Genomic DNA, 72089 nt, shown 5'->3' with positions numbered 1-72089 from the left:
TGGGCTTCTTCTATTGTATTGTATGAAACAAGTCTTAATGATTTTTACGCTACTTTCCGTAGCACGTAGTTTGTAATTAGACTCTTTCATGTATACCTCATGTATAATCGGGGTTTGCCTATTTACGTGGATTAAGAAAATCTTTTTTACATATATATATATATATATATATTGGATGATTTTTAAATTGAGCCAAGCATTTTAAAATCCACCAAATATTTTAAAAGTTTAAAATTATTTTAGATACGGTATTTTTAGTGTTATTGGACTAAACCTAATTTTCAAGTAAGTCTTTTTAAATTTTGGAGTCCCGAAAATAATATAGTTTTAGAAATTATTTTATTTAAATGATTTAATTTCTTTATGAATATTATTTAATACTCATTATTTTATTTTATGTTAAAAACTATTTATTTAGATGATTTTCTTTCTCCTAAGAAATATTTATAAAAACTTATTATTTTATTTTATGATGAAGAATATTATTTTTGGATCAAGAATAAAAGTTAGTTTTAAAATTTAGTATATTTCCATTCCTTCTCTATTTTCTCTATTTCTTAATATCTTATTTATCCATGTATTATTTTCACCCTTAGATTAAAAGTGGGACACGTGTATGGCACGGATAAGTTTGCCCAAAAAACCCTAATTCCTCTTCTTATTCCCTCTCTCTCTCTCTCTCTCTCTCTCTCTCTCTCTCTCTCTCTCTCTCTCTCTCTCTCACACACACACACACACACACACACACACACAACAGTCTCCCTCAGCTTGGCTTCTCCCCTTCCCGACCCCTCCTCTCACGATCCTAGTGCCTTATCATAGTGCAGCTGTAGCACCATCGCAAGTTACTCCATGCATGGTAGCAAGATCACCAATGCCCCTCAACACTGTGAGCCAGCCCAAAATAGAGCAAGCTTTCTACTCATTAGCCCAGCACCAGTAGCCGCACTTGATGAGCTACCAAGCATCATCCGCAACCCCACTTCATGGCTGCCAAGTCTTAGCACACGTTGTCGCACAACCTAGCAAGTGGAAGTTGTGATCTTTATTACAGCAAGATGTTGAGCACCACTACTCAGCCAAAATAATGTGCTGCCTCTAGCCATCACAAGCAGCCACAAGCATGCTGCCTCCCTCTTCCAAGCACAGTGAATCGGAAAACCCCCAACGCCTCTCCCTCTATCTCAATCTCTCTCATTTTTCAGCCACCACAAAGAGATGCCAGCTTCCACATTCAGCCACGGCAACTCTACGCATGCCCAATGGCTGCTCCTCCTAGGCACACCCAATACGGGTCCTAACTGAAGCCCCTTTAAAGAAGATCTTATATAAACTAGACGTTTCAGGCTGGTTATTGAACTAGCCAGTTAAGCTGAGTGAGTTCAACATCTAGTACGTTCCTAGAAGCACCGTTAAAGGACAAGTACTGGCAGACTTTGTTGCAGAGTTCACTGACTTCCCATAAGAGATTCGAGATGCACATCCCGTGAAGCCTTGGAAAATCTTCATCGATGACTCATCTTGCCAGGCTGGAAGGGGAGTAGGGGTGCACATCATTACCGATGTTAATGAAGAGTATGGCTACGCCATCAAACTGGGGTTCAAAACTACCAACAATGAAATAGAATATGAGGCGCTACTAGCCGCCTTAGCAGTCATCGAGGCATTGGGTGCTAATGAAATAGAAGTTAAAGCTGACTCTTAAGTAGTCGTCAACCAAGTCCGGGAGGAGTTCACCACAAAGAGCAAGAAGTTGAAAAAATACTTAATGTTGGTAGGGGACAAGGGTGGCCACTTCTGATACCTTCAGATCTAGCAAATACCAAGGGCTGAGATCCGAAAGGTCGACCAACTGGTACGGGTTGTGTCCAGGTAGGAAGACTCGCCCTTACCAGAATAGATAGTGGTCAAGACAGTAGAGATGCCCATGATTGGGTTTGAGGTCTTGGAAGTAGAGTCGAGAGTTCCATAATGGGCTATGGACATAATCAAGTACCTCAATGCCAACGAGTTACCCAGTGATAAATAGGAAGTGGAGAAGATCAAGAACAAGGCAACGATTTTCATCCTGGCAGATGGGGGTTATTCCATGCCCCTTTTAAGGTGCGTCTTGGCAGAAGTATACGAATGAGTATGCAGTAACCACTCAAGAGGGAAAGCATTGGCAGGTAAGGTAGCGAGGGCAGGATACTACTAGCCACACGCCCTCAGAGATGTGGAAGAGTTTGTTCAAAGATGTTAGAAGTGCTAGAAATTCTCCTTGATACCTCATTGCCCATCTGATGTCGCCGTGGCATTTTGTACAATGGGGCATTGACTTGGTTGGACCCCTCCCTTCGAGCAAAGGGGAGTAAAGTTTGTAGTGGTGGTTTTAGACTACTTTAAAAAGTAGGTCAAAGTTGAAGCCCTAGGAACGATAACGACGAGTAACGTCACCCCATTCCTGTAAAGGCGGTCGTGTGCAGATTTGGCATCCCTCGTTTTATCATATTAGACAACAAAAGACTTTTGACTCAGACCATTACCATAACTGGTGTAGGGATCTAGAGATCAAGTTCAAGTATTCATCCTCAAGACACCTACAGTCCAATGGGTAAGTCAAGGGGACCAACAAGACATTGCTTGGGATCCTCAGGATCCTCAAGAAGAAGTGGGCTTGGGCAGAAGAGCTCTCAGGGGTGTTGTGGGCCTATTGGACCATGGTCAAGACCCTAATAGGTGAAACTCCCTTCACCCTTACCTATGGACATGAGGCAGTAGCGCATGTGGAAGTAGGAATGCCCACTTACAAGATCCAATGCTTTGATCAAAGTTCCAATGACATGAGGCTAGAAGAAAAGCTCAACCTATTAGAAGGAAGGAAGTTAGAGGCAGAGATGAGGACGGTTGTTAACAAATGCAGCACCAAGTGTTGCTTCAACTAGCGAGTCTGACCAAGATCCTTCAAAGTTGAAGACCTGATACTGAGATAGATGTGGACAATTACCCAAAACAAAGGGAAGTTGGGACCACGATGGGAGGGTCCCTACGTGGTCATGACCAATAACTGCTAGGGCTCTTATTGGCTCAAAGATTGGTAGGGAAGGGACCTGCTGCACCCATGGAATGTCAAACACCTATGAAAGTTCTTTTGTTGAAAGTGTAAGCTATGCTTTATCTCAATAATGTATAAATGATGAAAAAAAATGTGGTTGTCTCTAGGAATGTGTTTTATCTCATCCAACACTCGACCTCCCTCACATTTATTAGGGTCAATGAGGTGAGTGCAATCTTACAAACTTCTCGACCTCCGAACCTTCAACAAGGCAAGTCCTACTCGACCTCTAAACCTTCAACAAGGCGAATCTAGTCTTACAAACTGCTCGACCTTCAAACCTTCAACGAGGCGAGTCCAATCTTATGAACTGCTCAACTTTCAAATCGTCAACAAGGCGAGTCCAACCTCATGAATTGCTTGACCTTTGAACCTTCAACAAGGCGAGTCTAGTCTTACGAACTGCTCGACCTCTCCCAAGTCTACAAGAGTCAACGAGGTGACTCTAGTATTACGAATTGCACAACCTCCCTCATGTCTACAAGGGTCAATGAGGCGAGTCCAGTCTTACAAACTGCTCGACCTCTATCAAGTCTACAAGGGTCAACGAGGGGAGTCCAGTTTTATGAACTTCTTGACCTCTGTACCTTTAACAAAGCGAGTCCAATCTTATGAATAGCTTAAGATTAGTCTAGTCTTAAAAACTACTCAACCTCTCTCAAATTTGTGAGGGCCAACAAGGCAAGTCCAGTCTTAAGAACTGCTCGACCTCCCTCATGTTTACAAGGATCAATGAGGTGGGCATAGTCTTTGCAAACTGCTCATCCTCTTGCATGTTGGAGTGAACTTTTAGCCCTTGGTTGATTAACTACTCATTTACCCGACCATGCAGATTTGATTATCTTGCATCTAAAGTTCAATTATTGATGTCAACTAATCTAAGTGGTCTTAAACATCGTTACCTGACCCCTCCCCCCATTGGGAGATAACGGTCGGGTCTAGTAAGCTGACTAACCGGCCATCTCCATTGAAGGGGTCACGATAAGACAAGAAGCTAGGAGAGCCCTTGCCTTAACTCCTAATCTGTTACACACCCCAACAGGGAAAGCAAAGAAAAGGTAACGAAGGCATGAGGAAAGTAAAGAGTTCACAAAGGAAAGAGAGGATGTCATTGATATGTATACATACAAGGAGCATGAGAGAGAGAGAGAGAGAGAGAGAGAGAGAGAGAGAGAGAGAGAGAGAGAGAAATTCAGCAAGTAGAGTCGTTTGAGAGGGCATTTAGCATCAAGTTTGGGCCTATGAAGGTGTCGTACTTCAGGGCTTGTGGGTATGGAGGTAGGGTCGCCAGGTCAAGGAACCTTAAGTTTAAGTTGCCTCATGGATTCTCCAACATGTGGTCCTGCATCCTTTTCCGGCCTTCTATGTAACCATACAACTAGGCTTGGTCTTTAACAAACGGGGCTAACCTCAGTTGTGCATACATGCAAGGGACCATGCCTTGCATGTGTGTCAAGTCACCCTTCAAATCCCTAACAAGACTGTTGCTGGCGGCTAACTGGCGCTCCACCTCAGCCAATTTGTCCATTGCCTCATCTGCCCTAGTCTTCTTTGTGAATTTTGTGGTGTAAGCTAGGGCAACCTTGATCTCTAAGACCTTTATGTGCTACGACTTGAAGTCGAGGGACTTCTTTTTCTTCTTCAAGGACTCAAAGAGAGACTCAACTTGCTTTTCGAGCCACTTGTATGCTTGGGTGTCAGAGTTACATTGCTTCACCATCTTAGCATTCTCCTCCTGAAGCTCACACACTAACTCCTCTAACTTCCCCATCTCCGCCGTCCATACATCCAACGACTCCTGCACTCTTACGGGGTATCCCACACCTGCCCTTGAAGCACGACCTCAAGCATGTGCTGCCCGGCTTCCTCCCATGATTTAGCAAGATCAAACTTGGGCATAGTCTTCTACAGGTGAAGCTGAGCCATCCTCTTCTCTCTTCAACGATGGCTGAATTTTGCCTTGATGAGGGCCTCCTCCAATTTCTCCTTCTCTTGCTTGGCGTGCCATAAGGCTAGGCTGGCCAAGGAGCAAAGCGCCCGGTTCTTTTCCTCTAGAGCTCCTCAGCCATTCATGAAGAAAGCTGCCAATTGCTCTACTGCCTATCAGAAAAGCAAAACAGAGTTAGAATCGAGCAGACCAAGATGAACCGAGAAGAAAGAAAAGGGCAAGAGAAAAGGACGCTCCAAAATGTACCCCAGAAAAAATGTCCCTTTGCGCCTTGGTAATTTCTAGACAGACTCCTCACGAGCACTCCTTGATCTTGATTAATAAAGGGATGGAAGGGAATCCAAGACTAAAACCCCATTGCTCCTCAGGTCAAGAGTAAGATGATGTCCCGACACCATCCTTTGCATCGCCTTCAAGTTCCCTGGAGATTCGCCCACTGGAGCCATATCCAATTTCCAGCTTGGGCAAGTTGCCTTGGCCCCCAGCCCCCTTAGACATCGGCTTCTCAAGAACGGGCTTCCCCCCTTGAACTGGCGAATGGGACTTGTCTTGGCACCTGCCCTAGATCCTTGTCAACTAAAGATTTCTCACCACCTTCACCCCACATCATGGGCTCAGCCTCAGGTGGGGGTAGACGAGACTTCCTTGGCCCTTATTGGCTCCATCCCTGCCTTGGACTTGAGCCTAATAGCATGATCCACCCTAGCCTTCTCCGACAGCATCCTCGCCTCAGTCTCAAGTAGGGTAAGTGAGGCTTTATTGGCCTCCACCGAAACTATTCCTGCCCCAGACCTAGGCGAGATAGCTGAGTCTTCCTGGTTCTTTGCCGATGCCATCTCGGCTTCGATCTCCAACTCCCCTTGATTTCCCCCTCCTTCAGCCATCGTGGCTTCAAGCTCAGGTGAGGCCTCATGACCCATATCAACCTTCAGGGGAATTTCTGACTAGACGATTTTATCCTTGAAAGAGTACTCAAAGGGGGACTCAAGGATAGAGACCCTCCCCTTACCAAGGTCAAAGGCTCCTTCATCTTCGCCTATAGGCACCTATACCCCTACAATTGGGAACCCTTCGCTGCCTACCTCGATGACCTCTAAGAAAGAGAACATTTCTATGTCAACTTCAGGCAGTGAAACAACAACCGTGGACTCTCTGGGGGCAAATTTCAAGAGAGCCTCTTAGGAATGCCATGAGCGCTTCTCCTCTACTTGCATAAGAGTGACTACCTTCATGGTGTTCAATGGGATGAAAGAAGACATGACTAGAGAAACTAGAGGGGGAGTCACAACCTGAGGAACCTTGGACATCTCAGGTGTGGTGAACCCTCTGGGACACATCAACGACACATGTCTTGCTCGATAGGTGGAAAGTGACAGTCTTGGAAAGAGAGGATGGCTGAATGGAGGCAGTAGTCTTTGCTAAGGGCGTAGAAGGCTTAGGATGACTAACAATGATGGGAACAGAGAGTTGCCCAAGAGGGTTCAATGGAGTAGAGTTGAAGCTACTGTCCTTAGGCTTCTCGAACCGAGGTTTCTTTCTTTTCCCTTCCATCGGCGGGCTCAAGGGTCTCTTACGGTCCTGGCGCGCGACAGAGTGCATAGAGATGGTGCAATGATCAAAGCAAATATGCGCTAGGGGGGCCAAGTACCATCTTATGCTAGCTTAATCTAGTAGGATCTCAAAGAAGACATCATCCGAATGCGGCTTGACCCAGGCTTTAGATAGTCTCCAACCGACTCGCCTCATCTGGGGTTGCCTTCAATCTAACATCTTTGTCCTCAAGAAAAACCCCCATATGTTTCGCACAGGGTGCTCCTACTAAACAGTTTGCCCTATTGGGAATTCCCACACCTTTCTAGACAAGAAAAAGAAATGCCGATTCCAATCTTTAACTCGGTTGTGTCATGGCTCGTTTGCTCCAAACGAGCCATTGCCTACCCTGGGTGCGAGCGGAAGTTACAAATATTCCCTTTATGCTTCAAAACATTCTGGGTCGAGAGGAACTCTTGGGGGGTGAGGTCGGATGTTTGGGGTCGACCTCCTTTAGTGCCCTACTCTAAACGATGCAAAAGAATACCAAAATCCTTTAGGTGAAGCTACGCAGGAGCCAAACCAATAAAGTCTATTACCTTACGAACTAGTTAACAAAAGGGGAGTTGCAACCCACTACTAAACATGCTGAGTTATAGTGCCATATTTTAAGTGTAACCCTTCAAATCCACGACCTCTTTACAGGAGTAACCTCTAACCTTCAGTTGGAGCCCTTGAAAAACTAGGATGCATTGTAGGCTAATGACGTATTGGTTCCCCTAGGATTTTGAAGGCATTCAGCTAGAAGACTAGAGCTCATGCCTCAGGTAGTGGTGTGAGAGGTATTCTAAGCAGCCATTGGAGTAGGAAAACAGAGCTAGTATGAGACATGAAAGAAGAAGAGAAGGAAGTGGAGAAGCAGAGGAGCAAAAGTATGGATTATAAGGCACCAAAAGAGGGTAAAGGCAAGCAAACCAAAGGTAGGAAAAGAGGGGGACTTTAAATATCCACCTGCATTGGTTGAACTGACCTAAATAACGAGCAAAACATGCATTACAATAAGGAAGGTAGATAGGAGCAAACCCCAGGATACACACTGCACGAAGGAACATGAGAGAGGAACCGTAAGCCATTTAGCCCATGCAAGAACGGTCAGACGGATGCAATCAAGTGCACGTCATATCTGTTAGAGGTGTGCCACCAAAATGACCTAAAAGCAAAGGAATTCATACTGAACCTGTTCAGCAAGAATTTGCAGAATAACTGGGAGGGATATTCCCCACCCGGCCCATGCTAGTTGGGCTTGGGCAAAACAATGAGGCCTGTGTCAACCTAGGCCTTACCCTCTTGCGGCCCTAGAATCACCAAAAAGGACCAACTCTCTAGTTGCATTAGGTGAAGAAGGGTGCATCGCGTGGGAAACTAGACGAAGGGAGACAAATGGGATGCATTGACTTTGACATCCCCTATGACACCAAGTATTAATGTGATGCCCCTATGTCACCGTTTCGGATGGAACGAAGACTTCTAGTTTCAGGATATGTAACATTACATACCTCCCTTCATGAAAATTAATATGCAATACACTCTAGTATGCAACTAGCAGTATGTAGTAATCTCAGCGGAATAAAGGTGACTAAATAAAACTCATGCAAAATGAACTAAAACATCCAAATATCATTAATAACCATCATAAGTTCAATCCATAAGGTAGCATATCCTCAATACAAACTACTTTCCAGAACAAGTCTCCACGATTAGATCAATTCCTTCATACGATTTAAAGCATGAAGGGTTAGAGCTATGAACATCAAAATAAAATCTAATCTTCTATCGAGGTCTAGCTCCCTTTCAATCAGTTGGATCCACTGGTCCATCCTGTCCATCCTTGTCAGGTTTCGGTACAATTTCTATCATTCCAAGCGGAATGATAATGGGTCCACAGTGGGTGAGATTTACTTGAAATCTCAGTAAGTTAATAGCCAACGTACATGAAGATAAATCATGCATGATAAATGATAAATATAAAATGCATGCTAAAATTAGTATTTGTCTCTCACCCAGATTCTTCAACATTTAAAAAAAAAAAAAAAAACTTCGATGCACATTTTATTACAGAGAACATTTTTCAATTTAATTTTAAAAAACATAACATTTCATCATCATTAAGTCATCATTAACAATAACATTAACATTAACATCATAATGTATGGTATCATCACAGTTTCCCATATGCACTGTGAGTACCTACTGGTGACCATAGTATAACTTATGTTGAAACTACATTGCTTGCAGACTCGCTCTCAATATATTGGTAACATAACATACAATCATCATAACATCATAACATTTACACCCACCAGATTTAGGTGTCATAAAATTTGATTTCACTCTGATGTTCTTTAAAAAGAATCCATTTGAAGCCCGTTGACTGTTCTTCATCAACCTAGGGGTTACCAGTCCATCTTTACCCACTCTAGAGTGAACTGAGAAGTTCTACTAGGATAATTCTCCATTCTAGCTTTTGGAATCGTGACAAAAATTTCTTTTCATGCAATGCATTGAAAATATTTTTCATGATGTGTTTGTAAGTACGCTTTTTCTGAAAATGACAATTTTGTATAACATGCTCAAATAATGAAAAATTGCACATGTCATGTAAGCAAGTAATTATGTACTCAATATATCATATAACATGATATTTCATGTTCAAAATGACAATTATAACATGAATATGGTTATCAATAAATCATATATAACTTATCAAGGTATAAATTAGATACCAACTTACAAATTGTCCGAGTTTGGAAAAATCGTAGTGACTATAGACAAGGTTATACTAAGTTAGGAATTGAGTTTCTAAGGAAAAGGTTAGTTTCTAAGGAAAATGTTAATAATCAAAATGGTTCAAATATAGGTATTTACAAAAATACCCCTTAACTTTTCAAAATTACCACTAAGGCTTTAAATTTTCACTATTTACAAACAAGTCCCAAATTTAACAAAACTTCATAACCCCCATATTTTACATATTATAAAACTATAGATTCCCTAGAATTTTAAAATTCAAAGTGAAACTATGCTAATCACATCCAACCCGTGGCATGAATCCCATTGATGCCTAAGTGTGATTTCAACTAATTAACCCTTATGGTGCATGTGTACTCAAATCATCAATTGCCATTAATAAGTACAATCTTAAATATGAATTAAAACTTAGGTTTAGATCCTACAAGTTCATCCTAATACTTAAACATGGCTCAATACCTTACTCACCACTAAATCATCCATTAAGCATAGATGATGTCTCTTAGTCTTCTTCATCAAGAAATGTTTCAAAACTTAAATCAAATCATGCATTTTCCTTCTTATCCAAATCACAAGGTTTTCTAAATACTTATTACTCAAGCATAGGTAACATAAATAAAAACTTCCATGATTTAACTTAAACTAGTCAAAACCGATGCATGCCAAATGATCAATCCAAGTTAGAATTAAAACCTATGATAGCATGCATCTAATTTCAAAATTAAGCCTTCAAGACTCAAACTAAGACATTTATGCAACATATGAAGATCATAACAAGTCACACAAAAGCTTCAAATATAACCCGGTTTGGTATCTATATGCTAAACTTGAATTAAACTCACACAAAAGCTCATTCTTATGCCACAAATTAAAACTCATCATGCTATTCTAATACTTAGCAACATATTTATTCAAGAATACTTACAAAATCATGGCCCTTAAAGCTCCTAACACAACTTCACTCAAGAACCTCACTTGATTTCACTTTATGGCACACTAAGGGAGGAGAAGCTCTCAAGAACTCAAGAGAAGGCTTGGAGGAGAGGTGTGAAGAAATGAGGGAGTGAAGGGGGTAATTGTAGTGTTCAATGGAGGGGTGAGGGGAGAGAGGCATGGTGATGGAGGGGTGTAGGATCGGTGGAAGTGGGCGGTGGGTAATGAGTGCCACCAAAACTAGTTGTGTGTCATCCTTGTGCAATAAACAGTGCCCTATAAAACCATCATCTCATCAGGGTCAGGTGTTGCAATGAACCTATGGGTGCAGGGCTACCGTGGTGCAAAAAGAAGAAAGAAAACAAATAAAACTAAGGCATGAAGTCATACCATGATGTCATCAGGTAGGGGTTTCCAAAGCTGGCTAGATTTCACCACTAACTTGTCTCATCTTCTTGGATTTGTTTTGCATGTCTAAAGTCTACATTTTGATGGCTTTTTAGGTGAAGTAGTGATGCTTGGTTGGCTGCCAAGTGATCATATATGAGCAGGAAATGGAAGAGAAACAAAGTAATGGTGGTTCAACCCTGACATGCGCAACCTTCATCCCTTGCCAATCGGTATGGTTCTCTTTGGGGAATAAGATGACAAACCTACTCATGAGTGCTTTGGGGGTTTACTAGGGATTGGTGGAAAAGGGAGGTGGCGTGTGGGAAAGGCAAGGAAGAGTTAAAACGCTAAGTCCTTCGGTTTGGCTTCAACTAGCCTTTTAATGAGATCGGTTAAGTCCTTTTGTTTTGGTTCCTTGGAGCCATTTCATCCAAAGCTTGGTCTAGTTTAAAATGGATGAAATGAGGGGTGATTGATAAAATTAGAACTAAAAATAAGATCAAATTGGCGTGGGCTATGGGGGCCGATTTAGTGTAATGCCCACGAAGGTGCATATATGAGCCGATTGGTGGTGATTGTGCAATGATATATCTTTGCCTCTAATAACATGTGTTGGATCAAGACTCAACCTTCTAATTTAGTCTAAGAATGATTCAAATTAATAATAAAAATAATAGGGTTCAGATAAAAGATGTGAGAAATAATTAAAAAGGAAATTAAGCTTAAAAAATGGTTTAGATATCACTAATCTTGTGTAAGTTGATTAATGCCCTTAACTCAAGTTGCAAATTTAATTTAGATCCAAAACAATAGTTAGGGGTGTGGGGTACTAAATGAGCTTGATGGAAACCAATGATATGATGTATATGGATTTCAAATAGAAATGTAAAAAATGAAAGATAAGGCTTTTGGGTCTTGTTGGGCTTAAGGGGCCTTTTGTAAATTTTTGATGTGGGCTTTTGGTGTGGGTTAATGAGTAGGCCTTATGTCTAGATTTGAGAGTTCATACAAGGTCTTAAGGCCTACTAAGATTGGGTCAAAATTGTATGTCTATCTAGTATTGGGCCAAGGGCCTCTACTATCACCTAGTTATGCCCAAAGGCTTAATGCCTTCTACATGTTTGGGTTTAAGCTTATTGCCTATTCCTAGCCCATCACATCCTTAGTAATTAAGGGCTCAAGATAAAATACTATTGGTCTTACCTCTAAATCCATCCATAATTAGCCTTTTTGCTTAGCCCACTAAGGATGCCGAGTGTCAATCTTCTATTGGATTCTTGGCAATTATTCTAAAACTAATATATTAGAATTCTCCACGACTTCTAATTAACCCAAAATGTGATTCTCAAGCTTAAAAAAAATTAAAAATCTAAAAATGAAAATTGCAATCCTATGCTAATTAGGATTACGGGAGCTAATGACCTGCAGGATGTTACATTGAAGGACCTAAGCTGACAAGTGAACGAATGGCGTAGGCTGCACTTCATTCTTTGTGTTCGCAAGTGAAGATCCTGAGCCGAGTTGCTGGAATCTTGTCCGGGCATACAAAATACGATGTTTACAGGTTTATTCAAAATAGACCATCTATCTATTTTTTCATTGTCAACACTTAAATAAAAAGTTTGTATTTGATTGGCTATGAAGGAGAGAGCACGCTTGATATGCTTGAGAGGAGGATGTAGAAGCAATTATGGCAGGTGAAGGTTCCAAGAAAGATTCAAATATTTGCTTGGAAAGCTTGTCGAGACATTTTGCCTACTCTTACTAATTTGAGTAAGAAGCAGGTGGTTGTTGAGGATATATGTTGTTTTTGTTAAAATGTTGAAGAAGATGTGGCCCATGCATTATTTTTTTGTCCTCACTTGACTAATATATGGAGGAAGCATATTCCTATGTTGCTGCAGGTTGAGTCGAATATGAATTTTCTGGACATTGTGAAATTTGTTTTGTTAAAAGCAACTGAAACAGATTTTACTTTGTTCTTTGTTATCAGTTGGAGCTTGTGGTTTAGACAAAATAAAATGCAAATGGAGAAACTTTTGGTGGATCCATTTCAAGCTGTGAATCATGCTTTGTCTATCCATAAAGTTTTTAATGAGTTGAGCTTATTACCTACTATTGATAAGAGGAGTTTCGGAGTATGGCACCTACCACCAACTGGTTTTCTCAAACTTAATGTGGATGGAACTATATTTAAGAAGGGAAAATCTTCTTATCATCCTCACACTTCACACACTACACTTATTTTAAATTTTTTTTTATTTTTTCTATAATAAATATGTAGTATGTGGATGATAAATAGAATAATTTAATTAGTTTAATAAGAATAAAATAAAATAAAAAATAAAAAATAATAAAAAATAATATTTTAATATATAAAGTGTGTGGTGTGGGATGATTTGTAGCATTTCTCATTTAAGAATGATAGGAAAGCAGGAGTTGGTTTCATATTGAGAGATGCTATAGGCAATGTTGTTATGGCTGCAAGTAAGATGGAAGAGGAAGTGGATGGGGCTAATACAATTGAATTATTGGTTGTTTTAAGAGGTTTACAGCTTTGCATACCTCTTGGGATACCAAAATTGATAATAGAGTCCTATTGTTTACTGTTGGTAATAAGAATTGCAAGCTACATATGAGTCATCTTCATGGAATGGCAATATGATTAGAGATGCAAATGATTTGATGCACATATTTTCTGAGATCATTGTTCAACATGTGCCTAGGAGTGGGAATGGGGTGGCTCATTATTTAGCTAGATATGCTTGGCATGTAGTTGATATTCAAGTATGGTGGGATTTTGTACCTACTTGTGATGATCAAGCTTTTGGGTTGATCAACTTGATGTGTAATGATACTTTTTAATGGAAGTTTGGTTATATAAAAAGAACTTTGTCAACCGATCATAAAATATCACGTAGCAATTTATATTTTCATAATTAAAAATTATTTTTAAATATAGTTTTAGAAAATAAAAAAGTAAAGCTTACATAATAGTCACTCATGATAACAAGTACTCTAGTCATCCACTACGAGGTGGCCAACCTTTGGCCACACAAGATAATTGAGATGGGGTGGCTAGATTGGCCCACTTGGGTCCATCATGGCCCGGCAAACCAATCGACCCACTCAATTGACCTAATTATTGGAGTGTTCCATTAGGATATAGATTGGATAGTGAGATGAGATGAGATAATTTTAGATAAAAGTTAAAACTTGAATAAAATATTATTTTTGTTTTAGAATTTGAATAAGTTGAATTGTTTGTTATATTTTGTGTGAGAATTTATAAAAGTTGTAATGATGAGATAGGATAATACCGTTTTGTATCCAAACTAAGCCTACATTTTCTTTATAAGAGGATAACTCTTTTTCAAGTTTTTGATATTTTAAAATTCCAAGACCAAAACCATAACAAATTATATTCTATAATAATTATATAAAGCATATTAAAATATGTACCATAACAAAAACTTATATGACTAAAGATTGAAAAGCCATTTCAGTCTAGAGATAAGATACCTATCAATTTTCAAACACATTTACTTAAAAAAAATGTTAGTTGCAGTCGTTAGTGCATAAACGCCGTGCAATTATTTAAAAAAAATGAATAAATATGAGACCCACATGATAAGAAATTAATTTTTAATATTAGACCCACTCATTTTCAAATTGACTGCACGGTATTTACACATTCAACGACAATATGTATTATTACTTTTTCCTTAAAAAGCAAGCTTAATGTTAATGATTATATGACTAGTTTTTGGTCTCAATAAATCTTCTGTCTCTAAGAACACTTTTGACTCTGTGCACATGATATAGATCAATAGTATACTTCTATTTAGATAAGCTAATTCCTTTTTATCTAAAGTTATTTAATTGAAAAACTCTATACACCATACTACCATTCTACTTTCATTTTATTAAGTAAGATGTGACATATTTATCACCATTAAATTATCATTTATTGTATTTTTTTTATTATCTAATAGCGATGAATGTGCCATATCTTATTTAGTAAGATGAGAGTGTGGTGGATACATTACTCTATTTTATTACTAGCTATTGTTTTCGATTATAATTGCTCTTTATGAAATGATTTTGGTTACATTTATTACTATTAGCTGCTGTATATATGTTTTGAGTTTAGTTTTCTAATGTCGTTAATTGATGATAAACATGCTATTATTATGATTTCGATTTTATGTTTTTCCAATCATGTTGTTATGGTGCAAACATTGATTGCTACTATAGATATTGTTGTTAGGTTTTAAATCTAAAAAATAACTTGGGCATTACTGTGCTGCCCCCAAATCCCACGTACGGATACGGAAAAATCGAGATGTCCAGATGATGACATCACGGGTCACCACCCTATCGCTAAGTACCAAGTGTGTGTATATGCAACAAGTGTGCAAAAAGAAACACGCAGTAGATAACGAAAGTCATAACTAAGTATCAGAATTTTTCTTAGTTTAATACAAAGCGGTTCAAAACATACATAATAAAATATTACAAACTACAAATATCGTTTCAAAACTAACTACAAAGCATAAACCCCCAAATCAATAATCCGGTGAGCCCCATTCTCGAGCTCATCCTCCTCCTCCTCGATCTCTGCATCAAAATCTACAGTACCAAAAATGGTGCCGCAGGTAAGTAAAATCCAAACGCCACTAGATAAAAGCATATTAAAACTCAAACAATATGCATAAAAGAATGCAAATGCACATGACCCGTAAACCACATTTTTCCACGCACGCCAAAATCCCATTTGGCCCAAAAACGTATTACTTTCTAACTCACGCCAAAAGTCTCATTCGGCCCAAAACCAACTCAATCCAATATCCAATTAATCCGAATGCACCATGACCTCCCCTAGGGGTCATTCGCACACCCTGGCTCCTGTGCCACACCGCAGGTAACGACCACGTGTGTGACACCTAAACGAGCGATGCCTAGTTTCGCGCCCCGTGCGTTCGTAGCCAAGCATCCTCTAACTCTCGCCAGCGAAGGGCCACAGAGTTCGTACGAGAGCGTTACCATCCCGCCTGCTCCCGTTGTCGACCAGCGACAACTCAGGGGACGTGATACACACGCACCCGAAAATCCATTTACGCCAACAAAACAGGATTTTCTCAATTTAAATAAAATGCACGTGAATGCACCATGTAAATGCAACCTCAAGGCACAAACCAACCAATCACAAATCAACAAACCAAGCAACTCCATCCTCAATCCATCCGACCCCCGAACTCATCGGACTCAGTCCGGAATCAACCAACCAACCAGATAATTTATTGTGAGAGCAAAATATATTTAAATCTAAAAGTAGAGTTTGAAAAATACTTATAGCAATATAAAGTATTTTTTGAAAGCTTACGATGTTGCAAACGGCGGAGGAAAAACAATGTAACAATGTATTTTACACTGTGGCTGTGGATAGTAAATTACCCACTTTCGAACGGGGACAAACCAAGACACGAAATTGATAGGAAAAGGCTTTAAGATGTTTATGAAGCTAAAGGAAGTGAGCTTTGGCCGTGGGTGGCGGTGGAAGTGTAAAAAGGGGCTGAACGAAGTTGAGCTCGTGGGAGCTACTCCGGCAACGGATCGAGGCCGAAAATGGGTGGGTTAGGTCGGCAAGAGGTAGGGGAAGAAGTGGTGAAAAGATGGTGGCCGGAGGTGGAGCGACGGCGCCGAAAACGGCTCAAAACTGTGTGGAAAGAAGGGGCTCTAGGGGCTAACGACGGCTCAGATGGAGGAGATTTTTGGTGGAGTGTTCACCGGCCGGAGGGGAACCGAACGGTAGTGGCTGTGTCGGCCACGTCGGCCGAACGGTGATGGGTCTAGTGAGAGGGCTGGACGGCGATGGGAAGGAAGAGGGGAGTTGCAGCGCACGGGAAGGAGTAAAAATGAGAAGAAATAAAGAAAAAGAAAGAAAAAGGAAAATGAAAATAAAAAGAAAAGAAAAAAAAAAGGAAAAAAGAAAAGATGAGGGAAAAGAAATGAGGTCCAATCTTCACTTCTGAAATCCAAAAACTGACCCGACGAAAACGATTTTAAAAACCATAAAACGACTAAAATAAATTAAACACCATGTTAAATAAAATAAAATCAATTTAAAATAAAAAAACTATTATATTAATTAAATTAAAAACCCTCTTTCAGCGAAAATACATGTAAAAACGGGTTATCACATCCTCCCCCTTTAAAAATAAATTTCGTCCTCGAAATTTGCAAGATGAAACACCAACTTGAAACAAGCCACATAATTCCACCGAGACCAAGTTTAAGAAACTTACCGTCATTTACTCAAACAAGTAGGGGTACTGCTCCCTCATGTCAGCTACTCTCTCCTAAGAGAAATCTTGAAGTAACAGATCCCCCCATGCCACCTTTACCAAAGGTATCGTCTTAGATCTTAACTATTGCTCTTTCCAATCCATGATCTGTGACGGAACAACCTCATAAGTAAGTTCCGGTTGCAACTGAATACTCTCTGGGTCGACAAAGCGTGGCTCTTGTTGTCTAAAACTCTTCTTCAAGGATGATACATGGAAAGCATCGTGAATATCCCCAAAATATTCTAGCAAAGCAACTCTATAAGCGACGGACCCTACCTTCTCCAAAATCTGAAAAGGGCCGACATACCTAGGATCCAGTTTCCTTCTTTTACCAAAACGCTTAACTTCTTTCATGGGAGAGACTTTGAGATAAACCCAATCACCTTCTTCAAAAGATAACTCTCTCCTCCTGGTATCTGCGTAGCTTTTCTGACGACTCTGAGTTGCCGCCATTTTATCCATGATAATCCGAACTTGACTTTTGCATCTCTTGAATTATTTCAGGCCCAATAATTTTATTCTTCCCGACTTCATCCCAACACAAAGGCGATATGCACTTCCTCCCACAAAGCGCTTCATAAGGAGCCATCTGGATGATCGCATGAAAACTATTATTATAAGCAAATTCTATGAGCGGCAAGTGATTTTTCCAACTCACTTGAAATTCCATAATGCATGCTCGTAACATATCTTCAAGGGTCTAAATGGTGCGCTCTGATTGGGAGTCCGTTCGCGGGTGATATGCAGTACTGAATTTCAACTTAGTACCCAATGCTGCCTGCAAACTTTTCCAAAACTGAGACGTGAACCTTGGGTCCTGATCCGACACAATGCTCTTTGGTATGCCGTGCAACCGCACTATCTCTTTCACATACAAGCGAGTCAACTTACCCAAGGAATCAATGTTATTAACAGGCAAGAAATGAGCATTCTTCGTTAACCGGTCAACAATCACCCAAATCGAGTTCTTCTCACTAGGGGTCCTCGGTAAGCCCACTACAAAATCCATCGCGATGTTGTCCCACTTCCACTTAGGAATAGGGAGGGGTTGGAGCATTCCGGCGGGTCTTTGATGCTTGGATTTGACTTGACGGCATGTGTGGCATCTCTCGATGTACAAAACAATATCCTTCTTCATTCCATCTCACCAATAATTTTTCTTTAAGTCCCGGTACATCTTCATACTGGCAGGATGGACTGAATAAGGGGCCGCATGAGCTTCTGCCATGATCCGCTCCTTGAATTCTGAATCTTTGGGGACCACTCTACGATCTCGAAACCGAAGAATTCCATCTTTATCCATATTGTAATGCAACGGCCCTCGAGATTTTCTTACTCTTTTTCTGATATCGAACAGCTTCGGATCTTTCCTTTGAAGAGTTTTCAATTTCTCAAAATCAGCTACTCGAATATCAAGAATTGAAGATAATATCTCCTCTTGCTGTGAACTTTTAATAAGGAGTCTTCTCATCCCGCAAAGTAAAGAATCCAATCCTAACGACTTGGCTTCATCTTCCAAGTGAGATTTTCGACTTAAAGCATCCGCAACTATATTTTCCTTCTCCGGATGATACTTGATCTCGCACTGGTAGTCACTGATTAACTTCAGCCATCGCCTCTGCCTCATGTTCAGATTCTTCTGGGAAAATAAGTGCTTCAAGCTCTTATGATCGGTGTATACTTCGGAAACTTCCCCATACAAAAAGTGTCGCCAGATCTTAAGAGCAAAAACAATCACAGCCAATTCCAAATCGTGCATCGAATAATTCTTCTCATGATCCTTTAGCTGACGGGATGCATAAGCAACAACCCATCTCTCCTGCATAAGGACACAACCCAATCCAAATTTAGACGCATTGCTGAAAACTACGAATGGCTTATGCGGTTCTGGAAGTGCCAATACTAGTGCAGTTGTCAACCTGTTCTTCAATTCTTGGAAGCTTCTCTCACACTTATCTGACCAAAAAAATTATGCATTCTTTCTAGTTAAAGCTGTGAGAGGTCCGGATAGGCGAGAAAATCCTTCCACAAATCTTCGGTAATATCCGACAAGTCCCAAGAAACTCCAAATCTCACGCACGGTAGTCGGACGCTGCCATGACAAAATGGCTTCCACCTTACTAGGATCAACAGCCACCCCGTCTCGAAAAATCACATGCCCAAGAAATCTGACTTCCTCCAACCAGAATTCACATTTGCTGAGCTTGGCATACAACTTGTGTTCTCTTAATTTCCCAAGAACTAGACGAAGATGATAAACATGCTCTTCGAAATCTCGGGAATAAATTAAAATATTATCAATGAGCACGGCGCCGAGTGTTGGCACTTCCAGAACCACATAAGCCATTCGTAGTTTCCAGAACCACATAAGCCATTCTTAGTTTTCAGCGATGCGTCTAAATTTGAATTGAGTTGTGTCCTTATACAGGAGGGACGGGTTGTTACTTATGCATCCCGTCAGCTAAAGGATCATGAGAAGAATTATCCGACGCATAATTTAGAATTGGCTGTGATTGTTTTTGCTCTTAAGATTTGGTGACACTTTTTATATGGGGAAGTTTGCAAAGTATATACCGATCATAAGAGTTTGAAGTATTTGTTTTCCCAGAAGAATCTAAACATGAGGCAAAGGCGATGGCTGGAGTTAATCAGTGACTACCAGTGCGAAATCAAGTATTATCCGGGGAAGGAAAATATAGTTGCGGATGCTTTGAGTCGAAAATCGCACTTGGAAGATGAAGCCGAGTTGTCAGGATTGGATTCTTTACTTTGCGGGATGATAAGACTCCTTATTGAAAGTTCACAGCAAGAGGAGGTATTATCTTCAATTCTTGATATTCGAGTAACTGATTTTGAGGAATTGAAGACTCTTCAAAGGAAGGATCCGAAACTGTTCGATATCAGAAAAAGAGTCAAAAAATCTCGAGGGCTGTTGCATTACAGCATGGATAAAGATGAAATTTTTCAATTCCGAGATCGTAGAGTGATCTCCAAAGATTCAGAATTCAAGAAGCGGATCATGACAGAAGCTCATGCGGCCCCTTATTCAGTCCATCCTAGTAGTACGAAGACGTACCGGGACTTGAAGAAAAATTATTGGTGGGATGGAATGAAGAAGAATATTGCTTTGTATATCGAGAGATGCCACACATGCCGTTAAGTCAAGGCCGAGCATCAAAGACCCACCGGAATGCTCCAACCCCTCCCTATTACTGAGTGGAAGTGGGACGATATCGTGATGGATTTTGTAGTGGGCTTACCGAGGACCCCTAGTGGGAAGAGCTTGATTTGGGTGATTGTTGACCCGTTAACGAAGAGTGCTCACTTCTTGCCTGTTAATAACACTGATTCCTTGGGTAAGTTGACTTGCTTGTATGTAAAAGAGATAATGCGATTACATGGCATACCGAAGAGCATTGTGTCGGATCGGGACCCAAGGTTCACGTCTCAGTTTTGGAAAAGTTTGCAGGCAGCATTGGATACTAAGTTGAAGTTCAGTACTGCATATCACCCGTAGACGGATGGCCAATCAGAGCGCACCATTCAAACCCTTGAAAATATGTTGCGAGCACGTGTTATGGAATTTCAAGGGAGTTGGAAAAATCACTTGCTGCTCATAGAATTTGCGTATAATAATAGCTTCCATGCGACCATTCAGATGGCTCCTTATGAAACTCTTTATGGGAGAAAGTGCAGATTGCCTTTGTGTTGGGATGAAATAGGGGATAGTAAGATAATTGGGCCTTAAATAATTCAAGAGATGCAAAGCCAAGTTCGGATCATCAGGGATAAAATGGCGGCAGCTCACAGTCGTCAGAAAAGCTACGCTGATACCAGGAGGAGAGAGTTATCTTTTGAAGAAAGTGATTGGGTTTATCTCAAAGTCTCTCCCATGAAAAAAGTTAAGCGTTTTGGTAAGAAGAGGAAACTGGATTCGAGATATGTCGGCCCTTTTCAGATTTTGGAGAAGGTAGGGTCCGTCACTTATAGAGTTGCTTTGCCAGAATATTTTTGGGATATTCACGATGTCTTCCATGTATCATCTTTGAAGAAGAGTTTTGGACATCAAGAGCCGCGCTTTGTCGACCCAGAGACTATTCAATTGCAACCGGACCTTACTTATGAGGTCGTTCCTTCACAGATCATGGATTGGAAAGAGCAACAGTTGAGATCCAAGACGATACCTCTGGTAAAGGTGGCATGGGTGGATCCGTTAGCTCAAGATTTCTTTTGGGAGAGAGTAGCTGACATGAGGGAGCAGTACCCCTACTTGTTTGAGTAAATGACGGTACGTTTTTTTTTTCTTAGTCTCAGTGGTATTATGTGGCTTGTTTCAAGTTGGTGTTTGATCTTGCAAATTTCGAGAACGAAATTTGTTTTTAGGGGGGAGGATGTGATGACCTGCTTTTACGTGTATTTTCACTGAAGTAGTGTTTTTAATTTACTTAATATAGTAGTCATTTTATTTTAAATTATTGTATTTTAATTGGTTTTATTTTATTTGATGTGGTATTTAATTTATTTTAATAGTTTTATGGTTTTAAAATCGTTTTTGGCGGATCAGTTTTTGGATTCCGGAAGTGAGGACTGGACCTCATTTCTTTTCCCTCATCTTTTCTTTTTCTTTTCTTTTTTTTTTTCTTTTTCATTTTTCTTTCTTTTCTTCTTCTTCTTTTTTCCTTCTCCTCTCCCGCACGCCCGAACTGCTCTCTTCCTCTCTCCCGTCGCCGTCCGTTGACCAGCCTTGACCCATTGCCGTCCGGCCGCCGTGGTCGACACCACCTCTGCCGTTCGGTTCCCCTCTGTCCGGCACACCATCCCACCGAATCCCAGCCCCATCCGAGCCGTCGTTAACCCATACGCCCCATCTAAGCCGCATGGTTTTAAGCTGTTTCTGGCGCCGTCGCTCTAATTCCGGCCACCATCTCTTCACAGCTTCTTCCCCTACCTCTTGCTGTCCTAACCCACTCAATTTTGGCCTTGATCCGTTGTCGGAGCAGCTCCCATGAGCTCAATTCCGTTCAGACCCTTTTGGCGCTTCCACCGCCACCCACGGCCAAAGCTCACTTCCTTTAACTTCATAAACGTCTCAAGACCATTCCCTATCAATTTCGTGTTTTGGTTTGTTCCCGTTTGAAAGTGGGTAATTTACTACCCACGGCCACAGTGTAAAATACACTGTTACATTGCTTTTCCTCCGCCGTTTGCAACGTCGTAAGCTTTCGAAAAATACCTTATAGCGCTGTAAGTATTTTCCAAACTCTACTTTTAGATTTAAATATATTTTACTCTTGCAATAAATTATCTGATTGGTTGATTGATTCCGGACTGAGTCCGAAGAGTTCGGGGGTCAGATGGATTGAGGACGAAGTTGCTTGGTTTGTTGATTTGTGATTGGTTGGTTTGTGCCTTGAAGTTGCATTTACATGGTGCATTCATGTGCATTTTATTTAAATTGAAAAAATCCTGTTTTATTGGCGTAAATGGATTTTCGGGTGCGTGTGTATCACGACCCCAAGCGGGGATGAGATATTATCTCGGTGGAGCTCCTATGGTCACTCGGGAGAGTAATATACTGAGTGACGTCCCCTGAGTTGTTGCTGGGCGACAACGGGAGCGGGCGGGATGGTAACGCTCTCGTACCATTCTATGGCCCTTCGCTGGCGAGGGCTAGAGGATGCTTGGCTACAAAAGCGTGGGGTTCGGAACTGGGCATCGCTCGTTTAAGTATCACACGCGTGGTCGTTACCTGCGATGTGGCACAGGAGCCAAGGTGTGCGGATGAACCCTATGGGAGGTCATGGTGCATTCAGATTAATTGGATATTTGATTGAGTTGGTTTTGGGCCAAATGAGACTTTTGGCATGAGTTGGAAAGTAATACGTTTTTGGGCCAAATGGGATTTTGGCGTGCGTGGAAAAATGTGGTTTACGGGTCATGTGCATTTGCATTCTTTTATGCATATTGTTTGAGTTTTAATATGCTTTTATCTAGTGGCGTTTCGATTTTACTTACTTGCGGCACCATTTTTGGTACCGTAGATTTTGATGCAGAGATCGAGGAGGAGGAGGAGGCTGAGCCTGAAGATGCGGCTCCGTCGGAGTATTGATTTGGGAGTTTATGCTTTGTAGTTGGTTTTGAAACGATATTTGTGGTTTGTAATATTTTATTATGTATGTTTTGAACCGCTTTGTATTAAACTAAAAAAAATTCTAGTACTTAGTTATGACTTTCGTTATCCACTGCGTGTTTCTTTTTGCACACTTGTTGCATGTACACACACTTGGCACTTGGCGATAGAGTGGTGATCCGTGATGTCATCATCCGGACGTCTCGATTTTCCCGTGTCCGTACGTGGGATTTGGAGACATCACACCGGAGGGGGACCGAACGACATTGGCTGTGTCGGCCACGTCGGTCGAACAGCGATGGGTCGGGTGAGAGGGCTGGACGGCGACGGAAAGGAAGAGGGGAGCTGCAGCGCGTGGGAAGGAGGAGGAAAAAGGAGAAGAAAGAAAGAAAAAGAAAGAAAAAGGAAAAGGGAAAGAAAAGAAAAAGAAAAAAGGGAAAAAGAAAAGATGAAAGAAAAGAAATGAGGTTCAATTCTCACTTCTGGAATCCAAAAATTGACCCGGCGAAAATGATTTTAAAAACCTTAAAACGACTAAAATAAATTAAACATCACGTTAAATAAAATAAAACCAATTTAAAATACAATAATTTAAAATAAAAAACTATTATATTAATTAAATTAAAAATACTCATTCAGCGAAAATATACGTAAAAACGAGTCATCACATTCACAAGTTGTGGTGCCTTTGGTCCCTAGCTCAATAGTTCTCTATCGAGGAACCGCAGTGTTCAAGATGTGAGCTGGTCAGCTATATTCCTTATGATTGCATGAAACTTGTATGCTTGTATGGCAAGCACTCATGTATAATAAAAGTTGGAGTCAAAGACTAATATAATAGTACCAAATAAGTGTATAAATACTCATTCGTTTAATAAAAATATCCATGTCAGTGTTCCTTCGTTCCATATGTACTCACAAATCGTCATTAGATTATCGCCCATGTCAAAATATAAAGTACCATTCATTGTTGATATCTAATTACAATAAACATATTAAAATTTTAGGAAAGTATAGACGAAGACCTGGTTTGGATAATGACAGCATTTAATCTTATCTCATCTCAATATTTAAACACCACAAATACAAACACTTTTCAATTTCAAATTTTCATTTAATCATTATCTAATTATTATAACTTTTTCAAAATTTCAAACAAAATATAAAAAACAATTCAATTTTTTTAAATTTCAAAACAAAAATAATGTTAAAAAATTATATTTTAACCATATTTTAATTTTATAATATTCTTATTCAATATTTTTTTTTCTCTCATTTCTCAAAGTCCATAAAATATTTTAACTCATATCATTTCTAATTCATCTTATCTCAACTCAAATATCTCACTACTATTCATAAATAGCTCAAACCAAGTCTTAGGTTGATTGCCCAAGGTTGCCTGCCTAGGCACATGCTTAACCTTTTTTTTTTTTTTTTTTCTCATGAGTTTTTATGTTTTTACAAGTGTTACTCCATTGTTAGAGATGACAAGACGTATTTTAATTGAATTTTAACAGTTTTATAACAGAAAAATCAAAATATCAATGTTGAAAGAGTAATATTATAGCCATTAGGCCTGCAGCCCGATTAGGAAAAGTCGGATATGGGCATGACTCGACCCGAGCCACCGAGCATAAGCGTGCCAAACCGAACTGAACCTACCTTGACCATTCGGGTTAGGTCGAATCTTATTTATTTTTAAAAAAATCGATACGCTCCTCTCTCTCTCTCTCTCTCTTCCCCCCTCCCCCCCCCCAAATGCCTATTTTCTTTCCTAGTAGCTGCGAAAACAGGAGATGCAACTTCTCAGGCTCTGCAAATAGCAGACACATTTTCATCTACACTAGCAAACACCCTTTCCATCACAGAGCTTCTCTCTCTCTCTCTCTCTCTCTCCACACCTATTTTCTTTCCTAGTAGCTGTGAAAACAAGCTTTGCGAATAGCAGGCACATCTTCATCTACACACCAGCAGACACGCTTTTCATCACAGAGCTCCAATGATAGTACATGTAAAAAATTTGAAATCTTTATGACTAAGGTTCAACTGCTGCAACTAACATTTTCATTTGAAATCCTTAAAAGGAAAGAAGAATTTCATTCGAAAAAGGCTACGAAAACAAATACAAAATTCTTTAGTTTAAGACCCACAATTGAGATTTTCAAGTAAAGATCTACCAAGGGGCCTAAGGTGTTGGTAGGAAGATGGTGAACCTTAGCTCTCAAGCGTCCTCCTTCGCTCCTCTTTCTTGCTGCTTGGACTAGTAGCACTTTCTCTAGTGCCGGGACGCCATTGTTACAGAAAGGGAGCAAATGTGAAAGGCGAGAGATGAAGAATGTGGCGGTGAACTTCTTGAAACGAGGGAGGGTTGTGAGCTCAGGTTGGGCGGTACTATATGTAATGTAGATGGGCTTCGTAAAGAGAGATTTCTTGTGTGATTTAAGGAAGGTTGTGATGCCATCTCGCTGGCTTGCTCCGCAGATCTAAAACCAATTCATGCGGAAGAGAAACAGAGCATGAAGACAAGAAGAAGACGAGGTCAGGGCTAGAGTTCAATGTGAAGTGAAAGAGAAGTTTAAATAGCATGATGACCCTACATTCATTATGTTCGATAGCATCCAGATCAACCTTTGATGTCAACTTGACTTTATCAGGTTGGATCCAATCAGGTCGCACGGATTCATTGGCCATGGGGCTTCTTGCACATGCCTAATAGTCATAAAAATATTTTATAAAAATAAATTTATAAATTAATATTACTTCACATGATATATTAAATTTACTTTATAATAAACATAATTTTATAATTTAACATATCACATTAAGATATGTCAATTTATAAATTTACTTTCGTAAAATTATATTATTGCTAAACCATTTCTCAAAGAGTTCAAAGATTCTTAATAAGAGTATAAAACCATTATAACATTTAACAATAACTTTTGCCAAACAAACAAGTGTATTCTTCTCCTCGCAAACATAAAAGTTGAGAAAAAATTTTATTTATTATTTTCACATTACACATTATACTTTATATTTTAATTTTAATTTTTTTTATTAAATATATGGTATATAAATGAGCAGTATGATAACTTAATTAGCTTAAAATGAATAAATATATATATATATATATATATATATAATATATAGAACGGTGAATAATAAATTTCAAAAGCTGGGTGAGCAGGTTGAAAGATAAGATCCACGGGGATGTCGACAAGGCAGCCAGCAGGGCAGCCGTGTGGGAAGACAAGGAGGGCACGTGCAGTGCCAAAGGTTGACACGTTTCGGAGCGTGGACGACGGAGGAGCTGACGCTCAAAGTAAAGGACAACGTACGGACGGCATGAAGGAAGCCCTTTTTCACCCAACCCAATTTGGCTTTTAGTATTCACCGTTCCAAACTTTCAAACTCCCTCATAATACTTGTTAATCGGAAAATTTTTTAAACTAATTGGAGAATTACAAGACCAGATTTCCCAGCCCCACACAAATCTTTGGCAAGTACACTACACTTTCCTATACTTTAAAAAAAAAAAAATTTATAATCATAGATTATGCAGTTTTTCCATACTATTTTTTTTTTTAAAAAAGTGAATAAACATAAAATTTACATAAAAAATTACCTCTGCAAAGAATTAGGAATACTTGGAAATAAATTTTCTTATTAATTATAAAAAAATATTTAAATTTAAATTTTATAAATCAAATTATGTTATATAAATAATATGGATTGTAAAGACTTTAAAATAACAATACTTAAAAAAAAAAAAAATTAACACAGTGAATATTTATTTTTGTAAATGTTTGACATTTTGGAAAAATACTCTGAGACAGCATTTCTTTTAGATTGTGCCGAAGAGCTGGAAATCCTTCAGATATGCTTTTACTTGATTTACAAAATAGAGTTTATTAACATTTAGGAAAAGAATATAATAAGAAGTGTTTTTATTAAACTTTTTTTAAAGTTGTGTTTGCATTTTCTTTAGAGATGAAAGTTAATTTAGTACCTAAAAGATTTCAGCATCACATCACATGTGCATATTGTTTTTCAAAAAATAATTCTTAAGATTTTCAAAATCAAACGTGAAATTAATCATCTAAGATCTAAGATGCTGTTTGGATAGTAAATCGAGATGAAAGTTATAAATTAAATAAAATATTATTAAAATATTATTTTTAATATTATTATTATTTTAAAATTTGTAATGATGAGATAATATGAGATAAAACATTTTCATTATCCAAACGGGACAGTACCAAATAGTAGTTTTGAAATATAGATGTGATAATACTACTACATTATCATAATATTTCATGTCATTAATATTGCCTACATAATCATTATTATTAATTTATGAAATTGTACTAGAACTATCACATGTTTGTTTGAAAACTATTAATAATTACTCATTTATTTATTTGCCTTTCTAAACACAACTATGTTTGGTATTGAAGATTTTTTTTTTTTAAATCTCAATTGTTTTTGCTAAAATATCTAATCTAAACAATTTGTACACTAAGAAGAATTTAAAGATAATTTTGATAAAACATCTAATGTCAATTCCTGCAGCAAATGAAAACCAAACCAATATTCAAAGAATTTTCTAAATGTAAACATATTTTAAAGGATCTTACTTCCAAGGCCTCATTTAATTATATGGTTAAGATGAAATGAAATATTTTATTAAAAATTAAATAAAATGTTATTATAATATAATTTTAATTTTAAATTTAAAAAAATTAAATTATTTATTATATTTTATATAAAAATTTAATTTTAACTGACCAAACCAGTACTAAGAAATCCTAAAAAAAACATCTCCAAAAATTTTATCCCATGTTTCATATTTTTCAGTTTTCATAAGGAAAAAAAACACAAAGATACATACCCTCCTCTACCTGACCCTCAGAGCGTGCGCTCCACGCTCCATTAAGGCGCTGGCGCCAGGCATTCTCCAAGCTTCCCTTCTCCGAGAGAGTTCGGTACGACGTCTCCATCGGCTTCCGGCACAACCAGACCATACATACAATTTATATTCACAGAAAAATCAATCAATCAGTCAACAATACTATAAACCAAAAAATAAAATAAAATAAAATTAAAATTAAAAAGCAAAAGAGCTTCCAACTTCCAAGAGCCAGTCTCTGAGGGTAGATTTGGGGAAGGGCTTAAATCCCTTCAATCACCTGTTCCAAAATCCTATGCGAGTCCTTCCCTGCTCCTCTCTTTACGTTCATGGTGGGTGGTGCTGGTGGTGGTTTTCTCGCTTTTCCCTTGGTGGATGGCCACTGAAGATGACGACACCGTTTTCCCCTCCGCGGAGTGTCTGGCCTCCGTTCCGCTCGCAGACGCTCCCATTCTCTTGTTCGTTTGCTTCCACAAGGCTGTCCGCTCCGAGCTATCCGAGCTGCGCCAATTGGCGGCGGCGGCGGCTGAGAGTGATTCCCACGGTCGGGAACTGGTGCTCGAGCTTCGACAGAGATTCGAGTTTCTGAAACTTGTTTGTAAGTACCACACTGCTGCGGAAGATGAGGTAACTTCTTTGTTTTCTTGGTTTTTGTCACTCCCTCCTTGCGTTTGGTAGCTGAGAAATTAAAGGAAAAGGACTACAAATTTCAAACTTTGCAACATGTACTAAAGACACGTGGCAGATAGTGGTTGCACAAGCCAAAATGCTTTTAATGTAGTCATTGACTTCAAGTCTGCGCATAAAACTTTTACAAGTAACATTCTTCTACGATCAAAGCCAAAATAAATGGATTATTTCAACAAAAAAAAAAAAAGGCCAAAATAAATGGAAGTATTAATTTTGAGTTTAACGGACAATTAAGTTAAGTCTTGCCTTTTTTTGGAGGGCGGGTGGGTTCGATTGTAAGGAATAAGGACATGGAATAGCAAACGAGGAGAACAAGGAATGTTATCGATTTCTCTCATATTAAAGCACAAGTTTGGAGTTTAGTAAAAGTCATTAATATTTAGCTCTATAGGTTAGTTTGGGAGGAAATTATAGTTCTTCTCTGGGATGATCCAACTAATGAGAATCATCGTCTTTAAGGTTCAGTTTATTGTTGGTTCTAATCCCCTTCAATTTCCCGTCCTACCAAATGGAGGTCTAGAATTGTTAATCTTTGTTCTAGGCTCTTAAGCTTTTAGAATTTATGGATTTGAAGAAGTGAGATCTGTAATTGTAAAAAGCCGGAGGTCACATTTGTGCTATATGATGTGAGCTAACAACGAGAAATTTGACTTTAATGTTAGGTTGCATGCAGTATAAGCGTAGCCAACTTAGAGCCAGGGAATCTTCTTTTAGTCAGAGGAGGAAATGCTTAATGGTGGCATGAATTTCCTTTTATTCCTGATTGTTGTGCAATTTTTAGATTTTCTTTGACAAAAGATCGAGTAGTTTACATGTATCTGTCACTCAGCGTCTCGTTTAGTAACGTATGTGGATTTGTGAAGTCAAAACTATTTGCAGTTCAATCTTAAATACTGGCCTCTCCATTAATTAGATAGATAATATAAATCAGTAAGGACGTTATGTTGCACTCAATATAGAACTTTGTTTTTTATTTTTTTCCCTAATCAAACTTGCATTGAAATTAAAGAGCAGAACACAAGAGGCGAGAGTGGGGGACCCTAACAAAAACCCCACTACAAAAATTTCGGCACATATAGAAGTTCATTTCTGTATGTTGATGCATAATCTTGGAGAGCCTGACAAGATGTAGCGTAGGTTTTATACTCTCCAATGAAAGGGTGACACCTAATGGTTTTTAATTGTTTTCCAAAATTATTGACCTACATTAAATTTTTTATTATTAATAATATATTTAAAAATCTATAAAATAAAAAAGCTGCTACCATCCTTTGGGGTGGTCTGGCCACCCTAGAGGTGGTCCACCCCTTTGGGTGGCTGGAGATTCACCCCAAGTGGGATGGCACCAGTCACACAACAAATGGGGTGGGCGGCCACCTATGGGGGTGGCTCAGGTGGTCAGCCTCATACGGTGGCCAGACCACCCCTTGGATGGTGGGCAACCACTTTTTATTTTTATTTTTATTTTTTAAGTTCAATTTAGATTTTTTCCTTTTGTATTTTTTACAGGATCCAATTCAGTGGGTGTTCTTTTTTGTTTATTTTCAATAAGAAGTTGATGTCAACTTTGTATTGAATGGATTAAGGTGTAAAGGATCCGGCTTACACTAGGTCCTGATTAAAGTTCAATGCATAATCTCAACCATAAACTAACTTAATGTTGCAAGTTATTCGGGTTTGCTCTTTGTTTTATATCTGATATACGGCCCATGTATTATGAGTACAATCAGTTTTGATTAGTTTGGGTAAATAAAAATAGAAAAGGGTAAATTACCAAACAACCCTAGAAACTGTCATCATGCACCTCCAAATACAACTTGTCTCTAAAAACTAATTTCTTGCTATGTGTTGCACCCTAGGTCAGATTTAGGGCATTAAATGTGTGTAAAATGATGACGTCACCCTTGTTTATAATAAAAATAACATAGGTACCCTTTTCTGAAAAAGAAAAAGAGTAGTGGCCTAGTATGGGGAGCCATGACCCGTGGTCCTCCATGGGAACTGATCATGGGAAGCTTCCATGGTGGCCGTGTTCATGGCTCTCATACCAGCAATTTTAACGAGTAGTGTCATCTTCCATTTAATATCCCAATTTGACCGAGGGGAAACTCACAATAGAAGGTTTAATTTTGGGGTGAGTTGTTATGACTTGTAGTTTGTGGGTGGAATTGAGACTGGGATGATGGTTCCTGATAGAAAATGTATAGCAAAACAATGCAAGGGAGCAATGGAACTCAGGTCTACTTTTAGGTGGCTAGAAAGAGCATCTATCAAGAGACTTCCGAGAGTTTTTGATAGAAGCTTTGAAGATCGTGAGGCGCTCAATGGATGAGCTTAGAACTTTCTTTTAATACTTTATTCCATTGGACTTTTGTAATAGATTTGAGGTATGTTCTTGTATCATTGTCACAAGGTCATCATGCATGGGTGATGCTCTTGCATACGGGACGTGTACTTGGGCTATTGTCTATCCCTAGTATCAATAAAATTTTGTTTAGCAATAAAAAAAAATAATAGTGATGCAAAACTGAAACCCAAATACTTATATATGGTTCCATGAGTAGAACTTATCTTCTTGCAGGTTATCTTCCTTGCACTAGACGTCCACATTAAAAATGTGGCATCCACATATTCACTTGAGCATGAAAGCTTTGATGAGCTCTTCAATTCTATTTTTCATTGCTTGGATGTTCTATTGGAGGAAGAAAAGAATATTTCCAAACCATTTCAAGAACTCATTTGTTGCATTGGCACCATCCAGACGTCAATTTTCCAGCATATGTTGAAAGAAGAACAACAGGTAGGAATTTACTTTATCATTGATAATACTGCTCCAAAAGGTTACTTGTTTCTTTTTGTATTATTTTTCATCTAGGGCAATTTTATGCACCATTTGGCTTGTGAAATCCGTTGTTACTCACTTGGTTGCAATCTATTTTAGTTCCTGGCTCAATTATATGGAAAACAAAACACAATTTAATAACCATTAAGCTAGTCAAAACTTTCAAGTTGTTGTTTTTTTGGTGATCCATTTCATATCACCATTTTCTTATATCAAAATTTTCTTACTCAGCTTATGCTGGAAAGGACATATTTCGTTTGTCTGTGCCATCGTCCTATGGTTTATAGTGATCTATGTTTACCATTCGCTTGGTTATGCATATGGATTACCACGCATATTGGAGATGCAGTTTATAATTAACTTTTGGGTGAGTGAAGTTATTGGAAGGGGCATTTACCCCATTTTAATAAGTTAGGGGTCCCAAGGGCAGGAGGGGAAGAGCCAAACCCACTTCCTCTTCATGATGTGTGGTCTCCAGCCTTTTTAGCATACCTTGGGGTAAAGTGGCATATTGTTTTACATCAGGCATTAAATCAAGTTATACTTGGGCCATAAGTTGAGAAAAAAAAATATTTGGGCCATAAGTAGGGTCATTTATGGTGTATCATACCAATGGTGCTCTAGGCCTCATTGTGTACCATGGTAGTCTGCAGCCACTGCCATCGAGTATGGTGGCCTGCTTACTTTTATATTCACAATTGCAGCCTTCAAGCATTTATTTCGAATAACATTGAATCTTGTTCTCTCATGCAGATTGAAATCTGTAAGTTTTGTACACACAATCGCAGTGTAGATATAATATGTTTGAGGTGTTAATGTGCAATGTACAGGTTTTTCCATTGCTGATGCAGCAATTCTCTTCGAAAGAACAGGGTTCACTTGTGTGGCAGTTCATATGCAGTGTTCCAGTAATTCTGATAGAGCAATTTTTGCCATGGATGATGTCGTTTCTTTCTCTGGAGGAACAATTGGATGTTAATCACTGTATAAAAGAAATTGTACCCAGAGAAAAAACGTTGCAAGAGGTACACTCTCAGCCAAATTCTCACATCCAATTTGGATAAACATCCTGATTGTGTCTGGTTCAAATATTTTTGTGAAGGTGGTGAATTCTTGGCTTGGTAATGATGATCAACCCTCCTGCCGTTCCTACACCAGTGTTGGAAAAGACATTCAATGTCCTGATGGATCTGCAGATATGAGAGGGAAACTCAAAATGCATTTATCTAAATGGTCTATTAGTGAAAACTGGGATTGGATAAAGGCACGCTTTATCCAAACAGATGTTGGACAAAATCTGATTGATTGTCTTAATATTTGGCGTGGTGCCATCAGGAAAGATTTGAAAGAAATTCTGGAAGAGCTATATCAAATCAGAAGCTCAGGCTGTTTTTCAGATTTAGATTCAATAGTTATCCGGCTAAAATTCCTTGCTGATGTCCTTATCTTCTACGGGTAATTCACATGGTTGCTGAAGTACTTCCTTTTAATATACACAGTGTATTTGATCAAGTGCAGCAGAATATCTTTCTTTTGTTCTTAAATAATTGTTTCTCGTTCACGTGTCATAAGTTTCAATTGAAAACTTTCTGATGTACAGCAATGCCTTGAAGACATTTTTTTACCCTGTGCTAAATCGACTTGCCAATTGCTGCCTGCCTCCCTCTGACGAGCAATTCCTCAATGGTCATCATATTGAAGGTCTACTTCTGCTGCTACAATACAACCCTCAAAATGGTACATCGTTGAGCATGTTTCTGGAGAATCTTTGCAGGGAACTTGAGTCTTTCTTGTTGGAAGTGAACAAACAGTTTGCCTTTCAAGAAATGGAGGTAAACTGCTTAAAGACATTAATAAATAGCAAGAGAAGGGGAAAAATTCAACCTTTACTAGTAACATGTGGTAGTTAGTGATAATCGCGGGATGCAGATTCCAATTCTCTTAATTAATTCCAAAAGTTCCCTCTCAATCCTTGTCATCAATAATTTATTTATGAATGTTTTTCATATTGCCATCATTTGACCCTTAGTCCAGTTTCTAACAGGTATTTCCCATTATTAGCAAGAACTGCAGCCATGAATTGCAGCAGAGACTTCTGTATATGAGCCTTAATATAGTGCCACTTGGATTGCTTAAGTGTGTAATCATGTGGTTTTCAGCTCAGTTATCTGAGGATGAATCCAGGTCCATTCTTCACAGCGTAAAGCAGGGAGATTCTTTTGTAAATAAATCTTTTGCATCCCTCTTACACAAGTGGTTTCAAACTGGTTACTCAGGAAAGACCTCTATTGAAAAACTACGAGAGGATTTGCAGAGCATTTTCAAGAGCAGATGCTCTTTTGTATCCGAGCAAATCAAGGAAGTCTTTGGGTCTTCTTTAGCCTCGGGCATGAAACTTCCTGAAGGATCTAACCCAGGGCCAACTGAACCACCCTCCGCCAACAAGGGCAGTGACGGTTTTTCTTCATCTTCAAGCCTCCACCCTGCCAAGAAGTCTGAGACATCCTACTCCAGTGGAGTCAATCTGCACATATTTTTCCCTGAAACAATAAAGATAATAAATCCTCTTCCTAAGTTTCCTGGTGATGATGGTGGTTCCAGTTCCATTATCAATGAACCAAAACCGGTGGATATCATCTTTTTCTTCCACAAGGCTCTCAGGAAAGATTTGGAGTACCTTGTCACCGGTTCAGCCCAGTTGGCTGAAAATTTAGGCCTTATCATTGACTTCCGTCGGCGATTTGACCTCATACGTGTTCTATATCAGATCCACAGTGATGCAGAGGATGAGATTGCTTTTCCAGCTTTGGAGGCAAAGGGGACAGTCCAAAACATAAGCCACTCCTATACCATTGATCACCAACTGGAAGTTGAACACTTCAGTAGAATATCGCTCATTTTAGATAAGATGTATGAGTTGCAAGTTTCAGTTTCTAGTGCTGATTCAAATACGCTGGATCAAAGAATGCTGAAGCATCATCAACTGCGTAGGAGGCTGCATGACATGTGCAAATCAATGAATAAAGCACTCTCCAACCATATTCACCGTGAAGAAGTTGAACTTTGGCCCTCATTTAGAGAGAGCTTCTCCATTGACGAGCAAGAAAAAATCATAGGACGCATGCTTGGAAGAACAAGAGCAGAAGTATTGCAAGATATGATACCCTGGCTCATGGCATCTTTGACAGTTGAAGAACAGCATACTCTGATGTCCTTATGGCGCAAGGCTGTGAGAAATACAATGTTTGATGAATGGTTAGGGGAATGGGGTGAAGAATACGATGTAGCAAAGGTGGTAGAGGAATCAAGCATCTCACCTTCATGGACTGCAGATCCACTGGAGATTATATCAACTTATCTGGCTAAAGAAGTCATTCACGAAGAAAATGAAGGAATCATTGCTGAAAAGAAGAGTGATTTTCCACAAAGAGATCATGTTGATTTAGATGTCGAGACATTTAAAAACTGCGATGTGGATGATAAAGAAAAGGTCCTGAATACAGATCAAAATAATTATGAATGTTCAGTATGTACAAAACCTTCCAGTGACAGTGACAAAAAGAGATGCTGTGAAGTGGCAGATGCCACAGACCAGATTGATAAATCGGGCCAAGATTTTCAATTACCTAAGTCTTCTGTGATCTGTGAACGCCTTCTGAGAATGAGTCAAGAAGATCTGGAGGCTGCAATTAGAAGAGTATCTCGAGATTCTTCCTTGGGTCCTCAGAAAAAATCATATATAATCCAAAATCTGTTAATGAGGTTGGTATTATGCAATTTTTTAACCTTTTTAAACTTTCCATCTTTCCCTTTTAGGATTAGATGCTTTTTTTTTTTTTTTTCATTTTAAATTTAAGCTTTTCTTCCTTTCCTTTTAGGAGTAGAAAGTAGATGCATGATTAAGGATACTGGCTAGATAGTCTATTGTGAGTATATTAGGTGGGCATACCCTCAGATTTATGTGTTAATGTATGTATGTATATGCAATTGTGGCACATCCGCACATTGGATATTCTTCTAGCAAAATGAAATACTCAGTCACCTGAATTTGGTTAAATAATCATATTCTTACTGGGCATGGTTCCCTTCTTACATTTGGTGAACCATGGGCCTATATGCTGTTGCAGACATCATTCTGCTCCGAGACCTGATTTTTTTTTTTTTTTTTTTTCATTTTGCTCACATGTCCACTACATACTTATAGTGTTCATTCTGTATCAGCCGTTGGATTGTTAGACAACAGATATCCCATCCAGTTTCAAGTAATGGGGAAGACATTTCCAATCAGCATCCATCTTATCAGGACCATCTCAAACTAACCTTTGGTTGCAAACACTACAAGAGGAACTGCAAACTTCTCGTTGCCTGTTGCAACCAGCTTTATACATGCAGATATTGCCATGATGAGGTGGCTGATCATTCTATGGATAGGTATGACATTATGGTTACATTTCTGCTTTCACCTTGTCACTTTTCATGTTTTCTATTCTCTCCATCAGGTTTGCCACTGATTCTGATATATATACAGGAAATCTGTTACAAAGATGATGTGCATGAAATGCTTGAAAATTCAGCCACTTGGACGCTCGTGTTCCACTGTTTCCTGCAATAATTTTTCCATGGCAAAATATTATTGCAAGATCTGCAAGTTATTTGATGATGAAAGGTGAAACAGCATGGTTGATCTACTTCAATATTCTAATTTTATGCAATGAAATTCAAAATTGTTTGTTTCTTCATCTTTTTACCATAAGTGAAAATGAGAAAAGGCCAAAACAGATAGCCATAAAAAGGACCATTATGACCGACTCTTGAAGCACCATTAGGACAAACACTTTAATTTAAATTGAAAAGGTATTTGGCGGTTTATATATATATACATACATATATAATTAAGACAGGCATTGGCTCCACATAATGACTATTTTATTTGACAAAGACACTTAGTTCTGTAATGGCCAATCGATAGACAAACTAGTTAAATGACGTACAGGATTATGTTAATAATTATCTAGGATATTATCTCCCTAGAAGACTATATGCATTAGAGCTTTCAAATTCTGCAGGTTTGACTCTTCAAAATTTAAAATTGTCTTCTATTCACAGCAAAGATGTCTAAACACCTTAATATTAAAGCTGAGATGCCTTGAGGATGGATTATAATCTTTAAAGAGCACTGACATGGTTGTATAATATCACAATATGTTAACCATTGCAACATCTCAGATATGGTTCAGTATGTAGGAGAATTTAGATTTTATCTCAGCTTCTATATTTAAAAGTATACATGTCAAAAACTGACATTTTTCAATGGGTGTCTAATGTTGATCCACTCATGATTAATCATAAGGTGTCATGTTAAATTAAAGTAGAACTTATGTGCATTATAAATCAACAAAGTAAATTATTGAGACTAGATCTACGCAACGGTTTGGAGTTGAGGCTAATTATGTGACTGTGTTGGACTTAACCCTACTCATAGCTACATAATATTGTTGAAAGCAAACAGTTGGATGACCTCGTTACGTTTTTGTATTCAGAACGTCATAGTTCAATACTGAACCACACTAGGATAATAATATGCTTTGTACTTTTATGCTTATTTTCTTAAATATAGTTTAATTCAACAGCCTCTCTCTCTAAACCACACCCCCCCCAAAAAAAAAAAAAAAAAAAACAACCACCAAAAAAAAAAGATGAAGGGATTTAAGGTAATATTAATGTTATTACCTATCTTGATTTCAGCCATTGAAAGTTCTGACATTTATGATTTAATTGTTGCTTTAAACAGAGAAATCTATCACTGTCCTTTCTGTAACCTGTGCCGAGTGGGGAAGGGATTGGGAATTGACTACTTTCACTGCATGAACTGCAATGCTTGCATGTCACGTTCTCTTTCGGCTCATACATGTAGGGAGAAATGTTTAGAGGATAACTGCCCCATCTGTCATGAATACATCTTCACATCTACCTCTCCAGTAAAGTGCCTTCCATGTGGTCATGCAATGCACTCAACATGTTTCCGGGTATTTCAATCTTAAAATTCTCCACTTTTTTCTTCACTTGGGAAAATTTCAGGCAACTTTACACTTGCTACTGTTTCTGTTGCTAGGATTACACCTGTTCTCACTATACCTGCCCAATCTGTAGCAAGTCACTTGGGGACATGCAGGTTAGTTCCTAGATATTTCCTATCTTGTTCAGCTACTTTTGTGCTATGGTATATAACAATATATTGCTGCAAATTAATATCTTCCAGAAAATGAAAATACAATTGAAATCAAACTGTTAATGAGCATCTGCATCTTCAACACGATGAATTCTTAACTTGAGTACTAAAATTAGTTATTTTAGCTAACGCTATTCTAGTGTCGAATCATTTTTTTAACCTTTTCTTTGTGAGAAATTTAGTTATATGGTTGTCTGGATGAAATCAAGCCATAAGAAGTAGATTAGCCAAAAGCTAATATGCTTGGCTAATATGCTTGGAGGCAAATCAGCTTAACCAATAGGACCTACTCATTGTTGACTTGATATAACAAAATGTCTCAAGTGCTGGAGTCTCAAAAGGGTCAATACTCGTGCATTTCTAACTTAAGAGCTATTAACTGGCAAATGGTAAAGGTTGGAGCAAAGAAAGCCTCTAACGCATCTTGCACTCCACTTCAAATTTTCACTTAAATTTCATATGTTATATGTTTGAAAAGCACTTTCTGTGAAGATTCAATTGAGCAATTTGTTAGATTCATTCGTCTTAATTAGTCAAACCGTCTCCAAATGTTGTTGTCTGATGAAGTTCCTAAATTATTAATGTATTGCAGATATATTTTAGAATGTTAGATGCACAGTTAGCCGAGGAGAAAATTCCAGATGAGTATGCTGGAATAACTCAGGTTCACCATTTCTCTTTTAAGTTTCCATATTGAACTTGTATTTTTACGATTCTTCTAGATATATGTTGATTGACTGCGGAGCAATTTGCAGTCCATACTATGCAACGATTGTGAGAAGAGAGGAACCGCACCCTTCCATTGGCGTCACCACAAATGCTCTTATTGTGGTTCATACAATACTAGACTCACATAGTTCCGATTCATTGTGAGTGGGAATAGATGCACCATCAAGCTACTTGGCATAGAAAGACAAGGTTGTATAAATGATGTACATGCTACCCAATTAGGATTATGAAAGTACTCTGTAATGAGGTTGTAATTTTTCTATTTGTCCACGAGAGAGAATTTGAAATTGTTAGCCCCTTTCTCTCTCTTTTCCAACAATTTTTAGTTTGTGGATTTTGATATTATTCCTGAATAAATAATATTTTTTTTTTCTCTAGCATTAACCAAGTGTGCTTATATATTAATAATGTAATCAATCCTCCGTGTTGGTGTAGGTGGTATGCTCTTTCCAGTTTAATGTTTGAGCTTTCGGATGCAAACAATTTCCAAGGGCTAAGTTCTATGGGAGAATAGCACATGATTTACTTGATCCATGCGATGGAGATGCATTTTAGGGATTTGGAATTTACCGAAATAAAAGACATGCCATGTTTGCATGGTTTTCGAAATTCATTATCATAAAAAATGTTAATAATGTAATCTAATATCCATTATACCTAATCGATATTGATCATTTACTGTGCATATAAATAATAAAAGCAAAAAATGTTCCTATTTATGACAGTTTTGGTTATTAGGACGGTGTCGTTTATTGTAGTTGTCGCCGATAATAAGTAGCACGGCGTTGGTTTGTTTAGTGAAATGGTGATTGAAATAAGTGAAGTGGCGTTGTTTTGTAGTGTTTGTTCTGATATTGTGTAAATACGGTATCATATCGATGGAAACTAATGAAATATAAACAGATCACGAACTGGAGGGAAGTTTACTCTCTGGAAATTCATACAACATATTCTCCCTCTCTCTCTCCTCTCTCTAATTCTTGTTCTTCTTCTTGGAGATTACTTGTCTCGAACAAGTCACTAGCAGGCCCACTACAATTGATATTAGCTGTCATGGAGGAAGGAACTCGATCCTATGCTGAGTTCAGTTTTGCAGACTCTACAGCAACATCAGTAGTATGCCAAGAAATCCAAGTGCAAGTTTGCATGTGGTGAGATCGAATATTTGGGCCATTTGATTTCTAAAGATGGGGTCAGGGCAGATATTTAGAAGCTGGAATTCATGATTAGCTGGCCAATACCAAAAAACTCTAAAGAAATCTAAAGTTATTAAGGGGTTCTTTTTTTTATTGACAGGTTACTACAAGAAGTTTATCAATGGGTATGGGCAAATTGCTGCTCCTTTGACAACTTTGCTAAGAAAGATGCATTTCTTTGGAATGAGGGAGCTACACAGTCATTCAACCAACTCAAGGCAATAGCTACAAATCCTCATGTACTCTCCTTACCAGATTTTTCTAAAGTTTTTGTAATAGAATGTGATACTTGTGGAACAGGTATTAGTGCTGTGTTGATGAAAGACTAGAGACCATTGGCCTTCCTCAATCAAGCTCTTAAGGGTAATAATTTGAAACTCTCTACTTATGACAAAGAACTATTGGCTTTAGTTTTGTAGTCATGAAGTGGAGACCCTTGGAGGCTTGTTTATAGTTAGGATTGATTACCACAACCCGAAATCTTTGTTAGAGCATAAGGATGGCACAACTTCACAGCAAAAATGACTCCCTAAGTTGCTTGGATATCAGTTTTGCATAGAACACAAAAGAGGGGGGGGGGGGGGGGGGTAAAGAACAAGGTAGTTGTTCAAAAGAGATGAGGATGAAAAATGAATATTGTTGGCTACTATATCTTTCCCAACTCCAACCTGGTTAGCAGAATTGAAGGCTGCTTATGTAGAAGATTAGGTAGTGCAGTCGTTAATGTGATGGCCCCAACCTTCACTTGGGATGTAACGGAGATTTGGAGCGTCGGGAGATGTAACACAAGGTTACATACCCCCGTATATGACAGTTAACATGCAATGCATCCTATAAATACATCTAGTATAATGCAAAATTTGTAGTAGAATAAGGGTGACTAAATAAAACTTATACCAGAATAACTAAAACATCCCAATGTCATTCATAACCATTATAAGTTCAAATCATATAGTAGCATAATCTTAGTACAATTATTCATGATAAGAAGTCTCTATAGCTAAATCAATTGCTTCATGCGCTCTAATGTACGAAGGGTTAGGGCTATAAACACCAAATAAGGTTCAATCTTTTGTCAAGATCCAGCTCCTCTTCAAGTGCTTGGATCCACTGGTTCATCTATTCCGCTCTTGTTAGGTCTTGACACAACTTCTATCATTCGAGTGGAATGATAGCGGGTCCACAAGGGGTGAGGGAAGGGGAGGAGTGGAGAGGCACAGGGAGAGGTTTTGTGCACTATGTCGTGGTGGTCGTAGAGTGGTTGGGGCGGTTGTGCCTGCAGCTATTGTCTGGTGGCTAGGGTGGTCGAGAACCACCCCAAGCAAGGGAAAGGGAGAGGGAAAGGCTAGGAGGGGACAGATAGGGGAGAACAAAAAAAAGAAAAGACATGGCACACTGTTAGTGCGCCACGTCAGTGTGTGAAATCTCTATTGAGTACTGTGGAGTTTGGTCCACACGACTCGAGCGGAAGCATTGGCCGCTCGAGTGAAGTCAAGCAGAGTTGAACGCTCGATGTCAGCTTGACAGTGAGCTCGAGTAGATGCGGGAAGGAAGTTTGCTCGACACGCCGCTTGAGCGAACATGCATTTTACACGGATCTAGGGTTTTTTCCACCGTTTGACTATATATATGATTATTATATTATATGGCCATACTGTAGAACATTGTAGGTGTACAGTAACTATCCCACCATTGTATTGTGTGATTCCTCAAGTAATAAAATCCTCTGCAGCTCCCGTAGACGTAGGTAATTTGTCGAACCACGTAAATCTTGTGTTGTGTGTGATTGTTTTCTCTTTCATATTACTTTTTCACTTTGTTGTCATCTTTTTTTGCAACAATCTCTTTGTGAGATTTCTTTGTGTATCTAGCAGCTCTTATATAATTATATGATACTTGAAACTTTAAATTCAACAGGGTCCAATTTATTGGTCCCATTGCACTTTTTTTTACTTTTTTATTTTATTTTTATCTATACGCATTACAATTTGTATGAAGGACCTTTTTTCAGGGTGCCTCGCCCTCACCTCTTGCCTTTCGAATGTCTAAATCTACCAACTACTACACTATCTACGCACATTGGACAAAAGAAAAAAAGTTCTTAGTGGTACAGGGAGCGAATGGATTTAAGAGAAGAAAAAAAAAATGGAGTTCTACCTCTAGTTTTGTAGCGATGTTTACGTTCTTATAGCAATGTAATTTTTATTCTTCTTTAGTTTCTTTTAAACATTATTTTGATGTTTATTTACGTTCAGACTTTAGAGTTTGTTTTCATGAACATATCTAGCTAAATTTTCATCTAAGGTTGAGCATGAAACCTCATTAAAGATTAATAATATTATTTATGAGATTGATTTTTCTCAATTATTTATGTGTTCAACAATCTACTGTTCTTGCTTTATATCGATTGAGATAGATAAAATTTTTTATACGAGTTCAATCATATTTTTTATATGATTTAGAATAATTTTAATCAGTTAAGAGCCTAATTCATAATTTTTTTAAAGATTAGATTTTATTTTTAACAAAATTATGAATCAGACTCTCTATTGATAATAATTATTTTAGATCATATGAAAAACATGATTAAGTTCATATCAAGAATTCTATCTCTCACAATTGACATGCATGAAGAACAATAGATCGTTGAACACATAAATAATTGAACAAATCAATGGGCTTGTTAGAAACCCAAATCCCAAACTAAACCCCATCAAAACCCCAAATGTGGCCCATTCGATTAAGACCTATTAAGGCCTATGAAATTACACTACCATGGCAAGGCTTGTACATGAAGTTTCTCCCTACCAAGAGTGTCATTTCACCGGCCAAGTCAACCTCAAATAGTCATTGATGGGAAGGCCAAGAGCCACTTCTCTACCTTCTTTTCACACGACAGCAGCTGGCTGAAAAACCATGGGTTGTGGCACCTGTTTTTACTGATACCACATCACCCAAAAGTCACTTCCACATTTCCCCTCAACCATTCTTGCAGTATAAGTCTCGTTCATGGCCATTTCATTAGCCCTTGTCACTTGAGAGATACTTTCTTGGAGAGGAATCTAGATGAACTATCGGACAACTTTTATGGCCTTTCGTTATCGAAATGTTTGAACTTTTTGCAAATGGATTCTCATAAAGCTCTCTTCACATATATTTTTCCTATTTGATTCTAGTTTATTTTTGTATATTTTGTGTAAATTTTCATGGATGTTGGATGGATGAATTGGATAGTGTGTGTAAATTTTGTTTAAGAATGTAGAGGTCATGTTAGGCAATAAACTGGATAGTGTGTGATTTTTTGATTTGTTTCATGATGTTTTTGACAAGATCTTGGCCTGATATTTTTATGATTTGCAGTTAACATGTTAATGTACAATTTTGATGAAGATTCATTGCATGTTATAAGTTTTTTCTATGTGCATTTTTCATAAATCTAAAAAGTTGAAAACTGTGAGTATGAAAATAGTTTATGTTTTGTGGAAAGCTTAAGTCTTTTGTTATGAAAGTATACTCTAATAACTTTGATATTCACATATGTTACTCTTAGAACTTTGATCTATTTGTTAGAATTCTATTTTGAAGATTTATGGTGTTGATCATGAATATTTGAATTTTTATGTATGCAAAGGTCTGATTAGGTTTTGTATGTGAGGCTTACGGATGTATCTATGTTTTTGTGCAATTTTTACCATGTGATCTTAGTTTGATGCTTATATCTGTTTTAGAAATTAAATATTAAGCATATGACATTATTTCTTCATGGGAGTTTCTGATATAATGGTTTGATCAAAAACCAAATCACATAATACTTAGTTTTGGAGAATAGATGCATATCGATTGTGTTGAGTATGATTTTGTAATTTTTTGTGGTTTTGGTTTAATTATTCAAAGCATTATAGTCCTTATGAATGTCTTATGAACATATTGAGAGCATGGTATTGAGCCTTTGGAATTCTTGGAATTGTTTGAAAAGTGATAGACCATGAGCATCAAGGGTGGTCATTTGAGGCCAAAATACTTGAAGTTTTGCTATAAAGTAAGTTGTTATTTTTATGATGTAAGTTTTTGGTTTTTGTTCTAGTATGTTATCAAAGCATAGGATGTGATTTTTTATGTCGCATATTTCTATTTTAGCATGAAAGATAGGGTAATTGCAATAAAAATCAAGAGTTTATCATGTTTCATGTTTCGGCTCATGCTTGATTCAAATGCTCGGGTTGTGTTTTAAAAATTTTCTAATTAGATATTTGTATTTAAAATAAAATTTACATGAGATTGTAAATTGTGGTGAGTTTTGGAGTAGAATGTAAAATCCTTAAAATGTAGGTAAAATGATCATTTTTTCACAAATAGGGGGTAAAATGGTAATTTTACATTAAGTTAGTATTTTTATGATTCTAAATTTGTTAGTGAGAAGTTTATAACGTTTACAAATATCTCCTTATAGTTCTCGTTAATTTGAAGATTTAATTCATTACCCTATGCTCACTGTAAGTTAGCATCTAACTTACTCCAGGATAAATGTGTATGTTTGGTGGTAAGAAAATATCAACCATATTTATTTTGCTTATTATAAACGTCATATGATGTCATGCTACTATTTATTTCAAGTACATGTTTATGTATGGGTAAGTTAGCTTCTAATTTACTGTTAGAATATTATGTATGTGTTGGTAAGAGAACAATTATTCATGTTCTTATGCTCTTATACATGTCATATTATGCTAAGTCATGAAATGTTTATTTGTTACACATTATGCTAAGTTCACAAAATGTTTATCTGTTATACATTATGTTATGTCACGAAATGTTTATCTCTTATACAGTGTGCTATATCACGAAATGTTCATTTGCAACATATTATACTAAATCATGAAATATTTATTTGTTACACATTATTCTATGTCAAGAAATATTTATTTGCTACATATTAAGCTATGTCATGAAATATTTACCTGTTACACATTATGTTATGTCACAAAATGTTTATATATTACACATTGTTTTGTCATGAAAAGCTTATTAGTTACACGATAGACCATGACACAAAATGTTTATCTGTTTCGTGTTATGCCATGTCATGCATAACACATACAAGTCACGTTACGTTATGTCATGTCATCTATTATTTTGTTTCACATCATGCCATGTCACAAGTTTGGAGTTCGTCATAAAAATAGTATTTCAAATCAATTGAGTCATTTATGTTTATCACCACCACAAGTGTTAGGATGAGGTAATATTCTAGAGGAATTCCATTGTTCATGTTAGAGTGTCTAAACTGGTGTGAAATTCTCTGGGTTGATAAATTACCGTAACAAGTTTCAAATAGGACCTAAGTAACTAGTTACCAGAGTAAAGTCAGTGCCAACGCCAATGGTGCCAACTATAGTTCACATTCATGTCATACGCACTTGTGCAAGTGCAAATACTTGTCATGAGATGAGTTCATTACGTACTCGCAACGAGTGTGGATATTTGTGATGTGATGCGGTATTGACTGGGGCACAAGACTCAAGGAGACCTGTGTAGCATCCATAGTTCATATTTAATTAAGCGATTAATATGGGAAAAAGATTCCAAGTTTATATTTAGTTTCAAGTTCAGTTTAGAGTTAGTTCACTTCATGTTTAGTTTTCATGTCACGTTATTTCACGTACAGTCCAAGTTCACCTCATGTCAGATCAAGATATCATTCTATTTGCTTAGTTATGTCACGTTATTCATGTTCACGATAGCATTCGTGTTTTTTTACCGTCATGCATGGATCTTTATACTGTTAGTTTAAGTTATTTGTTAACTTATTGATATTTGTAATCAAATCTCATTTGGTAGTCACAACTACCATTTTGGAGACACGACCAATGGTCAACTAGTTGTCAATGCAAGGACACGGAGCTTATAGCCTCGATGTTTCGATTCATCAATAGTATGATGGCTTCTTTGGCTGAGTTGCACGAGCTACTAAAAGGATTAGCCTAGTATTCTTTTAGTAATAACTACATATACTAGCGTTGTCTCTACTACTCATATCGTTACAGATCTTTGGACATATATGTAACTTTTGAACATCTGTTATGTGGATTTTATGAAGCAAGTTTGTGTTTTTGGTACATGTTAATTCTGGCACATTGTTAAAAAAAATGTGTATTACTAAAAAAAATGATCCATTATGAATATTGCATATTGTTATATGCCTGCTAGGTGTATTGCATCTTTATTTGTTATGAATATACGCAGATAACTTTGTGTTGCATGTCTCAATTCTTCAAAGTCCACCAAATCCTAAGTAGAAATTTGGGGGCATCACGTAGCTCATCCCTTTGTCTACACTGGCCGTAGTATTATGTAGGTTATTTTGTAAGGGATATAGCTTGTAATATATATATTTTTGTGATGAATTTACTTTTATGTCTATCACCAATCTAGGTTTTGCACTTCTGCTTTTTGTTTTGCATTGCACTCCTAAGATTCCTACCTACGCCTCTTGTGGCTCTTTCTTCCCCTTGGGTCCAGTTAGGTTATGTGTCTAATCACCAGGGGTTTACTCCACTTGTTTCCTCAACCGCAAAGGTTGCCAAGGCATTTGTTAGCTTCGACCGCTAAAACTTAGAGTGCAGGTTGCTAGGCTTATCTCTTTGGGCGCAAGTTGTTTCTACAATCACTATGGTCACCCAAGCAGCGCTTGATATCCTTGGCGAGAGAAACTAAAGTAATAACATCGATAGTTTGGGGCAGTTAAATTTACATTTCTTTAATATAAATTTCTCAATTCTTTTTTCTTTTTAAGTTGCAGTCCTTTGAGGTCCCATTGATTCTTAAGTTGCCACACTCATTTTTGAAGACCACAAATGGGAGACATGTGCATAAAGTAAATCCTACTTTACATGCTATCCCTTTCGCAAGAACCCCTCAAGTTTGATAAAAATTGAAAGGAGAAATTTTTCCAATATAATTCAAATCAATTTAAGCATCTTTGTCAGTTATAATATGAGAGAAAGGTTGAAGTAGTAATAATTGGCAGCAAAACCTGCTGCTTTGTTAGCAATACATTAAAAGTGGAACCTCACCTTACAAAAAAAATATCATATTAAAAATTAATGTTTTTTTTAATTGCATAGGCATAAGCAGCATTGCATTAATATAATCAAAGCATCTCATTATAGACATAAATTGAATGTCAAGCCATATCAAACTTTGCTCTCTACTATAGTAAATGATGCGACATGACAAGTTTCAAGAAGAAACTAGTTTACAACTTCGAAGAAAAGAACTTGAGATTGCAAGGTACTGTTCAACAGACCTGGATATATGCAAAAATACCAAAACCACCTTAGATATAGAATTAAACAAACAAAATTAGATGTTACTGATCTTTTCCATTTCATGGTTCCACAACACATGAAAACCACAGGGTAATTTGAAAAAAGAGGGGGGGGGGGGGGGAGCCAATGACTAGCTTTATGAATAAGAAAGGCTAGTGATGAGCACCAAGGTGGATCAATTCTTAAAAATCATTTGCAAGTTTCAGTTGGGACAATTAGAAGATTGAGAGCTAAGAAGAGTAAGGAAGTAATGCAAGAATTGATACAATCTACTTGAGATGAGTCTAGCAAGAGCCCAACATTCAAGATGGGCTTGAGAGGAAGAGATCCAGCTTTGATCCACGTGATACAAGCTATGGAAGACATGATTTGGGCCTATTATTATTGAAGGTTTTGAACTTGTTTAATTTATTTAAAGGACTTATTTTATTAGTCATAGGATGATAAAGTATTAGAATTGCATAATTAAATTGCTTAAGTGAGTGATTTATTTTATCTAAGAAGAGTTGAACACTTAATTATGCATTAAATTCTAATACTGGATGTAAATTAATTGATGCCAATATTTTGAACACAAAAGTTTTTATAATTTCCCTTAAAATAATAATGACTTATATATTGTGTTGTAGGGTATTTTTGGAAAGTAAAGAAAAAAAGAAGAGTTGAAGGATAATTTACATGGATATGGGAGTCAAGAGGAAATTGAGGAATTGATTTATGAGTTTTGGGAACCCATCTAATGGGAAACAAGAAAAGAGACGACAAGGTGCTACGAGCTGGAACTCAAAGACAAAAGAGCAGAAGGGAAAGAGCACGAGATGGGTAGAAGTAAGCCAAGCAGCGTGTCACTTACAAGCCTGGAGCGATGAGAGAAGGCTGGAACAAAAACCATCGGGCATGAGAGAGAGAACAACAATCCTACGCATGACATGATGCCAAAAGACAAGCAACATAGCAAAGGTATTGCTTGGAACAAAATGGAGAGGCACGAATTAGGGGGCTGCAATGGGATGTGGCCTCAAGTGCTGGGAGGCGAGGACGAGGGAGATATAAAAAGGAAAGAAAAATCGCACACCGGGGGCTTTCTTCATTATTGTTCTTGGTTTTACTTTTTACTTGGGATTAGACTCAGTTTTCATTTTCCGTTCGTTTTTATTTCTTGAGACTTTTCTTTGAGTTTTAGTTTTATTTTTCTTGGGTTTTATTTTGGTTCTTCTTCTTCGGTTTCATTTGTTTTATCTTGTATTTCTTTTTTTTCCTTTCACCTGGACGATGGCTGCAGCTTTGGCCTCTCCGTTTTAGTTTCAACTGGGTTTCAATTTTTGCATTTTGGCGTCGGCTTCGTTCCTTTCTCTTTGGACCTTTTTTTTCTGTTTCCTTTATTTCTTTGAGTTGTTCCCATTTGAATTGCTGGGTATTTTAGAGAAAATTTGTTTTACACTCTAGGGTTTATCCCGTTTTGAGTATTTTCTTAGATTTTAATATGGCTTTGCTTAGATTAATTTTTGCTACTAAAAATATCATATGTAGCTAATTTCAGAAGTTTGGGTTGTGAAATAAGACTTGATTTGTTTGGATTCTAGTTTGATTTCACGTTGTTGGTAGTTGGATTCGAATTGAAAATAGATTGCAGCTCTTGCTCTTGATTTGTTGTTGATGTAAGGCACAACAAAAGCTTGAAAATTATCAAGACTTCTTTCAGTTGATTTATAATGTGCGTTTGGCTAGAAAAACAGTGAATCCCTTAGGAAAATATTGTAAAAGTTGAGCATAACTTTTTTTATTTTCTGTTTATCAATACCTTCATTGGATTAGTAGATGAGAAAATTATCTAAGAACTGAAACAAAGAGAGTCACATACCCAATCTGAGTGTTCGCTAATTTTCCTTTTAGATATAAACTTTAATTTACTCTTTGACTTAATTTTACTAAAATTACTTTCACACTTTTTCTCCCAAATTCATCTTCAAGAATTTATTTTGGTTCTGCATATTCCAGTTTTTTTATACAACCATAAAAAGCATAAAAATATTCCTCACATTGCATTTCATTTTATTTTTCATCTCTCATAGTTAATACATATGTTTACAACAAAATTTCACAAATGCTTTGATAATCCTTTGTCCCTGTAGAATACGATTCTGGACTTATCCTTGATACAACCTGACACTTCTACACTTGGAAGCACATTTGAGACCGAGTCAAGTTTTTGGAACAGTTGTTGGGGACAACTTGTGCTTATCAGAGCATTTCTCTACTGCTAAGATGACATTTGTGGAGCTATGAACATCTTCACAGCACTTGTCATATATGATCTTTTTCCCTTTTATCTATTTATTTTTCATTGTTTTTGATTTTCTGCTCTTGTTTGTATGACTGGTTGATCTAAAGATCAAACATCTCAGTTGGTTAGGATAGAATCATTAACATCTTTTAACTCTGTACCACATTCTCTTGAATCATCATTTGATACTCCTAGCACTATGGCTGAAAATGAGGATCATGATAGGGAAATGGTAAATTAGAACAGGACGCTTAGAGAATATCTTCAGCTTGTTAGAACTAGCACACATTCTTGCATTATTTTACCTTTTAATGTAAATTCTTTTAATTTTAAACCTGGAATGATTCCATTGCTACCTCACTTTCATGGTATGGAATCTGAAAACCTCTACTTGCATATCAAAGATTTTGAAAAAGTGTGTTCCACATTTATCGATGCACTGAAGAGGTCATAAGACTAAAACTATTTCTATTTTCCTTAAAAGACAAGGTTAAGACATGGTTGAATTCCTTAACACCAAGGCTTATTGGGACTTGGAAAGAAATGCAAAATGATTTTTTAAAGAAATTGTTTCCAAAAGGATGTGGAAATATTTTATCATTATTGGGAACGATTAAAAAACCTTTTAAATGCATGTCCTCACCATGGATATGAGAATCGGATGATCATTAGTTTTTTTTATGAGGGGTTGCAATAAAAAATGAGACAATTTATGAAGACCATATGTAATGGAAAATTTTTTAACAAAGAATCTAAGGAAGTTTTTGAGTATTTTGATTATCTAGCTGAAAATGTACAATCATGGGATATATCTGATGTTCATGATAGGTCTGAAAGTTCAAGGACAGTTTCAGGGGGTGAGAAATATAATTTGAGGGAAGTAGATGATTTTAATGTTAGGTTAGCTATGATTTTTAAGAAATTAGAAACCATAAACCTGAAAAAAGTGAATGAGGTACAAGCTCTACCTCAGATTACCTTGAGTTGTAATATTTGTGAGCGCCAAAGGCATTAAACTAATGATTGGCTAACCATTCCAGCCTTTAAAGAAGTTCTTTTGGATTAATCTAATGCTCTTAATATGGTTGCCAAACCTTTTTCAAGTTCTTATTCAAACACTTACAATTCGGGATAGAAAAATCATCCAAATTTCAGTCGGAGGGGTAAACAAGCTGCTATACCTGTGCCCAACATAGTTGGTCATTCACAATTTGTACCCTACACAACCCCAGGGGGTTTAGGATCATCTCAATATGCCAACCACACGGTCTCGACTCAAAAAAAGAACCTTGAAGACAATTTCCAACAGTTGACCACTAATTTTCAGCAATTCATGCAAATGCAAGCTGCCATCAACAGTCAAAATTCACAAACCATTGTTGATATCTGAGGTTCAATCACAAGATTGACCGCAACGTTGAGTGCTTAAGAGAAATGGAAGTTTCCTGCATAATCTCAACCTAACCCAAGGCCAAAACCAACAATTTCAAAATGTGGCTGGAGATTCCAATGTCAAGCAAGTCAAGATTGTTACAACTTTGAGAAGTGGTAAGGTGATTGACATTCCAACTCAAGGGGCAAAAAAGAATGGTAATACTTCGAAACCTCCTTCTAAAAATGAGGCACAAGACCCTTTAGAATCTGAAAATGTTCCAAGCACTACACTTGCACCTTTTCCCCAAAGGCTAGCCCCTTTGCACGAAGACAAGTATCAAGCTGAAATTCTTGAGATTTATTAGCAAGTTAGGATTAATATACCATTGTTAGATATTTTTCAACAGGTTCCTACCTGATGGGCCCCAAGGTGGACTAAGTCGTAAAGATTTTTTGCAAGTTTCAGATGGGGCATTATAAGATCAAAAGCTAGGAATATCAAGGAAGCTATGCAAGGATGAGTGAAATCCACTTGAGACGTGTTTAGCAAGAGCCCAACATTCAAGATGGGCTTGAGAGGAGGAGATCCAGTTTTCATCCATATGATACACTATGGAAGACACGAATTTGGCCTATTGTTATTGAAGGCCTTGAACTTATTTATTTCATTAAAAGAACTTATTTCATTAGTTTATAATAAGTGGACTTGAGGATGCTTGGCTCACATATGTCTTATTTCTAATGAACTAGATTTTTCAGGAATGCCTTGTATTTTGGCCAAGAGCTTATTTGGAAAATTATTATTTTATGTGAACTAGGGTTTTAGAGGTTACTGTAGTGTGACACTGTTCATGCTACAATACCCACGGCACTATTCCCTTAGGATTTTTGGGGATTGTTTATTTAAACCAGTTGTGGCCTTCATTGAAAAAGGTTAGACATTATTGAAATTGATGAATTTTATTCATTATGAGTTGTGTTTATCTCCTCTTGTTTTTTATTGAACGTTTGAACTTATCAAAGGTAAATCACAACTTTTGTGGCGTTCCTCCTTTGTAATCTGGGTTCTTGAGATGAGTTCTTCAACGAGTTTAGATTTTCATATAATCTAGGTTCTTGAAACAATTTCTTATCGGGTCTAGATTCCTCCATCCAATAGACTTGATATTGGCTTTCTTGGATTTATTTTTCCAATATTATTGTTAGGTCTCAAAGCGAGTCGATTGGGGCTCACATCATTTGGTATCAGAGCCAGGTTTTCAATCATGTCTGATTCTATTTTTTATTTATTGCATTTTTAATTATAGGGTTTCATTGTTCTAGGGTTATAAAAAAAAGTGTAGAAATTCGTTTTTCCTAGGGCTGTCAAATTATTCTATCATTTGGATTTTGTGTTCATCATTATAAGGTGGCTAAATTCCTTATTTGAAAGCTGCAAAATTTGCACCACCTAGGGTTTGAAATGTCTAAGGTTTTATTGATTCTCTTCTATTTCTTTGTCAATTTTTATGTGTTTGAATTTAATTGTTTGGTTGTCACAATTGAATATTGTTGTTTGTGATTGAATTGGTGAGAAAAGAAAAGAAAAGAAAAGGAAAAAAAAAATAAAGGAAAAGAAAAAAAAAAGAAAAAAATCCAAAGAAAAAGGTATAGAAATCTGAATTTTTTATTTTTTATTGAGCCTTATCATTAAAGGGGCTGCATATATCATTATAGTTGATATTTTGTTTTGTAATTATTCTTTCCATTGTATAATTTCCTTGATTCTCGTCACTTTGTTCCTTCCGTGTTTCTCTTGTTTTTGTTTTCTTGAACCTAATTACTAGTTGAAATAAAATAAGATTGTATTATTTTGATTGAGTTCAATTTAGTTTTTAAAGAACTTGAGTGCGAAAAGTCTTAAGGTAAAAAGCAAGAGAGTGTGAGATCATTATCGGGAAAAAGCCAATTAAGAGTGAAACACGTGTAAAGTGCCATTATTCGAGTGTAAACACGTAAGGGAGCATGTGAGTTCTTTTCTCACTAACATTCTTTTTGTGCAGTACATACGATGTATCATAAAAGTGACTCATTACTTGAGAGAATGGTAGATAACTTCTTTGTATTGCAAGCCATGCAAAAACAGTTTGAGCGGTTGAACATGGTGTTGAGGGAAGTGAGGGATATGATGGATCAACAAGGTGCAGTGAATAAAAATCTACAAAGTGTGAGAGATTTGAGGAGACGTGAGCCTACTATTGAGAATAAATATGATAAGAATAAAGAATATTGTGAGTCTCTTGTTGTTAGGTGTGCTCTCAATACACAAATTAAAATAGATAATATGGAGCACCAGAGAGAGAATATTTTTCATACTAGATGCCACATCAACAATAAGGTATGTAGTATGATTATTGATAGGGGGAGTTGTGCTAATGTGGCTAGGACTACTTTAGTTGAGAAGTTGAATTTACCTACCTTGAAACACCCTAGACCATACAAGTTGCAGTGGTTGAATAATTGTGGGGAGGTTAGGGTAAATAAGCAAGTGCTAGTTTCTTTTTCAATTGGAAAGTACAAGGATGAGGTACTTTGTGATGTAGTGCCTATGCATGCTGGCCACATTTTGTTGGGGAGACCGTGGTAGTGTGATAGGAGAGTGATCCATGATGAGTTTAGGAACATGTACAGTTTTGAAAATGATGGAAAAATAATCAAACTTGTTCTTTTAACTCCAACACAGATCCATGAGGATCAACTGAAGTTGAAAATTGAGGTTGATCAAAAAAGAGAGAGTAAAAGTGAGGTTGAGCGAAAAAAAAAGAGTGGGAGTGAGATTGAGGAAGAAAGATATAATAAAACCTCAAGAAAAGAAAGAATGAGTTGAAAAACAATTGTGAGGCCGATATTTCAAAAAAAGATGTTGAAAAAAAGAGTGAAAGAAGAAAAGAGTGTAAAAAGAAAAAGGAGAGTGAAAAGAAGAGTGAGAGTGAAGAAAGTGAGAGAAAAATAAAGAGAGAAGTGAGTTTTTATACTAAAGCAAGCTTTTATATTGACGAATTTAATGAATCTTTGTTTATTATTATTGTTTCTTTATTGCAGGGATACGAGGTCATAATTTCTAGCGGTGTGTTTAGTGAATTGTCACCTATTAGAGAGATAGAGCATTACATTGATTTTGTGCCCGGTGCGACAATCACTACCCGACCTTTCTTTAAAGAACATGAGTCCTTGACGCACTTGAAAGAACATGGTAAATTGAATAGAATGCATGCCAAGTGGGTGTAATTCATTGAGACATTTCTTTATGTAATCAAGTATACACAAGGTAAGGAAAATTTTGTTGTTGATGCTTTAGCAGGAAGGTAGGTCCTTGTCATCATTATAGATGCAAAGTTATTGAGACTTAAATTTGATAAGAACTTGTTTGTTAATAATGATGGTTTAGCTAGTGTGTATGGAGTACGTGAGAAAGTAACGTTTTTTCATTTATATAGACTAGATTGGTACTTGTTTAGAGATAGAAGACTTTGTGTACTTATTAGTCTTATGCGTGAGTTGCTTGTGCATGGATTTGGTTTGTTTGGACATTTTAATATAAAGAGGACTTTAGACGTGTTACATGACCATTGGTGGGAGTACTACTTGCCATTCATTAAGTTTGCATATAGTTGGAGTGGTTACTTTGGTATAAAGAATATTTTAGACATATTGCATGAACATTGGTGGGAGTATTGTTTACCATTCATTGAGTTTGCATATAGTTGGAGTGGTCACTTTGGTATAAAGAAGAGTTTAGGCGTATTGCATAAACACTTTTGGGAGTATAGTTTACCATTTATTGAGGTTGCATATAATTGGAATGGTCATTTTGGTATAAGGAAGATTTTAGATGTATTTCAAGAACGTTTGTGGGAGTATCATTTTCCTTTCTTTGACTTGTTGCATGAACGTCTGCGGAAGTATCTCGTTTGCCCTTGTTAGAGTTTGCATATAATAGGACTATGCATACTACCATTTTTTATTCTCATCTTGAAATTGTATATGGTTTTAATCCACTTACTCCTTTAATATTGATGTTTTTGCTTGTTGATAACAGGAGTGGCTTGGATATACCTTTTCAAATTCTTGAAAAAATTAATGATTCATATCAAATGGATCTTCTAGGTAAGTACCATATTTCTATGACTTTCAAAGTTTCTGATCTTTTTCCCTTTGATCCAGGTGGAGATTCGAGGTCGAATCTTTTTGAGGAGTGGGGGAATGATGGGCCCCAAGTTGGACCAAGTCATAAAGATCCTTTGCAAGTTTCAGATGGGGTAATTACAAGATCAAGAGCTAAGAAGATCAAAAAAGCTATACAAGGATGGATGAAATCCACTTGAGACGTGTTTAGCAAGAGCCTAACATTCAAGATAAGCTTGAGAGGAGGAGATCCAGCTTTCATCCATGTGATACATTATAGAAGCCACAAATTGGCCTATTGTTATTGAAGGTGTAACAGCCGGCTAGAAATTCAATTGTGAAATTTGTATTAACTTTAGGAACCTCGTGAAAACCCCATAAGTTTTCACGAATCCATTAATCGTATAGGTTTTTGTCTAACTACATAGTTAGTGTTATTATTTACTATGGTATCAGAAGTGTATTTTTGATTATTGGAGATAGTTAGAAGTATCAAAATGTATTATGGTTTGTGCCATTAGACTCGGAGGGTTATTTAAAGTCTTATGGCGCAATAACATTTTTTCATATTTTAGGACAAAACGTATGTTCAAAACTGTAGATATTATTGAATAAAAAGAAATATCTTGAGGTAATTTTCATGAATATTATTGGGTAAAAATATTTTGCGTTGATTTTTATAGATATTATTAGATAAATATATCTTAAATTGATTTTTTGTAGATACTATTGGATAGAATATTATGAGATAATCTTTTATAGATATTTTGGGTAGGAGAAAACTACACTCAACTCTCAAATCCAGCCTCATCTCTTCCATATCTCATCCATAAGTATCTCCAGCCACCTCTCCCCACAAAATTATCTTCATTTACACTTTCCATTGAAAGAATATCAAACACTCTCTCTCGAACAGCTTTTAGGAGGTCTTTTGCACACCCATTTTAAAGTTTTTATAAGTATTTTATCATAAAATCTCCTTCATATAAGTTGTTCCTTTTTGAGTCTAGTTTATGTGGATATCTTATTTGTCCCATTTGAGGATCATTTAGTCAGTCAAATATTGTATAAACTATAGAAAGGTCATTCTAGGAGATAAACTGGAGAATATGTTATAGTTTGGAGTTTTTGACCAAGCTAATGGATAGATATTGGTCCAAAATTTTTATGGAGTATTGTTAACATGTGTATATGATTATTGGTTGAGGATTTTTGCATGATTAAAGGTTTTGATGAAAGATTTTCTTAGATTTAGAAACTTAGAAACTGGAAGAGGAAAAACAGTTTCTGTTTTGAGAAAGTTTAACTCTTTGGTGGTCTAAACTTATTCCAATAACTTTGATAATTTTATTGAAGGATCCTAAGCATCTTATATACATGTTATATTATTATTTTGAAGATATTTGATGTTAGTTTCAAAGATATGAAATTTTATGCAAAGAGATATTCAGATAAGCCAAAGTGTGGAGATTCTTGGCTAAATTTATGTTTTGATTAATTGCTAACCATGTGATCTTGAATTAGAAGCTTATATATATATATATATATATATATATATATATTTTAGGACATCTTTTTAAACCATGTGATGGTTTGGTTTGAAGATCATATATTTATAAGTCATAGATCAAGAGATTTATCAAAACTAGTTTAGGAAAAAGTTTCTGTTTTTGGACTAAGTGTAAAACTAAAAACTCCAAATATTATTTTGTGATTTTGGTGACTTTAGTTTGATGATTTAAAGCATGGTTGATGTTAGGATGCTATTATGAATATGTTAGAAGTAAGATTTGATTTTTGAAATTCTTGGAGATGTTTTGATTTAAGGTCAAAACTTGTGATTCAAGTGCTTGGATCTTTTTACAAAAAAGTTTGGTGTTAATTATTAGCTTTTTCTAAATGGATGTTTTAAGTATGGTTTTGAACTTAGGATTGGAATATGTTTGTTGCAAAATTTTGGTTTAAGCATGAGTTTTGAAGTTGGAAGGAATTGCAACAACAATCAAGGGAAATGACCTATGGATGTTTCGGCCATAATGTGTTCTTCATAGTTGTGTTTTGTTTTAAATTTTTCTGAGTTGATATTTAAGTTTAGGACAAAATTTACATGAGGAATGTAAATTTTGGAAACTTTTGGAATTAGTATGCAAAATCCTTAAGTTATGGGTAGAACGGTCATTTTTCCACATGTAGAAAGTAAAATGAAAATTTTACCCTTTAAGTTAGTATTTTCCATATTTCAAATTATTAGTGATTTAGTTCTAACTTTTAGAATCACTAATTACAGTTCCTCGTGGTCGCACTTGAAGTTTTATAAGAAACGCGGAGATCGAGGTAAGTTAGCTTTTAACTTACTAGCAATCTACTGTGTATGTGTGCTAAGTAAAGGAACTACAGTGTATGTATGTATGTTATCATATATGTCATGCCATGCCAAGTTATCACGTAATTGTCTATTATACAGAATTTATTCTGTCATCAATTTTTATCTGTTACATAATATATTCTGTCATGTATTACTGTACATTACAAGTATGTCATGTTAAATATGTTGTCTATTATATGTTATGCCATGTTACGAAATGTTTCTATCTCAAGTTGGTCATGTATTTTAAGTTATGTTCAAATCACGTTATGTTACGTCAGGGTTCCAGTCCTTTCGTATTCCAGTCACGTTTCATCTTGAATACATTCAGTTTGTGTAGAATACATGGGGCCACAACAACTGTGGAGTATGTATTTAACTGCATTGTAATGTGTAGAATACATGGAGCTACAACAACTGTGGAGTATGTATTTACACGTAGAATACATAGGGCCACAACAACTGTGGAGTATGTATTTACACGCAGAATACATAGAGCCACAACAACTGTGGAGTATGTATTTTTCATGTTAATTCAAGTTTCAAAGCAAGTTCATGCTAAGTCAAGTTTCAGATCAAGTTCATGTCAAGTCAAGTTCAGTTCATGTTTCAATTTAAGTTATGTCAATTATGCTATGTTGTACGCCAAGTTATGCTTTAATTACTTATAAATTTGATTATGCATTTATGCTTTTACTGTCATCCATGCATTATTAGCTTGTGTGGAAGTTTTTTGTTAACTTACTGAGATTTGTAATCAAATCTCACTTTGGTAGTCCCAACTACCATTCCCCCCGAATGGTAGATCTTGTTACAGGACCTGAAGGAGAATCAGGAGTTGATCAACTAGACACAGTTGACTAAGCGACGGTGCGACATAAATGTTAATATAGTAATTAACGTAAATTACTACTTGTACGATTGAGTTGCATCTCTAGTACTTTTTGGATCATAATCATTTTGGACTAGTGTTGTGATCTTAGTTGTTCAATGGATTTTTATGTATGAAATATGTTTTAAGCATTTGAGATATTTTCAATTTGGTGCATAGTATTACTAAAGAAAAAATTTATCCGCTGCGAATATTGCATATTGTTAGATGCATGTTAGGAATATTGCATCTTATATGTCATGAACGGGGGCAGGTAACCTTGTGTTGCATGTCTCGACGCTTCAAATGTCCGTCCGATCCCAAACGGAATTTGGAGGCGTCACAGAAGGCCTTGGACTTATTTATTTCATTAAAAGAGCTTATTTTATTATTTTATAATAAGTGGGCTTGAGGATGCTTGGCCCACATGTCTTATTTCTAATGAATTAAGTTTTTTGGAAAGACCTTGTATTTTGGCCAATGGCTTATTCGGGAAGTTATTATTTTATGTGAACTAGAATTTTAGAGGTTATTGTAGCAAGACACTGTTCACGCTACAGTACCCGCAACACTATTCCCTTAGGATTTTTGGGGATTGTTTATTTAAACTAGTTGTGGCCTCCATTGAAAAAGGTTAGATATTATTGAAATTGATGAATTTTATTCATTGTGAGTTGAGTTTATCTTCTCTTGTTCTTGATTGAATGTTTGAACTTATCAAAGGTAAATCACAACCTTTGTGGTGTTCCTCATTTGTAATTAAGGTTCTTGAGACGGGTTTTTCAACCGGTCTAGATTTTTATATAATCTAGGTTCTTGAAATAATTTCTCATTGAGTCTAGATTCCCCCATCCAATAGACTTGATGTTGGCTTTCTTGGATTTGTTTTTCTAGTATTGTTGTTGGGTCTCAAAGTAAGTTGATTAGGGTTAACATCACTACCTATGCTAAATTCTTAAAGGATTTATGCACCGTAAAAAGAAAACTGAATGTGCAAAAGAAAGTTTTTCTTCTTGAACAAATTAGTGCTATTATCCAGACCAACGCCCCTCCCAAATACAAAGAAAATTTAAAGTTGATCGAAGGTTGAAAAGATAGAAAGTAAGATTAGTTGCCAAAGGATACACTCAACAACCAGGTATATACTTTGTGGATATATATTCGTCTATGGCAAAGTACACTTCCGTAAGGATAATCATGTATATTGTTGCCAAGATGAAGTTAAAATTACATTAGCTAGATGTAAAGACGACTTTTCTCAATGGTGAATTAAAATAAGATATCTTTTTTATTCAGTCAAAAGGATTCCAAATTGAAGGACATGAAGAAAAAATCTATAAGTTGAAGAAATCACTATATGGATTTAAGTAATCTTCAAGACAATGGTACTTAAAGTTTCTCAAAACAAAAAAATGTTAGAAATTAAATATGAAATGAGTTTACTAGATCATTGTGTATACATATGGAAAAATGATAATAAAGTAATATTATTATCATTATATGTTAATGATATAGTATTAGCAAGTAATTATCTAGATATGATGTATAAAATAAAAGAATTCTTGAGATCTAAATTTGAAACGAAAGATATGGGTGAAGCCACTTATGTTCTTGGTATAAGAATTTCAAGAGATAAAAATTCAAATATGTTATATTAAGATCAAGAAAAATATCTAGAAAAAATATTTAAAAGAGTTGGTATGGAGAATTATAAACCCTTAAGTACTCCTATTTGCAAAGTTCATACTTGAGTAAAAGTATGTGTCCCAAAAATGAGGAGAAAATAAGCGAAATGCTTAAATATCCCAATGCTCAAACTTTGGGGAGCCTTATATATGCAATGATAAGTACAAGATCATATATTTATTATGTAGTAGGATTGGTAAGTAGATATCAATCTAATATAGGTAAGGAACATTGACAAGTAGTAAAATGTATTTTAAGGTATTTACAAGATACCAAAAATATAAAATTGTTCTTTTGAATCAATGATCTGAAATTAATCGGCTATAACGATGCTAATTGTGGAAGTGACGTAGATGATAAAAAATCCATAAGTGGATATATATTTCTATTTGGTGGAACAACGGTTTCTTGGTTTAGTATAAACATGGTTGTGTTGCTAAGTCCACGATGGAAGGAAGTAGAATATATTGCTTGCAGTACTATAATGAGTAATGTGGTGTGGATGAAATCCTTTATTGAAAGCTTAAGTTTGGGTATATCCATAGAACTTGTCAATCTATTTTGTAATAATTAGTTTGCCATCTCATTAATAAAAAGTAGAACACATAGTTCCAACTTTATTGAAAGCTTAAGTTTGGGTACATCCACAGAACCAGTTAATGTGTTTTGTAATATAGTCTGCTATCTCGTTAATAAAAAGTGGTACACAGAGTTCCAAAGGAAAATATATTGATATGCATTATCATTATATTTTGGATAAAAAGGAGAGATGTGAAGTCAAAGTTAATTTTATTTTCTTAACTGAGATGGTATTAAGTCTAATAACCAAGGGATTGTCTCTGGAGAAGTTTAGAGAACATGTAACTAGAATGGAGAAAAAAGATACCTAGATGAAGTAACCTTATGGTTAACATGCATAACTCAAAAATTTCTAGGGACGCCTAAATAAGTAGAGTTATGGGGAATTATCTAGAATTTTTTGTCATTTATAAAGTAATTGATAAGGTAATTAAGGAAAGCCTCGGGAATGACGTTAGGGGAAGTACTTAATAAAAGTTCGGTGCATGTTGATTACCTAAGTAGAGAGTTGATCATTTGTAAATTTGTTGATAAGGTAATTAAGGAAAGTTTCAAAAATGGTCTATAGAGAAGGTACTTAATAAAAGTTTAGCGCAAATTGATACATGTTTGATGTATTTGACTGAAATTGTCAATTGTGATAGAAATATTTATTTAGTCATGAAGAACTAATACCGTTCACTAAAGATTTATTGAAATTAAATTAACCCTAATATGTGACCAGTGGGAGTACATATGGTAAATTGTGCGATCATAAAAGGTAATGATAAAAGTGTGCACATGTAAGGCTTGTCATGCTTTGACACTGATCTGTAGAAGTTGTAGACGAGTGTTTAGTCATGAAAATTTTGTATTAATACCAAGGTAAAATAGTCAATTGGATTTGTCATTGTGTTTGTGTGTTCAAGTGGGAGTAGTAAATCTAAAGAGATAGTACCGTTTGATTAAATCAAACGGTTGTGTCACTTGTCCATAATTGTGCATCTTGCCAACTAGTACCTTGTGGTCTATAAATATAAACTATTTGTACACAATTCGTTCACTTGCAATTCCTCTATCCATCACCAACTTGTGGGACAAATATCCTCACGAAGTGTCACCATTTTGATGAAACACGACACACTTTTGTTTTAAATTTTCCAACATGCACAATCCCAAGATCCCATGTAATTGCTTTACACTTAATTCAGTATAAAAAACAATCGAATCGGCAAATGAACGGTGAAGTCAGTCAAATATAACTGCTACTACTTTGGAAGCATCATTCTTCTGAGCTTGTTAGTCTTAGAGATACATTAGACATACATGAAATATTAAAATCATGAGAATGAAAATGACGAAAACAGATCTAAATATATATATATATATATATATATATATATGAGACAAGACATAATAGTCTGAATTTCTCAAAAATCTCTCAAGATCTGATCCGGCCATGCAGGATAGTGATTGGAGATTTGAGGAATCGTTGTGTCAGAGAAAAACTTTCTCCTACTAAGTTGAAAGAATTAACATCAAATTTCAATTTACACCCCTAATCCGTGTGGCCTTGCACCATTGCGATGCTTGCCGCCATCCAAACACGATTTAAATAGTTCATTCTTTTTTGTTTGTTTTTTTATTCACTCCAAAATTTGTGTTCGGCAGAGATACTTTATAAGAAAATAGATTGATACATGACTTTTAAAAAGTTCTAATTAGGTGTTCCAAATTGTCATCTTAAGAGAATACTTCGAGCATAAAGATGATATTCAAATGTGCCAAGCCAAGTGTTAAAAGATTCATAAAACAAGATATAAAAACACAATATATAATTAAAAAAAGAAAAAGAAATGTTCAAATGCAACATGATTTGGTTGTAAGCACAACCTAATGCCTATCATTGTCTATTCAAATATGTATATGACTTTTTTCTTTTTCTTTTCTTTTATATATATATATATATATATATAATAAATTGATTAATCTAAAGAAAATGCTACTCTTACTAATGGTTTTTACCACTGGTTTCTACTGCTTTGACTTTTTTATTTTTTTTATTATTTTTTACTTAATGATTAAGTAAGTATTTTTTTAATAATATTGTGAATTTTTTTTTTTTAAAAATATTGAAATGTATTAAAAAAATTTGTGTAAAAAAATACAAAATACAAAATACAAAATACAAAAAAAAAAAAAAAAAAAAAACCTTAAAAAGGCATAAGCGGGAGCCCCTCCAGCTGTGGGAGTAGCACTGCCCTTAGCCTAAACATTCCCCCAATAAAGTCCTAACTAGCTAGCTAGGCCCGTATAATTTTCTTAGGAGAGAGTTATTTTTAGTTCTGGTAAGAAAGCATGCGTGCTCCCATTTTAATTTTAGAGTAATGCTACATACAGTCATTTTTGTATACTCCCTATGCACTCTACTGATATGATTGGCTGGATTAATTTTTTTTAATACATGATCAATTATATCACTAGAGTGCACAAAAGAATATAAAAAAATGACTACATATAGAATTTTTGTTAATTTTATTAACATTATTAAAAAATGACTACACGATCAAGTCTAATATGGCCTAACTATTTATCAAATCAGGAAATCCCAAGTCTAAAGGCATGTTTGGATGCTTAAAATATCTAAAAAATTTGTGAATACTAGTAAAATAGTTTAAGTGAAAATGTCTTATTGGGTTTTGAAAAAAAAAAGGTTGAATAAAAATATATTTTAAAATAGTTAGTATGTAAAAGTGAATAGATAAAGTTAAAAAATTATTTGAATGCATTTTTTAATATTATGTTCGTTTCAAAATTTATAAAAATTGTATTGATGTTTGTGTTTTGTTTTGAAGTTTATAATATTTTTATTGATTTTTGTGTTTGAGTAATGATTAGATGAAAAAATTAATAAATTAAAATTAAAAAATATTTTATGTTTAAGTTATATTTAAGAATGAAGTTACGAGAAACTTTTGTGAATTATGAAAATTTTTGAAAATCCTCAAACGCTTAGCCTCTTTATGCTGAACAATAAATGATATATTTACATATAAATTAAAAAAAGGCATAAGTCAAATTCATGTTTCTCTCAAAAAACATTTTAAGTTTTATGATACCATTACTGCTATCAGTTTTGTCTTGAACTCAAAATTAAGGTCTAGCACTTGAAGAACATAAGGGATCTCAGCCGTTGACTGTCACAACCAGAAGTTCTATGAATAAGTACCTAAGATGAACTTCAGAGAACAACTTTGTTTTGGTTTCCTAATTCAAAGATTAAGAAGTAAAACAGAATACCATGATGTTGGAAAAATGGTCGTTTTTTGAGACCCATTTTGAGGTAGATTTAGAATAAGAAGCTGAAGAGAAGTTGATCGATCCCAATCGGCCTGCTTTGGTTGAGTCTTAGATAAAGCAAGCCCCCGGAATTGGACTTTGGGTGGCCCTAGAGATAATGATTTGGAATTCTAAACACCTCTTGTAGTTGCTTTTTGAATGCTTTTAATTGGGTGTTTGACATTTTCTTCTTTCTTTTGGCGTAAGGAAGACGGATAGACTTGGCAATTGGCATCATCTTTTGTTGACTTCTTTTGAATATTGAGATGTTCTTGTCGAGACTATCTATAGAGAGATGATACTTCATCTCCCACACTATTATATATTTTAATATTAATATTAATTTTTATTAAATTAATTAAGTTATTCTACTTATAATTTATACATCATATTATAGGAAAAATAAAAATAAAATAAAATAGATATAGTGTGTGAAAATGATAAGTAGAATTATTCATATATAAAATACTTTTCAAATTTGAATTTTTAACCCTTTCACTAATCATTACAACTTTTTTAAACTTTCAAATAAAATATAAAAAATAATTTAACATTTTCAAATTCTAAAATAGAAAAAAATTTTAAAAAATTATATTATAATAATATAATATTTTTATTCAACTTTTTATCTCTTATTTTTAAAATTTTATAAAATAATTTAACTCAAACTATTTCACTATTATTAATAAATTATTTTATTATTATTTATAGATTTTTAATCCCAACTTATCTCAACATCGAAACGATTCGTTGAACTCCTTAAGTTGATGACTAGTCTCATGCTTCGACATCTTGACCAAGTCGCGCTGTCTCTACCTAAGCTGCATTTTTCAATCTGGTCGATTGCTTCCTCAAATTAAATAATTTAATTCCAATAAAGATTGATATATCATGTGGTCACTAACATTATTTCATATAGAATTTTGAGACAGTAAAGATCTAATATAAATATTAATATTGTGATCATTTCTATGTATTGAATTGTTCAATTCAATCAAGAAATTGAAAAGATCTCAATATTTTTCTTTGTTTTTTCATTCTTTTTGGCAATCCCCATTTGCCTTTGGGATGCCTTCTAATGTTAAATTGGCTTGTTTATGTAATCTCTTCTTGCATATCCAATTTGGGTTTATAAATATAGTCATGTTAGAAAGAGTCCAAGGGGTAAAGAAAAACCCTATATATGTTTGTCAAGAAAAAATAATAATAATAATCAAACTAAATTGATCAATTCTACCCCCAAAAAACCAAAATAAAATTCAATAACAACAATGGGTAGTGGGTTTTTGGGTAAGGGGAAATGTTCAGGTTGATTTGGTTACACAAAATTAAATTATCCCATCTCATTTCATATAATTATAATAATTTATTTAAATTTTTACATAAAATATAATAAAAAATTTAATATTTTTAAATTTTAAAATAAAATTAATATTAAAAAATTATATTATAATAATATTTAATTTAATTTTTAATAAAATATTTAATCTTATTTTATCATAACTGTATAACTAAATGAGGTGAAAGTCAATTTGGAGTTGCTCAATCCTATTATCATCTTGCACACATTCAACATCTGACAAATTAGTTTGATTTTATCCCACAACCAACCCATTATTTTAAATTTAAAACTAGTAAGAAACTTCCCCACCAATACAGACAAAACAGAAAACTTTCATACTTATATATTTCCAATATTTTAAGACATACTTTTCAAGCTAATTTGGATTAGTTTTAAGAACTTTCCCCCCCTCTATTCTAAGCCAACCAATACATCCGATGCCGGCAACTGCAAGCAATTGTGCAGAAGTCTATAGTCTATACCCCTGTATTCTCTATTTTGCTGACATCAAAGATCAGATAATCATCAACTTAAATAATCTGATTGCTTTGTATTTTCTGTGCTTTAGCAATTTTTCTTAAAGATATGATTCAGATTCTGTATTATGTCAATTGTCAAACATGTGATTCCTACAGCTTACCCTCTGCTGGTAAACAACTTCAACAACTAATCTCTACAAGATCCCAACCATCCACATCATTCCCTCCAAACTTCAACTATGTGAAATCAACGGTTGATGGTTGCTGCTGATACTATAACCATCTGTCTTTTTTTTTTATGCAGAAGAAGAACTTTTTTGTTTTTATACAAAGAACAGAAATGATTTGTGCAGTCGGGAAATACAGTCGGCGTACAGTCGGCTGTAAAAAAAAAATTAATACGGGACCTACATGAAAAAAAAAATTATTTTTATAACTTTTTATAATTCATGTAGGTCCTCCTGAATATAAAATAATTTTTTTATAATTTTTTTTATTCATTCCGTACAGCCGACTGCATGTCGACTGCATTTCCCGACTGCATGTAGCAAAGCCCTACAAAGAAATATAGAAACACCCCAAAAGGAAAAATTAAGATAATACTATGTAGAAAAAATCCTTGGCTTTTAATTTGAAAATAATATTGAGATGGTAAAACTATTAGTACAGTGTATGGGAAAGCATCTTGACGCCTCGACGTGTGGCAGCTAAACCGCACATGAGGGTCATGCGTTTATATTTTTGTGACGGGTAAGCTTCGTCCCGATAGATCAACCACTGGGGGTTGTGTGGTGGGTTATGGCAGACAATTGGTCTCTGGAGTGCAGCAGATCTTGCCAAAACCGAGTGGGTGGAAGGGAATGATTAAAAATATTAATAGAAAAACTTATAAATAAATAGTACTAAAAAATAAGAACAAAAAGATTGGTTGAAACACATAGGAAATGATGAAGAACTTTTCTAAATAGAAACATATAGGAAGTGTCCATAATCCATATAGTGGGTCCCAACAATGGGTCATAATATATATATTTTTATTTAATAATCAAACAATTATTTTTTTAAATATTATTGTAATTTTTTAAAAATATTTAAAATTATTAAAAAATACATAAAAAATAGAAAAATAAAAAAAAGAAAATGCACTTGTTGAGAGATTTCCTTTGTAATTCTTGTAGTGCCATTCATACCATTTTACCCAAAAAGGAAAGGATGTTGAGATAAAATAATTTTTATTCGAAAGAAAGAAATTTTTTTGAATTTTTGATATTTTTAAAGGAAATATTTTTGTACAATAATTTTACATAATTTAAAAAAAAAATTTATTATGTACAAGTAAAATCGTATATTAATTTACATATTGATATTGATTTATTTATATTTAAAATTTAAATTAATAATATTTTTAATAAAATTTACTTTTTAATTAATTACTTTAAATTAACATACAGATTAATATATTATTGTACGTATAATTATATTTTTTCATTTAAAAACAAATACATTTTGACCTATGAAAAGTCCTGTAATTTTAAAGAGGCTGAGAGACCACAGGGCCAATGAAGTCAAATAACGTAAACAAAATGCTTTAATCCTAATAATTATCATAATAAAATAATAATTAATAATTAATATGTTATTAAAATATGATAAATAAGCACACAGATACGTAGGCTACTTTTTTTTATCCTTTTTCAAAAGCCTCTGTTCCTCAACCGAACCCCGCGTTTTCCCTCTTCCCGCCCTGCCGGTGTAAGTCACCGGAACCTGTCACCACCGCGAACGTAGCATTTTCCAGTAACAGAAAATCTCTATCTCCCTCTCTCTCTGTGTCTGTACTCTGTAACAGCATGGGAAACTGTAACGCTTGCGTTAGAGGAGACACCGTAAAAGAAAGGAACTCTAGTAGCACCAACCATAAGAAGAAGAAGAGGAACGGAGAAAGGAATCTGAACCCGTATTCTGAGGATTCGATACGTTATTCAGCCCCGGTCCGAGTGCTGGAGGACATCGCTCCCTTCACCCATCGGACCCGAATCGGCGACAAGTACGTCCTGGGCCGGGAACTGGGCCGCGGCGAGTTTGGCATCACCTACCTGTGTACCGACAGGGAGAACAAAGAATCACTGGCCTGCAAGTCTATATCGAAGCGGAAGCTTCGAACGGAGGTGGACGTGGAGGACGTGCGCCGCGAGGTCGCGATAATGTCGAAGCTTCCGGACCACCCCAACGTGGTGAAGCTGAGGGAGACGTATGAGGACAGTGAGAACGTGCACCTGGTGATGGAGCTTTGCGAGGGAGGCGAGCTGTTCGACAGGATCGTGGCACGGGGGCATTACAGCGAGAGGGCCGCAGCGAGCGTGGCCAGGACGATAGCGGAGGTGGTGAGGATGTGTCACGCCAACGGGGTTATGCATAGGGACTTGAAGCCAGAGAATTTCTTGTTTGCCAATAAGAAGGAGCGTTCGCCGCTCAAGGCGATCGATTTCGGCCTCTCGGTGTTCTTTAAGCCCGGTATGGTATGGGAGATCAATTTCGGTTGGTTTTGAGTTTGCTTGATCTTTTCTTTCAAAAGACTATGGGTTTTTTCTTGATGTTTTAGTTGACTTCAAGCTCTTTTTGTAGATTCTGGTTCCTCTTGATATACTCTGCTTGGGTTTTGTGTTGCCCTTTTTTGTTCGTATATTAAATTTAGTTTTTATTGGGGTTTTAGGTGAGAGGTTTTCGGAAATCGTGGGGAGTCCGTACTACATGGCGCCAGAGGTGTTGAAGCGGAATTATGGACCAGAGGTGGATATATGGAGCGCCGGCGTGATCCTCTATATTCTGTTGTGTGGGGTTCCCCCATTTTGGGCAGGTATTTTGTTTCTTTTTTTCTTTTTTCTTTTTTCCCCACAATCTTCAGCTTTGATGAAAATGGCCGTGAAATCTTGTATTAGATTTTGAATCTTGTCCCTTTGATTGTTTGTGTCAGAGACCGAAACGGGTGTCGCTCTTGCAATTTTAAGAGGAGTCATTGATTTTAAGAGGGAACCATGGCCTCATATTTCTGAAAGTGCGAAGAGCCTGGTTCGACAGATGTTGGATCCGGATCCAAGAAAGCGGTTGAACGCTCAACAAGTGCTTGGTAAGTTCTTTAGCAGTTCGTGATCCAGAATTTGACTTGCTACCAATTAATACAAAGCCAATGGTTTGCCGGGCTTCATTGTTAATTTGGTGCCAGAATTTATGTAACTTTGTAGTAACTTTTTTTGGGGAATTCAGAAATGCATTAAGTTGGGTGTCCACTCAGAACTAAAGGTGCTTTTTAGAGAATCTTGCTGTCTCACTCTCTATTTCTGGGATTATATTCTTATTGTCCTGAGAAAATGAGGTTTTGCGATAATGATTCAAAAGCTTGAGATAGTTTAAACGATGAAAATGCATGATCATGGGTATAATTTGTGGTCCCCAATCAAAATAACTGTCGGTAGATTTTGTGAGATTTTGACTTTGATAGAGAGAATGGCCTTTCATACCGTACGGACCTTTCTACAGCGTGTGGAGTTCTTGGTTCCAGTGGTGAAAAGCCTCGTGTGGTTACCAAGAGGGAAGAAGACGTGTTAAGGTTTTACCAAGAAAGTTCAACTTATACTTTCGTTTTGGCTGGCGTACAATGATTTTTTTTTTTCCAGCCAAAGCAGCTAAAACAACCGAGAAAATTCAAAGACTCTTTTAGAATGAAAAAGATCCTTGTCTAGGTTGGGTAGTGATCAAGAGTCTTGAGAATCTGGATGATGGTAACCGCAGATCACATCTCTTTGTTTCCTGCGTGAGGTTATAAACTGCTGAGAACGGTTTGAAAAAGGTTCTGAGAGAATTACTGTTGTGCAGCAAGCACTTGCATGGATTGCTTTCCACCATTTTATCTTCTTGTGTTTCGAAGACTGATTTCTCTCGATACTGCTTTTTTTCTCACTTCCCAAGGCGGCCTTTCCTTTAACTGTCTTCTTTTTCAAAATCTTGTTGGTTTTGATCCCGTCGTTGATTCCACCACTAACATCCTAGTAAATAGGTTTTCTCATGCCTTTACTTTTCTGGGATTTGAGAAATTGGACCCCAGTTATTTTACACATGTAATCAATTTCTAAATTGATATTTGGTTGGCTGAGTTCATAAACAATCCGATAATGTTTTCGCTATCCCAAGTTGATTTAACGATTTGACAACGTGCAATGGATTTTGCTGTTACTGGGGCAATCGTGTTGTATTGTAGGTGGCTTTCTATAGACCTGATCTTCTTGGAATGACTCATTTAATTCTGTATTCCTAGAAAAGGGATGGAATTTACAACTCTTTCCGCTTGTGAGTTAATCTATAATGTTCATGTAGTTTCAATGGAAATCATAGTCAAAATCATCTCCAATACCCTTGTGTTTGGAACATTACCTTCTCTGTCGACAAGTTTGGTATCAGAATATGAGCCATTACACAATTATCAAGAAGGCATGTGTTTGCAGACCCACAAATGGATACTCTCACATCACTGGGAAGCAGTGTGTTATTTACTAGCCCTTTTGGCTGGTACAATGAGGCAAATAATCTAATTGCTTATTTGTGCGAACTGCTTGGAGTTTGGATTTTTTCTGCAGCATGGCTAACTTTCTTGAACCTGTTATGCTGATTTATATTTTCTTTTATTTCATCTTTTGTTAGACCATTCGTGGTTGCAAAATGCAAAGAAAGCTCCAAATGTCCCGTTGGGAGATATGGTGCGTACAAGACTCAAGCAATTCTCTGTGATGAACAGATTCAAAAAGAAAGCCCTTCGAGTAAGAATATAATTTATATTTTTAGTTCTTATCGTCAGCTCTAGTTCTGATCATAATGGTGGTGATGTGCAATTTGCGCACTTCAATGTATGATTTGGATTTGTTGAATCAATTTCTGCAGGTAATTGCAGAACACATGTCTGTTGAAGAGGTAGGAGTAATCAGAAATATGTTTGCGTTGATGGACACTAATAGAGATGGGAAAGTAACATACGAGGAACTGAAGGCTGGGCTTCGAGAGGTTGGTTCGCGATTGGCTGAACCAGAGATAAAAATGTTGATGGAAGCGGTAAAAATTTCTATGCTTGGGCTAAGTGCAGAGTGGAAGTCACTTGATTTGTTTCAATTCTGTTTGTGCCGACTATCTTTGGATCGATGTGATATATTATCATCTTAATCCACCCCTTTTTTGTTGTTTTGAAACAACTGTCCTGCTGCATGCTTCTTGCAAGTTGTTCACCGCACTTTAATACCCTGGACTCTCCTTTGGTTAGACTTTTCCTTGCGAAACTCTTGTCCTCCCTGTGTTGCTACCCACAAGTCATGAGTCAGCAACAAAATTTATACAATAAAACTGCCTGCTGATTCCATTTGCTCTGTTCCACTGTGCAAACTTGACAACTCCACATGTTTTTAGTGAAGTGAAAAATACTTGAAAATTATTTATCAAAAATGACATGAATTCTGATAACTTTTTAGGCTGATGTGGATGGGAATGGAGTACTGGACTATGGAGAGTTTGTAGCAGTAACGATCCACATACAAAAGATGGAGAATGATGAACATTTCCGCAGAGCCTTTATGTTTTTTGACAAAGATGGAAATGGGTATATCGAATCAAATGAGCTACGGGAAGGCTTAGCTGATAACTCGGGTGAAACTGATATGGATGTGGTGAATAATATAATGCACGAAGTCGACACAGACAAGGTTTGACATTCAAGCCTTACTATCTCTTGTTTATAAATTTCAGGTTCCCGCCTCTTATGACATGGTGATACTTATGGAACTTTTTGAAATGCCATAAAGAGGTTGAAATCCTCCACATTTTTTTATTAATGTTTGGAATTCTGATACTTGAACTGCTGTCACTCTTATCTCTCTCTCTCTCTCTCTCTGTAAAGCAGTATTTCCAATGGCTTATACAGTTCATCCTAATCTTTTGAGAAATATTTTCAGGATGGGCGCATTAGTTACGAAGAATTTGTTGCTATGATGAAAACTGGAACTGATTGGAGAAAGGCATCTCGACAGTATTCTAGGGAGAGGTTTAAGAGTTTGAGCCTCAACCTGATGAAGGACGGCTCTTTGCATCTACACGATGGGATTACTGGTCAAGCTTTTGCTGTATGAGCTAAAGTTTTAGTGTTCTTCTTGTTTGCAACACCGAGATTTTCTTCTCTTCTATCATGGATATACACGTAAATATGGCATTAAGGGTTAACTGACACCAAGTCTTCAGTTGAATATACATGAGGGGAACACAAAATACAACTTGGTTAAGTTGGCGGACTTAAATTGGTGTTTGCCTACATGAAACATGCATTAGGGAGATACATTTTGGCTAGTCATCGGCTGCAAATGGAGATCATGGATGCAATTGTTCTTCTAGAAAGAGTGTCACAAAATTCTTGTATGTTTGTCATGCTTGATTTATGCTTAACATGCTTGATGAATTGGAGAAACTTCTAATGGCTTATTTTTGCACCA

At 36.3% G+C, this 72089-nt stretch overlaps 3 protein-coding genes across 11 annotated transcripts in view; 2 read left to right on the top strand and 1 right to left on the bottom strand.

Annotated features, from left to right (window-relative positions):
• Nucleotides 1-15142: 15142 nt before the first annotated feature.
• LOC122289568 lies at nt 15143-28517 on the bottom strand. 7 transcript variants are annotated; one of them, XR_006236182.1, is made up of 4 exons: nt 28373-28517; nt 28075-28186; nt 25781-25892; nt 25220-25666 (listed from the first exon to the last, which is right to left on the bottom strand). XR_006236182.1 is itself a non-coding variant. In XM_043096697.1 (4 exons), exons 1-4 carry the CDS (start codon nt 28421-28423, stop codon nt 25623-25625), a joined length of 309 nt encoding a protein of 102 aa, XP_042952631.1. In that variant the 5' UTR covers nt 28424-28511; the 3' UTR covers nt 25220-25622. The 7 variants fall into 7 exon arrangements, 4 of the variants coding, with proteins under 4 accessions (XP_042952633.1, XP_042952631.1, XP_042952630.1 ...); XM_043096697.1 differs by having other exon boundaries at nt 28085-28186; nt 28373-28511; XM_043096699.1 differs by lacking the exons at nt 25220-25666; nt 25781-25892 and adding an exon at nt 15143-15335 and having other exon boundaries at nt 28373-28511.
• Nucleotides 28468-39205, top strand: LOC122289567 (zinc finger protein BRUTUS-like At1g18910). Of its 2 annotated transcripts, XR_006236180.1 has the most exons (13): nt 28468-28719; nt 31364-31582; nt 32455-32649; nt 32727-33079; nt 33225-33456; nt 33669-35386; nt 35846-36055; nt 36153-36290; nt 37416-37650; nt 37737-37796; nt 38446-38517; nt 38609-38771; nt 39018-39205. XR_006236180.1 is itself a non-coding variant. In XM_043096694.1 (12 exons), exons 1-12 carry the CDS (start codon nt 28468-28470, stop codon nt 38708-38710), a joined length of 3786 nt encoding a protein of 1261 aa, XP_042952628.1. In that variant the 3' UTR covers nt 38711-38962. The 2 variants fall into 2 exon arrangements, 1 of the variants encoding a protein (XP_042952628.1); XM_043096694.1 differs by lacking the exon at nt 39018-39205 and having other exon boundaries at nt 38609-38962.
• Nucleotides 39206-67239: 28034 nt separating this feature from the next.
• Nucleotides 67240-72089, top strand: part of LOC122288926 (calcium-dependent protein kinase 10-like) — a 4906-nt gene continuing 56 nt past the window's right edge. Inside the window, exons 1-8 of one of the 2 annotated variants that reach the window (XM_043095757.1) lie at nt 67240-68082; nt 68282-68425; nt 68543-68695; nt 70264-70379; nt 70501-70668; nt 71079-71253; nt 71353-71410; nt 71559-71676. In XM_043095757.1, coding sequence (XP_042951691.1) covers nt 67419-68082; nt 68282-68425; nt 68543-68695; nt 70264-70379; nt 70501-70668; nt 71079-71253; nt 71353-71369 — 1437 coding nt within the window. In that variant the 5' untranslated portion in view covers nt 67240-67418 and the 3' untranslated portion in view covers nt 71370-71410; nt 71559-71676. Of the gene's footprint in view, nt 68083-68281; nt 68426-68542; nt 68696-70263; nt 70380-70500; nt 70669-71078; nt 71310-71352; nt 71411-71558 lie in introns of both variants that reach the window. The other variant, XM_043095756.1, reaches the window with a different exon arrangement.

This window comes from Carya illinoinensis, chromosome 12, assembly GCF_018687715.1.
Source record: "Carya illinoinensis cultivar Pawnee chromosome 12, C.illinoinensisPawnee_v1, whole genome shotgun sequence".
Lineage (NCBI taxonomy): Eukaryota > Viridiplantae > Streptophyta > Magnoliopsida > Fagales > Juglandaceae > Carya > Carya illinoinensis.
Note: the sequence above shows the minus strand (reverse complement) of the source record. Positions and strands in the feature narration are given on the sequence as shown.

Bases quoted from the DNA above. Each gene is read 5' to 3' on its own strand.
- LOC122289568 (XM_043096695.1), bottom strand. From the start codon at position 28,423: ATGAACGTAAAGAGAGGAGCAGGGAAGGACTCGCATAGGATTTTGGAA. The intron at 28,187-28,372 runs GTGATTGAAGGG...TTGTGCCGGAAG, and splicing joins CGCATAGGATTTTGGAACAG to CCGATGGAGACGTCGTACCG. The intron at 25,667-28,084 runs GTAGAGGAGGGT...AATTGGTTTTAG, and splicing joins GCGCACGCTCTGAGGGTCAG to ATCTGCGGAGCAAGCCAGCG.
- LOC122289567 (XM_043096694.1), top strand. From the start codon at position 28,468: ATGGCCACTGAAGATGACGACACCGTTTTCCCCTCCGCGGAGTGTCTG. The intron at 28,720-31,363 runs GTAACTTCTTTG...ATCTTCTTGCAG, and splicing joins ACACTGCTGCGGAAGATGAG to GTTATCTTCCTTGCACTAGA. The intron at 37,651-37,736 runs GTATTTCAATCT...TTCTGTTGCTAG, and splicing joins TGCACTCAACATGTTTCCGG to GATTACACCTGTTCTCACTA.